The sequence below is a fragment of the Lolium perenne genome, chromosome 7 (assembly GCF_019359855.2).
Source record: "Lolium perenne isolate Kyuss_39 chromosome 7, Kyuss_2.0, whole genome shotgun sequence".
Classification (NCBI taxonomy): Eukaryota; Viridiplantae; Streptophyta; class Magnoliopsida; order Poales; family Poaceae; genus Lolium; species Lolium perenne.
Genome location: NC_067250.2, coordinates 89290937 through 89363025, shown reverse-complemented (window position 1 = coordinate 89363025; position 72089 = coordinate 89290937). Strand labels below are relative to the sequence as shown.

At 43.2% G+C, this 72089-nt stretch overlaps 2 protein-coding genes across 4 annotated transcripts; one reads left to right on the top strand and one right to left on the bottom strand.

Moving 5' to 3' along the window:
- Positions 1-38387: 38387 nt before the first annotated feature.
- On the top strand, positions 38388-42084 carry LOC127316710 (oxysterol-binding protein-related protein 4C). 2 transcript variants are annotated; one of them, XM_051347165.2, is made up of 6 exons: positions 38388-38700; positions 39739-39924; positions 40662-40907; positions 41006-41102; positions 41205-41608; positions 41768-42084. In XM_051347165.2, the coding sequence occupies exons 1-6, from the start codon at positions 38698-38700 to the stop codon at positions 42023-42025; spliced, it is 1194 nt and encodes a 397-aa protein (XP_051203125.1). In that variant the 5' UTR covers positions 38388-38697; the 3' UTR covers positions 42026-42084. The 2 variants fall into 2 exon arrangements, with proteins under 2 accessions (XP_051203125.1, XP_051203124.1); XM_051347164.1 differs by lacking the exon at positions 38388-38700 and adding an exon at positions 39627-39653.
- Positions 42085-45046: 2962 nt separating this feature from the next.
- LOC127316711 (pathogenesis-related thaumatin-like protein 3.5) lies at positions 45047-46884 on the bottom strand. Of its 2 annotated transcripts, XM_051347167.2 has the most exons (4): positions 46303-46884; positions 45943-46204; positions 45595-45719; positions 45047-45332 (listed from the first exon to the last, which is right to left on the bottom strand). In XM_051347167.2, exons 1-4 carry the CDS (start codon positions 46826-46828, stop codon positions 45283-45285), a joined length of 963 nt encoding a protein of 320 aa, XP_051203127.1. In that variant the 5' UTR covers positions 46829-46884; the 3' UTR covers positions 45047-45282. The 2 variants fall into 2 exon arrangements, with proteins under 2 accessions (XP_051203127.1, XP_051203126.1); XM_051347166.2 differs by having other exon boundaries at positions 45047-45719; positions 46303-46881.
- Between the last annotated feature and the right edge of the window lie 25205 nt (positions 46885-72089).

Sequence of the window (72089 nt, the reverse complement as noted above, 5' to 3'; positions counted from 1 at the left end):
GGTGCGCGTCAGCGCTCCCGAGGGGAGTAGCCCCGGAGTCTAGGTACGGATGCTTGCAATCCGTGCGTAGACTCAAGTTGTTCTACTCGAATACTTTCCTCTGCCGAATTTTTCACAGATCTTCATAGGTCATCCGATATACTTTCTTTACGCAAAGGATAATGAGTAACGTGCCCAACTTTTGTTGGTTAACTGCCGATGGCAAAACAACGTTACCCTACACAGAATCAAGTCCCCAGGCATGATCCTGGAGTGCAAAAAACTTTTAACGGGTGTGCACCACGTCTTCCCGATGGGAGTAATTATCGAGTCTGGGTACAGACTCAAACCTTCTTCCTTCGACTGCTTACTCTATCAAGCCTTCTTTTTATCGGGTGCACGTCAGTGCTCCCGATGGGAGTAGCCCCCGAGTCTAGGTTCGGATTCTTGTATTCCGTGCGTAGACTCAAGTCCTTTATCCGATGACTTTTCATGTTTCCTTCGAGTGCCTCTAGTTTTTTTTATGACGTCATTGATGACGTGTAACTGCTGCGGGCTGATCTGACGGGTCCTGACTTGATGGGCTTGCCCTAGCTCTGTGCAATCAGTTTTTTTAGGGCTTGACCACTATACGCGTAACGATCGAGGTGGCTCCTCGATTTTCGCGCAATCGTGGGCGTATTGGGCCGTCAGTTCCTCCCCTTCCTCAAGCGCCACGTGCTTACTTAACTCTTAACTTCTCCTCAAAATCTCCAAAGGGCAAAAAATTCCCAATCTTCTCCACGGTTCCCGCAGTATCTCCCCATTCTCCCCCTTCTTCCTTCCTTCGCCATTGTCGCGCCGCCACCACAGCTTTTCCAATCTAACTCAGATCCCACGATGGTGAAGAAGAAGAATCCTGCCGCCGCCGCTAGCTCCACCAGCGGAGGTGCCGCCGCCAAGTCCTCCTCTTCTCTTCCGAAGGGGAGCGCTCCGAGCGCCCCTCCCCCAGCTCCGGCGCCGCCAGCGCCGTCGAGCTCAATGGTCAAACCTGGGGACTGGGTAGCATCAACCATCACCAAGCGTGACGAGAAGAGGTCCCGAAGCTTAGGATTGATATCCTCCGATGCGGGAGATGTGATCCTTCCAGGTGCGATTTCTCGGCCTGATCCTCCTGCTGGATTTACTGTGATGTTCTTATCTTTCCTTCACCGAGGCCTTTCGCTCCCCACTCATGGATTCCTCCTCCATCTCTTGCGGACGTATGAAATCCAATTATGGCAACTTACCCCCAACTCAATCCTCCATGTTGCTGTGTTCATCACCCTTTGCGAGGCGTTTTTGGGTATTGAACCTCATTTCGGGCTGTGGAAGAAGATCTTCTATGTGAAGAGATACAGCAGTAGTAATGGGTACTTTGTCACCGGAGGAGTAGGTTTTGTTGCTCGCTCAGAAGTCAATTACTTTAATTTCCCAATGAGAGAGTCCGTGCAAGGATGGAGGCTGAAATGGTTTTACGTCAAGGACTCCTCGTCACCCGAATGTCGGCTCCCTTGCTATGCCGATGTTTCTGAAGCCAAGCCCAAGAACTCTTGGAAGAATATTCTCTCAGCCGACGAAAGGGCTTCAGCCTAAGAATTATTTGCCAAATTCCTTCGAATCAAAGAGGCCGACGGTCAAACTATGATTGGTACAGAGGTGGCAGCGGTATTCCTGAAGCGCCGAGTCCAGCCAGTCATGGCCAGAGTTCACCCGATGTGGTTGTACTCAGGTCCAAAGGATGAAACCAGGATTAATGCTGCCGATCTATCAGAAAAGGAGTTGCTTGATGAAGTCCGTCGCCTTACTTCCTTTAACCAGGAAGATTCGATTCCGTTGACCTCTTCTTATGCTCCCCTTGACGTTGATCATCCACCATCAGGGGTACTTTTCTTTCTTCACATCTCTACTATGCCTTTTTTCTTAGCCGACATAATTACCTATGTTCTTACTTGTCATTTTTCTTCGCCAGATCCCCATGGCTTCTGAAAATACACGTGATTCACCGGATGATACTTCTGAGGGGAGAGGCTCCTCAATCCCCGTAGATTTTCACACCACCGAGCAAACAGGTCTAGAGGATGAATATAATGGTCCGATGGATCTCGAAGTTGCCCACACTGACCTTCCCTCCTCAGCCGATAACACTTGTGTCGCAGATGGATCAGTGCGTAACGTCGACACTGATCGTGATACTTTTGTTGATGCAGCTCCGGAAGGGGCCAGAGCTTCTCCTGCGAAGAGATCAACCGGCGGCTTTGCCGATGAAGATGATCTCTTCGACATGTAAGTAGTTCTTTTCTAAAAAGTTATACTTTGCCTTTTTTACTTTTCACACCCCTTTTATAATCATAGTCAACCATTCACCTTTGCAGCGACGAGGGCTTTATCGAGCCTCCGCCTAAAAAGGCCAAATCTGATGCTGCCTCGCCACTCGTGGTGGCTTCCGAAGCTTCGGCTCCTAAGGCTGCCCCCATGGCTCAAGCATCGACTGCTTCTTCCCTTTCCAAAGGGAAGGATATTTCTCCAACTGCTGCCACCGCGACTCCTTTTTCTGTAAGTCCTCTTCTGAATGCAATACAGATTTCTTGGTGCGTGCCTTGTTTAATTGTTTTTTCTTTCTCTCTTAAGGACCTGTGAGGCGTTATTTCTTCTCTGGAGGTTTTCACCTCCCGATTCACTTCTCTAGAAGCTGACAAAGCTCGGCTGCAAGAGGAAGTCGAATCTTCTTCCTCGAAATTGGATGGCGCAGTCAAGATAGCTGCTGCGGCTCGCCAAGAGATTGATTCTCTGAAGGAGGAACTGGTCAGGCTGAAAGAGAAGCTGAAGGAGGAGGAAGCATCCAGGCTGGTGGCTGAGGCTCGGGCAGCCGAAAAGGATGAAGTCCTTTGTCAGTCTTCTTTGGCCTTGCTTGGTAATTTCTAACATACTTCTGTCGAATGACGTACTTATGGATTCAAACTTTTTGTCAATGACTGAATTTCTTCCTTCCTTTTTACTGCAGAGGCAGCGAACATCCCTGTCGATGCCCTGGAGAGAGTTCCAAATAACTCCCCAGCGAATGCTGTATCAACGATTCTTGCTTCTCACCAGCTTACACAAGAGCTTCTTGTGAAGGGGAAGGGTGCCCTGGCGCGGATGCACTCGATGATCTTCCCCAAGATCAAGCAAGAGAAGACCCTGGGACAGCTGATCGATACCTTTGCGGTTGACACCAAGGAGGTCATCGAGGTATTCAAGCGTACATCGCGCACTTTTGGTGTTGTCCTTGCCATCCAGCTTATGATGGGTTACGGCTTTAAGGGTGACATCGAGGAAATGACTAAGGGGCTTCCGAAAGAGCGAGACGGGCAGCTTGTTGATTTGAGCACTTTTAAGGCGTCTGCTCTTACTTGTGCCCGTCAGCTCCTTGAACTGGTTTCATCAAGGAAGTCGTCGGCTGGACCCAGTTTATCGACTCAGACCCAGCTCCCTTGATTCTTGTAACAAACTTGTGTCTTGAGCTGATGCGAAACATTGTTCTGCCGCAAAACTTATGCTTGTAATAAACTCCGTGCTAGCAGTGTTGTTAGCATACTTTTGTTATGATATCACTTTCTTGCACTTCTCCCGATGGGAGTTATTTTGGATTTTCGGCTGTACCATATCCATCATCCTTTTATAACGTTATTTCCTGCAGGTCTTCCCAGTGCCCTCGTTTGTTGACGACTCGTCGGGTGCCCTTCCTGAAAGTGATCGGATCCAGTGTATGAAGGACCGGGTCACGCATATGGAAAAGGACTTACGCAGCACTTATGCATTAGCTGCCATCGTCAATAAAAAGAGCGAGATTGCACCCGACGTGGAGCGGTACATTCTTAGCGAGTTGCATAAGGCTACCGAAAGTTTAAACTGTAAGTTTCCTGATCCTTTTGCCTGTTTGCTAGCAACTTCTTGTCTAAGTTTTTACTGATTCTTTTGCCAGTCATAGCTTTGAACCAGGAGGAAGAGAACAAGCGGATACACGAGCGAGTGCATGCTTTGACTCAGCTTTCCTCATCCGAAGAGATTTTCTGGCGGGAACACTCGAAGGCCTCGGCTGTCGTCAAATTTCAGGATCGAGTGCAACAGGTCCACCAGTTCTTCGACAAGTGCTACAAGGCTATGAGGGTAGTTTGGAAGACGATGTTTCCTTTGAATGCAGTCCCCCCTACTCTTTTGACTTTGATGTCTGAGTTTGGAAATGCCAAGAAGGTTCGGGAGCTAGTAAGATCTCAAGTTTTTGCAGGGGCCAAGTGTACGCATGCCCTTGTTCTTGCTTGTTATCCTTCAGCTTGCTTGTTGATACGTCTCCAACGTATCGATAATTTCTTATGTTCCATGCCACATTATTGATGTTATCTACATGTTTTATGCACACTTTATGTCATATTCGTGCATTTTCTGGAACTAACCTATTAACAAGATGCCGAAGTGCCAGTTGCTGTTTTCTGCTGTTTTTGGTTTCAGAAATCCTAGTAAAGAAATATTCTCGGAATTGGACGAAATCAACGCCCAGGGTCCTATTTTGCCACGAAGCTTCCAGAAGACCGAAGAGGAGACAAAGTGGGGCCACGAGGTGGCCACACCCTAGGGTGGCGCGGCCCCCCCTTGGCCGCGCGGCCCTATGGTGTGGGCCCCTCGTGCCGCCTCCTGACCTGCCCTTCCGCCTACTTAAAGCCTCCGTCGCGAAACCCCCAGTACCGAGAGCCACGATACGGAAAACCTTCCAGAGACGCCGCCGCCGCCGATCCCATCTCGGGGGATTCAGGAGATCGCCTCCGGCACCCTGCCGGAGAGGGGAATCATCTCCCGGAGGACTCTACGCCGCCATGGTCGCCTCCGGAGTGATGTGTGAGTAGTCTACCCCTGGACTATGGGTCCATAGCAGTAGCTAGATGGTTGTCTTCTCCCCATTGTGCTTAATTGTCGGATCTTGTGAGCTGCCTAACATGATCAAGATCATCTATCTGTAATTCTATATGTTGCGTTTGTTGGGATCCGATGAATAGAGAATACTTGTTATGTTGATTATCAAAGTTATGTCTATGTGTTGTTTATGATCTTGCATGCTCTCCGTTACTAGTAGATGCTCTGGCCAAGTAAATGCTTGTAACTCCAAGAGGGAGTATTTATCTTCGATAGTGGGTTCATGTCTCCGTGAATCTGGGGAAGTGACAGAAATCTCTAAGATTATGGATGTGCTGTTGCCACTAGGGATAAAACATTGGTGCTATGTTCAAGGATGTAGTCACTAATTACATTACGCGCAATACTTAATGCAATTGTCTGTTGTTAGCAACTTAATACTGGAGGGGGTTCGGATGATAACCTGAAGGTGGACTTTTTAGGCATAGATGCATGCTGGATAGCGGTCTATGTACTTTGTCGTAATGCCCAATTAAATCTCACTATACTCATCATAATATGTATGTGCATGGTCATGCCCTCTTTATTTGTCAATTGCCCAACTGTAATTTGTTCACCCAACATGCTGTTTATCTTATGGGAGAGACACCTCTAGTGAACTGTGGACCCCGGTCCAATTCTCTATACCGAAATACAATCTACTGCCAATCTTTGTTCTACCGTTTTCTGCAAACAATCATCATCCACACTATACATCTAATCCTTTGTTACAGCAAGCCGGTGAGATTGACAACCTCACTGTTTCGTTGGGGCAAAGTACTTTGGTTGTGTTGTGCAGGTTCCACGTTGGCGCCGGAATCCCTGGTGTTGCGCCGCACTACATCCCGCCGCCATCAACCTTCAACGTGCTTCTTGGCTCCTCCTGGTTCGATAAACCTTGATTTCTTTCTGAGGGAAAACTTGCTGCTGTGCGCATCATACCTTCCTCTTGGGGTTCCCAACGAACGTGTGAGTTACACGCCATCAAGCTCTTTTTCTGGCGCCGTTGCCGGGGAGATCAAGACACGCTGCAAGGGGAGTCTCCACTTCCCAATCTCTTTACTTTGTTTTTGTCTTGCTTAGTTTTATTTACTACTTTGTTTGCTGCACTAAATCAAAATACAAAAAAATTAGTTGCTAGTTTTACTTTATTTGCTATCTTGTTTACTATATCAAAAACACAAAAAAAAATTAGTTACTTGCATTCACTTTATCTAGTTTGCTTTATTTACTGTTGCTAAAATGGCTACCCCTGAAAATACTAAGTTGTGTGACTTCACAACCACAAATAATAATGATTTCTTATGCACACCTATTGCTCCACCTGCTACTACAGCAGAATTCTTTGAAATTAAACCTGCTTTACTGAATCTTGTTATGCGAGAGCAATTTTCTGGTGTTAGTTCTGATGATGCTGCTGCCCATCTTAATAATTTTGTTGAACTATGTGAAATGCAAAAATATAAAGATGTAGATGGTGACATTATAAAATTAAAATTGTTCCCTTTCTCATTAAGAGGAAGAGCTAAAGATTGGTTGCTATCTCTGCCTAAAAATAGTATTGATTCATGGACTAAATGCAAGGATGCTTTTATTGGTAGATATTATCCCCCTGCTAAAATTATATCTTTGAGGAGTAGCATAATGAATTTTAAACAATTAGATACTGAACATGTTGCACAAGCATGGGAAAGAATGAAATCTCTGGTTAAAAATTGCCCAACCCATGGACTGACTACTTGGATGATCATCCAAACCTTCTATGCAGGACTAAATTTTTCTTCGCGGGATTTATTGGATTCAGCTGCTGGAGGTACCTTTATGTCCATCACTCTTGGTGAAGCAACAAAGCTTCTTGATAATATGATGATCAACTACTCTGAATGGCACACGGAAAGAGCTCCACAAGGTAAGAAGGTAAATTCTATCGAAGAAACCTCTTCCTTGAGTGATAAGATTGATGCTATTATGTCTATGCTTGTGAATGATAGGATTAATGTTGATCCTAATAATGTTCCATTAGCTTCATTGGTTGCACAAGAAGAACATGTTGATGTAAACTTCATTAAAAATAATAATTTCAACAACAATGCTTACCGGAACAATTCTAGTAACAACTATAGGCCATATCCTTATAATAATGGCAACGGTTATGCTAATTCTTATGGGAATTCTTACAACAATAATAGGAACACACCCCCTGGACTTGAAGCCATGCTTAAAGAATTTATTATTACACAAACTGCCTTTAACAAATCTGTTGAAGAAAAGCTTGGGAAAATTGATATACTTGCTTCTAAAGTCGATAGTCTTGCTTCTGATGTTGATCTTTTAAAATCGAAAGTTATGCCTAATAGGGATATTGAAAATAAAATTGTTACTATAGCAAATGCCATCCAAGTTAGAATTAATGAGAATATAAGATTGATGGCCGAACTGCGTGCTAGGTGGGATAGAGAAGAAAATGAAAAACTAGCTAAAGAGAAGAATGTAGCTAAAGTTTGGACTATTACCACCACAAGCAATGTTAATGCTACACATGTTGCTGCACCTCCTACTATTAATGGTAAAATAATTGGTGTTGGCAATGTTTCTACTCCTAGTGCAAAGCGTACAAAACTGCCCGAAACTGCTAAAACTGCTGAAACTACCTGTGATAAAGCTGCTGAAATTTTTTCCAACATTGGGGATGATGATCCCATTGCTTTAGATTATAATGGTTTGAATTTTGATGATTGCCACATCTCTGAAGTTATAAAGTTCTTGCAAAAACTTTCTAAAAGTCCTAATGCTAGTGCTATAAATTTGGCTTTCACGCAACATATTACAAATGCTCTCATAAAAGCTAGAGAAGAGAAACTAGAGCGCGAAGCCTCTATTCCTAGAAAGCTAGAGGATGGTTGGGAGCCCATCATTAAGATGAAGGTTAATGATTTTGATTGTAATGCCTTATGTGATCTTGGTGCAAGTATTTCCGTTATGCCTAAGAAAATCTATAATATGCTTGACTTGCCACCGCTGAAAAATTGTTATTTGGATGTTAATCTTGCTGATCATTCTACAAAGAAACCTTTGGGGAAAGTTGATAATGTTCGCATTACCGTTAACAATAACCTTGTCCCCGTTGATTTTGTTGTCTTGGATATTGAATGCAATGCATCTTGTCCCATTATATTGGGAAGACCTTTTCTTCGAACCGTTGGTGCTATCATTGATATGAAAGAAGGTAATATAAAATATCAATTTCCTCTCAAGAAAGGTATGGAACACTTCCCTAGAAAGAGAATGAAGTTACCTTTTGATTCTATTATTAGAACAAATTATGATGTTGACACTTCGTCTCTTGATAATACTTGATACACACTTTCTGCGCCTAGCTGAAAGGCGTTAAAGAAAAGCGCTTATGGGAGACAACCCATGTTTTTACCTACAGTACTTTGTTTTTATTTTGTGTCTTGGAAGTTGTTTACTACTGTAGCAACCTCTCCTTATCTTAGTTTAGTGTTTTGTTGTGCCAAGTAAAGTCGTTGATAGAAAAGTTCATACTAGATTTGGATTACTGCGCAGAAACAGATTTCTTTGCTGTCACGAATCTGGGCTGTTTTCTCTGTAGGTAACTCAGAAAATTATGCCAATTTACGTGAGTGATCCTCAGATATGTACGCAACTTTCATTAAATTTGAGAATTTTTATTTGAGCAAGTCTGGTGCCTCGATAAAATTCGTCAATACGAACTGTTCTGTTTTGACAGATTCTGCCTTTTATTTCGCATTGCCTCTTTTGCTATGTTGGATGAATTTCTTTGATCCATGAATGTCCAGTAGCTTTATGCAATGTCCAGAAGTGTTAAGAATGATTATGTCACCTCTGAACATGTTAATTTTTATTGTCGCTAACCCTCTAATGAGTTGTTCTAAGTTTGGTGTGGAGGAAGTTTTCAAGGATCAAGAGAGGAGTATGATGCAACATGATCAAGGAGAGTGAAAGCTCTAAGCTTGGGGATGCCCCGGTGGTTCACCCCTGCATATTCTAAGAAGAATCAAGCGTCTAAGCTTGGGGATGCCTAAGGCATCCCCTTCTTCATCGACAACATTATCAGGTTCCTCCCCTGAAACTATATTTTTATTCCATCACATCTTATGTGTTTTTCTTGGAGCGTCGGTTTGTTTTTGTTTTTTGTTTTGTTTGAATAAAATGGATCCTAGCATTCACTTTATGGGAGAGAGACACGCTCCGCTGTAGCATATGGACAAGTATGTCCTTAGGCTCTACTCATAGTATTCATGGCGAAGTTTCTTCTTTGTTAAATTGTTATATGGTTGGAATTGGAAAATGATACATGTAGTAAATTGCTATAATGTCTTGGGTAATGTGATACTTGGCAATTGTTGTGCTCATGTCTAAGCTCTTGCATCATATACTTTGCACCCATTAATGAAGAAGTACATAGAGCTTGCTAAAATTTGGTTTGCATATTTGGTTTCTCTAAGGTCTAGATAATTTCTAGTATTGAGTTTGAACAACAAGAAAGACGGTATAGATTCTTATAATGTTTTCAATATGTCTTTTATGTGAGTTTTGCTGCACCGGTTCATCCTTGTGTTTGTTTCAAATAACCTTGCTAGCCTAAACCTTGTATCGAGAGGGAATACTTCTCATGCATCCAAAATACTTGAGCCAACCACTATGCCATTTGTGTCCACCATACCTACCTACTACATGGTATTTTCCGCCATTCCAAAGTAAATTGCTTGAGTGCTACCTTTAAAATTCCATCATTCACCTTTGCAATATATAGCTCATGGGACAAATAGCTTAAAAACTATTGTGGTATTGAATATGTACTTATGCATTTTATCTCTTATTAAGTTGCTTGTTGTGCGATAACCATGTTCACTGGGGACGCCATCAACTACTCTTTGTTGAATTTCATGTGAGTTGCTATGCATGTTCGTCTTGTCTGAAGTAAGAGCGATCTACCACCTTATGGTTAAGCATGCATATTGTTAGAGAAGAACATTGGGCCGCTAACTAAAGCCATGATCCATGGTGGAAGTTTCAGTTTTGGACATATATCCTCAATCTCATATGAGAAAATTATTAATTGTTGTTACATGCTTATGCATAAAAGAGGAGTCCATTATCTGTTGTCTATGTTGTCCCGGTATGGATGTCTAAGTTGAGAATAATCAATAGCGAGAAATCCAATGCGAGCTTTCTCCTTAGACCTTTGTACAGGCGGCATAGAGGTACCCCTTTGTGACACTTGGTTAAAACATGTGCATTGTGATGATCCGGTAGTCCGAGCTAATTAGGACAAGGTGTGGGCACTATTAGTATACTATGCATGAGGCTTGCAACTTGTAAGATATAATTTACATGATACATATGCTTTATTACTACCGTTGACAAAATTGTTTCATGTTTTCAAAATCAAAGCTCTAGCACAAATATAGCAATCGATGCTTTTCCTCTATAGAGGACCATTCTTTTACTTTCATTGTTGAGTCAGTTCACCTATTTCTCTCCACCTCAAGAAGCAAACAATTGTGTGAACTGTGCATTGATTCCTACATACTTGCATATTGCACTTATTATATTACTCTATGTTGACAATATCCATGAGATATACATGTTACAAGTTGAAAGCAACCGCTGAAACTTAATCTTCCTTTGTGTTGCTTCAATGCTTTTACTATGAATTATTGCTTTATGAGTTAACTCTTATGCAAGACTTATTGATGCTTGTCTTGAAGTACTATTCATGAAAAGTCTTTGCTTTATGATTCACTTGTTTACTCATGTCATATACATTGTTTTGATCGCTGCATTCACTACATATGCTTTACAAATAGTATGATCAAGGTTATGATGGCATGTCACTCCAGAAATTATCTTTGTTATCGTTTTACCTGCTCGGGACGAGCAGAACTAAGCTTGGGGATGCTGATACGTCTCCAACATATCGATAATTTCTTATGTTCCATGCCACATTATTGATGTTATCTACATGTTTTATGCACACTTTATGTCATATTCGTGCATTTTCTGGAACTAACCTATTAACAAGATGCCGAAGTGCCGATTCTTGTTTTCTTGTTTTTGGTTTCGTAAATCCTAGTAAAGAAATATTCTCGGAATTGGACGAAATCAACGCCCGGGGTCCTATTTTGCCACGAAGCTTCCGGAAGACCGAAGAGGAGACGAAGTGGGGCCACGAGGTGGCCACACCCTAGGGCGGCGCGGCCCCCTTGGCCGCGCGGCCCGTGGTGTGGGCCCCTCGTGCCGCCTCCTGACCTGCCCTTCCGCCTACTTAAAGCCTCCGTCGCGAAACCCCCAGTACCGAGAGCCACGATACGGAAAACCTTCCAGAGACGCCGCCGCCGCCGATCCCATCTCGGGGGATTCAGGAGATCGCCTCCGGCACCCTTCCGGAGAGGGGAATCATCTCCCGGAGGACTCTACGCCGCCATGGTCGCCTCCGGAGTGATGTGTGAGTAGTCTACCCCTGGACTATGGGTCCATAGCAGTAGCTAGATGGTTGTCTTCTCCCCATTGTGCTTAATTGTCGGATCTTGTGAGCTCCCTAACATGATCAAGATCATCTATCTATAATTCTATATGTTGCGTTTGTTGGGATCCGATGAATAGAGAATACTTGTTATGTTGATTATCAAAGTTATGTCTATGTGTTGTTTATGATCTTGCATGCTCTCCGTTACTAGTAGATGCTCTGGCCAAGTAAATGCTTGTAACTCCAAGAGGGAGTATTTATGCTCGATAGTGGGTTCATGTCTCCGTGAATCTGGGGAAGTGACAGAAATCTCTAAGATTATGGATGTGCTGTTGCCACTAGGGATAAAACATTGGTGCTATGTTCAAGGATGTAGTCACTAATTACATTACGCGCAATACTTAATGCAATTGTCTGTTGTTAGCAACTTAATACTGGAGGGGGTTCGGATGATAACCTGAAGGTGGACTTTTTAGGCATAGATGCATGCTGGATAGCGGTCTATGTACTTTGTCGTAATGCCCATTTAAATCTCACTATACTCATCATAATATGTATGTGCATGGTCATGCCCTCTTTATTTGTCAATTGCCCAACTGTAATTTGTTCACCCAACATGCTGTTTATCTTATGGGAGAGACACCTCTAGTGAACTGTGGACCCCGGTCCAATTCTCTATACTGAAATACAATCTCTTCGCAATATCTTGTTCTATTGTTTTCTGCAAACAATCATCATCCACACTATACATCTAATCCTTTGTTACAGCAAGCCGGTGAGATTGACAACCTCACTGTTTCGTTGGGGCAAAGTACTTTGGTTGTGTTGTGCAGGTTCCACGTTGGCGCCAGAATCCCTGGTGTTGCGCCGCACTACATCCCGCCGCCATCAACCTTCAACGTGCTTCTTGGCTCCTCCTGGTTCGATAAACCTTGGTTTCTTTCTGAGGGAAAACTTGCTGCTGTGCGCATCATACCTTCCTCTTGGGGTTCCCAACGAACGTGTGAGTTACACGCCATCACTTGTTATCTATCGCCAATGCAACTGGTGATTTTGAAGAGCTGTACCCGAAGGTTTTAGCACCTGCCCAAGATAATTGTCGACAGGCTTGAGGAGGAGTCAAAGGTACCTGAGGAAAGGGAAACTCCGCAAGGGTGAAGGTGTAAAGTTACTTTTGTAAATTGTATTGGCTAGTACATCCGAGTGTTAGGATTGTTGAGCCGAAACTTTTTATCTGGTTAATACATGAATATGTACTTTTACCATGCCGTTGGCAAATATTCAAGGGAGCAAATCTTAATTGCCCGTTGGATGTATGTGTACTAGTTGGTCAGCAAATCATTATGAGTGATCAGCTCGTGTTGCAGGTTTTGCTAAACCTGTTGTATTCGCAACTTTGCTTTCAATCGATTGTAAATTTCGACAGTCATTCCCAAATATTTCAGGTGTAATGATTCTGCCGATGAGCCCGTTGCTCTCTGATATTTCCATAAGTGAAATATCGAGCGTGGGTTGTGTGTAAGTTTTCCAAACTCTTGCTTTGTACGGCACTCGTAGAGGCATCTGAAGCAGAGGGAAGGATTAATGTCCTTATTCTTCTTTGCAGTGCTTGTAAAGGCTTTTGCCCTGGGCGCTATCTTCTGCCGTGCGTTATGTTATGCCGTTACTTGGCGGCAGCACGGTCATAGATGCTTTAGATTACTGCAATACTTTAACAAGAATCGAAACTTAAGTGCTTATTGATAGGGTAAATATGAAACTAGAGGGCGAAAACAAGAGGCCCTGTGTAAAGTAAAGGGAAAAAAAATTAAAAACTAAGGGAGTGTTTTATCAAGGAAGGGGTTCTTCTCTTCTTCAGAAGCATCTTCCGATTTCTTCGTCATGCTGGTGGTTGCTGCAGCGCTGTTGATTTCGCCAGATGCCTGGGCAACGATTGTTAGCATCTTGCCGCCTCCTACATATTCTGCCGAAATTTTTCCGCCGATGCTATTGCTGTTGGGGCTTCGGGAGCTGGCTTCTTCTTGATTTCCCTGTCGAGTTTTTCCTCCTTGATTTCTTGTATCATCAACTTGGGCGGGGGGTTGACAGTCTCTCGCCGTGGCCCAAATTTTGCAGCAATCCTTTGAAAGTCACGATCACAATTGTCCGAGCGCGAGAAGCTTCCGTAGACTGTGATGTTTGTCCCATTGTTCCCTGGCATCTTCAGCTTGAGGTATGCATAGTGCAGCACAGCCATGAACTTGGCGTAAGCTGGTCTCCCGAGTATGGCGTGGTACTGTGATTCCCAGTTCACGACTTCAAACTCGACCTTTTCCTTCCTGAAATTGTCGGGTTTGCCGAAGACGACGTTCAGGTATGCTTTGCCTAGAGAATGCGCTGGCGAAGTAGGGAGTATCCCATGGAAGCGGGTGTCTGCGTCTTCCAACATTCTCATGGTGATCCCCATACTTTGAATTGTGTCAAGGAATATCAGGTTGAGTCCACTTCCTCCATCCATAAAGACTTTGCTCATCTTGAACCCTCCTATCTGTGCTTCGACCACTAGGGCGGCGTGCCCTGGTTTTGGTATAGTCATCGGGTGGTCCATTCGACTGAACGTGATTTCCTGAGACGATCACTCGACATATTCAGGAATGTTCACCATAACACTTTCTGCCAGGTTAATTTCTCGGGTGAGCTTCTTCATCTCTCTCCTTGAAACGCCTGTCCTGTGGATCATACTCATTTGCCCACGTGGTGGTGGAAACGCCTCGCTGGGTTGATGAGGTTGAGCTTGCTGGACCTGATGTTGTGATGGGGGTGGCGGCGGTGGTGGTGGTAGCTGTTGCTGGCCTGCCTGCTGGATGAGTTTATGCATATCGAGGAACTGCCGACAGTCCCTGAGCAGGTGGCTAGACTTTACTTTACCATCTTTTGAATCGGTATATGAATGCAGGTAGCAAGGGGCGTTGATCTGTTCAGCGTAAGGTAATTCGGGAGTTCTCTGTGGTCGTGGTTTATAGTTGCCACGGTTCCCAGAGTTGTTCCGATTACCGTCCTGTCGATCGTCTCGCCTGTCGTCGTACCGATCATCCTGCCGATCAGAGTAACCCGTGGCCACCAAGTTATTGTCATCGTAACTGCGGTTCTTCCTTCTCTTGTTCCGATCCCTTCGACCACCCGAATCATGCTTCGGCTGGTCATCCTCTTCGTCGTCACTGCGCTGTCGTGGCTTTCGGACGTTGTCTTCACCATCGGCCCAGCTGTTGGCGATTTCCATTAACTTGGTTATGGTTTTCGGCTTCTTGCGCCCAAGTTCTTCTATATAGCTTTCACGTCGGATGCCATCACTAAAAGCGTCGATTGCTCTGTCGACAGATACGTCTTCCGCAACATTCAGGAGTTTGGTGAACCTCCCGATATATGCGCGCATCGACTCCTTCGCACTGGCCGACAGTGCCGTAACTCCTCGATCCCGACGGGCCTTTTGTAGGTTGCTTGAAAGTTAGCGACAAAGGCTTCTACTAGGTCATCCCATGACTTGATGGAACCCTTCGGCAGCCCTCTGAGCCAGGCTCGTGCTGAGTCCTTTAGGTAAAGCTGCAGGCATTGCATTGCTGCTATCTGATTCCCTTTTTGCAGAATTACTGTCTGCAGATAGTCCTCTATCCAGGATCTTGGCTCCTGCTGCCCATCATATTTGGCAGCGTCGGTAGGTGTAGGTTTGAACTTCTTGGGTGGCATCGCCTCCCAAATTTTGTAGCTCAAACAATCGGCTCCTCTAAGCTCGCCGTCGTTCTCCTGGGTCTCGTCCGAAGAATCACTGTCAAGTTCTTCTCTGATGGCGCGTCGCCGCCTTGCTTTGTCGATCCTGCTCTGTGTGATTTCGTCCCGAGCGTCTTTTGCGCGATGCTTTGACCCGCTGGCTTGTAGGGTCTTTTCTTTCGGTGGAACTAGATTATGTCCTAGTATCGCAAGGCTTTCCAAAGCTCCACGGTGGGCCTGAGCCATGGATCCTTCGGGACGCTGGTTAATGAGGTATGCTGCGAGGTTGGCTGTTGCTCCCGCAACGGTTTTTGGCCATGGCATGCCCGCGGTGTCCGTGGTTATAAAAGACTTGGTCAGGTTTGATGTTATCTCCCTTGCGTCATCTTCCGAAAGCCTGGACAGTCTCGATCGATGTTTGCCTCCTCCGTGGGTACTTCAAGAGGCACTCCCCTGTGAGCCCCTTCGTCGCTCGCTGGACCGGTCTGCCGCAGATAGGCGTCTCTCGAGGGTGGCTTGCTCCTTAGAAAGGCGCTCCCGATTTTTCTCCAATATGGAGTGGTCAGCATTGAGTGTGCCAACCGTGGTTCCCGCCGAAAGTGGTGTGTTGTTGAGTACGGCTGCCTTGGCCGCCGCCCACTCCTCTTCCATAATGGTGTGGTCGCTATTGTCATTGCTGGCGCTATTCTCAAAACTAGCCCGCCTGCTGGAACGGGGGGTGCGATCTCCGTCTCCCCTGTTGGCGACGTAAACTTGGAGGGGCACCACTCTTCGGGTGTCTCCTCGGGCAACGCTGCCGATGCTGTCCTCTCCCGATGAATAGTAGGCGTTGCAGATGAATGGCGTGTCGTTTGACCCTAGTCCATGCCTGGTGTCGCAGTTCATGCAGTAATACGAGGTCAGCTCCGAGGGCACGGGGTCATCAGATCCAACCGTCATGGAAGATGCCGAACGAGGAGTCGATGGCGTGGACGGGCTCGACGGGCTTGTCAGGCCATCCGAGAGGTCGGGTGTCGACGATGCGCTTGGACTCGTCGATCTGGAGATAGGGGATTCGAGCAACTGAAGAATTCCTTCTGAGTTGACGTTGTAGTGGACGCTCCCGAAAGCCATCTCCATGTTGCCTTGTAGACCAGAGAAGGTCGAGCGAGATGATTCGCTGTGCGGGGTGAATTCGTAGGAGCCAAAACGGATCGGGCTTCCCAGATGAGGCGATGATGGTGCTGATGAAGCTGCTGATGACATGACGGGTTCAGCCGATGTCCGATCTTGTGCCGACAGGGTTCCCACAGACGGCGCCAATTGTCGAGGGTACTCCTCGCCAATGCCCTCCGATAGGGGCTTAGGGTTGATGGAATCCTGTAGGCTGACACGAGACATCGGTTCACAGACAAGCGGGGAGAGCGATTTACCCAGGTTCGGGGCCCTCGATGAGGTAAAACCCTTATGTCCTGCCTGTCTGTCCTTTGATTATGATGACAATGGGTTACAATGGGGTGCCGAATAGTTCGGCTGAGATCTAGTCGAGATTGCTATTGCTAGGGTTACCTAGCTCTAAGCTTTTTCTGGCTAAGATTGCTAAGATTGTTCGTGTCCCTCGGCAGCTCCTCTCCTGGCCTTTATATAGGAGGCCAGGTCTCAAGAGGCCTAACCGAGTATGATTAGATTTACAGTAGTTTAGATCCAATCTTTCCTTGTTTGTTCACTTCCTTGTCTTGCCCGTCAAGGAATCTTCTAGTACACCGACCTAGCGGCCCATCACGCCTTCAGGTATCTTCATGGGCCTCCAATTAGTCAATACCGGATAGGGCAACACTGGTTACTCGAAGGGTAATGCCCACGTCACCAGGGAGCTACCCTTCGCGACTTGCTTTTAGGTAGAAACACGCGTCAGCAAACAGAGAAAAGTGCAGCGCCAATCTTGCGAAGTGATACGACGCATATAGGGCAGCGTGTGGTGACCCTGCATACCACTGCATGTTGTATTATGCCAGTCGTTGATATAACATTCACGAAGTACCATTCCGCAAATATTACATCCCTCAGAGTAGTACAACAGAACATAGCAGGTCCATAACTCATTCATTTAATATTACAAACATCATACACAATTGTGCTTCATCTCGTCTTCGTCAACCTCTGCGGCGGCTAGGGTTACGGGCTCTGGCGATCCCGCCGCTCCTGGCGCTGTGGCGCCGCCGTGTCTTCGCCACCGTGTGCGCGACCTGCCGTGGTACCGCCATGGCCTGGCTTGGCCTGGCGCCACCGTGCTCCGGCGCATGCCGCCGTGGCCGCCATGGCTACACCGTTCTGCTCAGCTCCAAGTAAGTGCGCCACCTTTCTCTTTCTCCTGTGTCTGTTCTTCTTCCTCCTCCAGTAGCTCTAGCCATGGCTTCCCTCCTCGTGGAGGTGCTGGCCGTGCTTAGCTGTTGTGCTGCTGCTTTGCTGTTTGTGCTGCTGCGGTGCTGCCTGTGCTACTGCCATGAATCCTAGCTACTGTGCTGCCCTATTCTGCCTAATGGCTATGCTTATGCTGCTGCTGTGCTGCTATCATGGCCCTTGCTTATGAATTCATGCTTGTGCTTGTGCTGCTGCTTCCCTGTACCTCTGTTCTTGATGCTATTTCATCTAGATCATCAAGTGTATTCAATTACTTGCCCTGGCTTGATTGATGTGTGTGATCCTTGCAAATTTGCAAGAATCAGAGCTATCTGTGTAGTGCTCTTGGGCTTTTCTTCACTGTAAAGCTCAGGTTAGCTTGTGTATTGGCTAAATAACTCCACATCTTGTTGGTGTGCTACTGGTTACAATTATATTTCATGTATTTGATTATCTGTGATGCAATGGTTGGTTAATTTGTGGCTTTGGATGATCCTGTGATCATCAGGGCTTCCTGTTGGCTTATAATTTGTATGGATTCATTTCAAATGCTGCTGTTGCTTGTGGATCCAGCTCCTCACCAAGTACTGGTGGTTGCTGTTGCTTGTGAAAGCAAAACTGGTGGTTAATTGAGGAATTTGCTACCTCTGGATGTATCTGTGTGTGTGTTATTTTATTTATCTATGCTTGTCAGTGAAGCTTGGCTTCCTATTTCTGACAACAGACATGATCTACCTGATGCAGTAGTGATCTGGTGCATCCTATGCCCTATCTGGATGGAAACCAACATGTGTTGGCACCTCCTGTGATGCATGAACTCCTTGGAGTGATGATATGCTTCTCTTGTGGTTTTTCCGTGTGGCTAGGTAGTTGTTGTGACCCTAGCAATGCTTGGTGTGCTAGTAAAGGTTGCTCCTACCTCTTCTGTATGCTACTGTGCAATATTACTGGTAGTCATTCATGGGCTTCCAGTATAATTGATGTTGAAATGAAAATAGACATATAAATGTCTATATTCTAATGGTCTTAGAAGGGCTAGTGTGGTCTGGTTATACTTGGATAAGTCTCTGGGATGGTTTTCTTTCCTGTTTCCATTTGGAAGATGCTACCACTATTCTGGTTGGCATAACCATGGGTATAGGCTTGATTGATCCCTGGTCCTTGCCATTTCTACCAGGTTACACTTGGTCTCTGACCAAATGATGATCAAAACAGGGTTACCCCACCCTTTGTGTGCTTGTGATCATGTCTGTGCAATTTATGAACAAAACCATCTGGTTTGTTCATGATGATGTGTATACCTCACTCCAGCTCCTAGGAATAGGGTTGGTGTAGAGGATTGCTTCAGTAATGATTTGGTGCTTGCCCTGCTCCTCCTTGTGAGCTTGTGATCTTGGTTTGCCTCTGTGGTGATTTTGGACAGGTTGAACAGTGAAGCTGTTCTTCCTATTCTTGCTGTTCTTGACTATTCCTGGTTTCTGGTGACTTACCAGTGCAATCCTGTTGATGGAATGGCTAGGGTTTACTATGGAGGCTTTTATATGATCTCCTATTCCTTCTCTGATCGACAACAAGGCCTGGCAGCCTGTTGGTGACTCACCAGCTGTGTGTGTGGTGTGCTGCATGCACACTGCCGTGTGAGCATCCTAGCTGTGTGTGTGTGTTGATGCTGTGCACTTGGACTTGGTCTTGGTGGTGAGATGATCAGCTCGGCAGAGCTGATCCATATCTGCTCAATTCCAGTTTTCTTTTAACCTGCCAAGTGGCTTTGCCACTTGGCTTAATCCTTGTTTGGTCTTTGTGTGTGTGTGTAGGGACAATGTGATGATCAAGATGAAGATCAAGATCTTCTTGAGCAAGAATTACATGATGATCAACACTGTAGTTTAGGATATTTAATTGACTTGTAATTTTCCTTTTTCTTTTTTCTATTTCTTGAATTCTTGTAATGTGTTGTAGATGTATATATCTGTTCTGGATATTGTAATGACATTGTATTATGTGTGTGATTATCAATAAAGCTCAAGTTTTCCTTAATGAGCTTTATGTAATTGTTGTATTACTTATAATCTTGGTTAATGATAATTGTTTATTAGATTATCTCAAGTTTAAATTATGTGATAACCATTTGATGTTTGAATTTGAAATTCAAATTCAAATTTGGTTTGAATTCAATTATACAACTTAATTTAGAATTCAATCATGCAACTTAAGATTTCAATGCAATATCACTTCTCTCTTCTCAAAACCCTAATTTAGATAAGTAGGAACAAGTTCATCGCACTCTCGAAACCCTAACCCTGTAGGATGTCGAGAGAGAAACCTGTCCCCCTTCGATGCAGTTTTGTTTTAAAAGCACGAAATTTCCCCGGAATTTACCATGCAATGCACATCCCTTTCTGAAATCTACCCCTCGATCGCCTCTAAACCTGGGACATTACAGCCTTTCCCCCTTAAAGAAAACTTCGTCCCGAAGTTGTGGTTGTAATACCTGAAGAGTTCGGGGTATGTTTTCCTCAGTTCTTCCTCCTTTTCCCAGGTGGCTTCCCTCTCAGGATGATGCTTCCATTGTATCTTGCAATATTTTATAGCTCGATTCCTGAGTTGTTTCCAGTTTTCCTCGAGAATCTTTGATGGCTTCTCGATGTAAGTCAAGTCTGGTTGTAACTCGAGCTCTTCATGTAATACTGGTTCATCTGGGGTCTTTAAACACTTTCTGAGTTGCGACACATGGAATACGTTGTGAACCTGAGATAACCTTCCCGGTAGTTCCAATTCAAAGGCTAACCCTCGGTTTTGACTCAGAATCTTGAAAGGTCCGATGTATCTAGGGCTTAACTTACCCTTTACTCCAAATCTCTGAAGTCCTTTCATCGGGCTCACCTTGAGATATACCATGTCTCCAACTTGTGGCTCCCATGTTCTTCTCTTCTGATCGGCGTAACTTTTCTGTCGGCTTTGGGCTATCTTCAACCTATCTCTTATGATGTCAATGATTTGTTGCTTTTCCTTGACATAATCAGGATTAAACTCCTTGCTTGCTCCAGCTTCATACCAGCATATGGGTGATCTACACTTCCTTCCATACAGAGCTTCGAACGGTGCCATCTTGATGCTACTTTGATAGCTGTTGTTGTATGAAAACTCTGCTAGTGGTAAATGCTCCTCCCATGATCCTCCGAAGTCTAGGGCACAAGCCCTAAGCATATCCTCTAGGATCTGGTTAGTTCTCTCAGTTTGTCCACCTGTCTGAGGATGATAAGCGGTGCTGTAGTCCAACTTGGATCCTAAAGCTTCGTGTAGTTGCTTCCAAAATGCTGACGTGAACACGGATCCTCGATCTGACACGATCTTCTTGGGCACTCCATGTTTACTCACGATCTCTTTGATGTAAAGATCGATGAGTTTCTCTCCTTTATCCTGCTGATTTACCGCTAAGAAGTGTGCACTTTTCGTCAACCGGTTCACGATTACCCATATCATGTCCTTCTTTTTATTGGTCATGGGTAGTCCGGTGATGAAATCCATTCCTATCTCCTCCCATTTCCACTCTGGAATGGGTAAAAGTTGTAATTTCCCTGCCGAACTCTGATGTTCAGCCTTCACTCTTTGGCAGGTATGGCATTCCGCCACGTATTGTGCTATTTCTCTCTTCATGTTGTTCCACCAGAATAGCTCCTTTAGATCCATGTACATCTTTGTACTTCCCGGATGAATGGAGTATGGTGTTTGATGGGCTTCCCGGAGTATTACTTCCTTGATTTCAGCAATATCCGGAACACAAATCCTCTTCTGAAACCATAATGATCCCGATTCTCCGCGATGAAATTTTGATGGTCTTCCCTCATCTATCCTTCTCATCTCCTCTATGATGAATGGATCATCCAACTGACCCATCATTATCTCATTCTTCAGGTTGACATTTAGCTCATTGGCTACTTGTAAAGCCGATAGTCCTTCATGAGCTTCCTTCTCCCAAAGTTGTATCTGGGCTTGACTTATTTCCTTCCTCAACTCTGGTGATATCTCTTGTTCCACTCCTTCGGTGCTCTTCCTACTCAAGGCATCTGCTACAACATTGGCCTTTCCTGGAGTATAATTGATGGTCAAATCATAATCCTTGATCAGTTCAAGCCATCTTTTCTGCCTCATGTTGAGTTCCTTCTGAGTGAAGAAGTATTTGAGACTCTTATGATCTGTATAGAGCTCACACTTGGCTCCATAGAGAAAATGTCTCCAAGTTTTGAGTGCAAATACAACTGCTGCTAATTCCAAGTCATGTGTTGGATAGTTCACTTCATGGGGTCTGAGTTGCCTCGATCCATAAGATATTACCTTCCGATCTTGCATGAGTACGCAACCCAATCCATGCTTGGATGCGTCACAGTACACGGTGTAATCCTTGCCAACTTCCGGAACCACTAACACCGGTGCCGTGGTGAGTTTCTCCTTCAGAGTTTGAAAACTCTTCTCACACTCCTCTGACCACACGAATGGTGTGTTCTTTCTTAACAGCTTCGTCATTGGTCCTGCTATCTTGGAGAATCCTTCAATGAATCTCCGATAATATCCTGCCATTCCTAGGAATCCTCGGATTTCCTTGATAGTCTTGGGTGCTTCCCATTCTAGAACTGCTGCTACCTTGCTCGGATTAACAGCTATTCCATCTTTGCTGATGACATGACCAAGAAATTCCACTTGATCCAACCAAAATTCACACTTGCTAAATTTGGCATAGAGTTGATGTTCTCTTAGTGTTTGCAACACTAACCTCAGATGTTCAGCATGTTCTGCTTTGTCTTTGGAATAGATCAAGATATCATCAATGAATACGATGACAAACTTGTCTAGATATGGCATGAAAATCTTATTCATGAGATTCATGAAAATTGCTGGGGCATTGGTTAATCCAAAAGGCACTACAAGGTATTCATGATGTCCATACCTTGAAACAAAGGCAGTTTTCAGAACGTCTTCCTTCTTGATCTTTATCTGGTGATAACCGGATCTTAGATCAATTTTGGAAAAGACTCCTGCGCCTCTAACTTGATCGAATAGATCTTGTATTCTTGGAAGTGGATACTTGTTCTTGATTGTCACATTGTTCAAATTCATGTAGTCTCCGCACATCCTTCTTCCTCCATCTCTTTTATCTACGAAGATCACAGGTGATCCCCATGGTGAAACACTTTCTTGTATGAATCCTTTATGTTCCAAGTCATCCAGTTGTTCCTTGAGTTCTTTCAACTCCTTAGGCCCCATCTTGTATGGTGCTTTAGCAATCGGAGTTGTTCCTGGAATTAGGTCGATAGTGAATTCTATCTCCCTATCTGGTGGCATACTAGGTAATTCCGTAGGAAACACATCCTGGAATTCATTTACTACAGGTATATCTTCCAATTTCACCTCCTTCATGCTGTTCAGCTGTAGCTCGACTTCTATCTGTGTATGTTTGTCTCCTTGGTAGATCATTCTACTTCCATCGGGGCTTTTCAAAGACACTGTCTTGTTCACACAGTCGATCAATGCTCCGTTAGCTTCTAACCAGTTCATACCACATCAATGTCCTTCATCGGTAAAATGAACAGGTCTGCGTCAAACGCGCACATATTGATCATGATGACTTGTTTTTGTTTGGTATGGGTTACTACTATCGTTCCTCCCGCAGAAAGTATGGTTATGGGTGTATCTAACTTAGTGCAACTAATCCCATGTTTGATGATGAATTGCTGAGAAATGAATGATGTAGTTGCACCAGTATCAAAAAGTACTTTGCCAGGATGAGTGAGTATCTGAAGCGTACCTATTACTGCCTGATCGGAGTTAACCACCTCCTCCAGGCTGGTGCAGTTCAACTTGCCGAAGGGTTTCTTGTTCTTCCAGTTCCCTCCGGTGTTTCCTCCACGGCTTCCTCCTCCTCCTGACTGACCTCCTCCATTATTTTTCTTGGGGCAGTCCTTCAGCATGTGCCCCTCCTGGCGACAACCAAAGCATATTATCCTTGGCTTTCTACAATCCTTGGAAAAATGCCCTGGAAGTCCGCAGCTTCGGCAAACCATTGGATTAGCAGTCTGAAACGCTTGGTTCCTCCTGCTATTGTAGTAGTTGCTGTTGTTGTTGTTGTTGTTGTTGTACCTTGGCTTGAAACTCAAGCTGGTGTTGGGCTTGTTACTAACAAACCTCTTAGGCTCAAACTTGGCCTTCTTCCTCTTCTCCTCTTGCAGCTGTTTAAAGTCATCTTCAAGAGTGATGGCTGCATCCACCAACTCTTGGAACTGAGTCGCTCTCATCATACGGAGCTGAACCTTGAACTGGGGACTTAACCCCCTCAAGAACCTCTTCTTCTTTTTGTCCTCAGTGTTGACTTCTTCAACAGCATACCGGGACAGTTTTGAAAATTCCCTGACATAAGTCAGGATTGCCTTGTCCTTCTGCTCGAGACTTTCAAATTCTCGACGCTTCAGTTCCACAATACTTTCAGGGACATTGGATTCCCTGAACTTCCTCGCAAACTCCTCCCAAGTGAATACTTTTCCAGCCGGATAAACGGCTACTATGTTGTCCCACCATGATGCGGCAGGTCCACACAACAGGTGTGTAGCATAACGGACCTTCTCCTGGTCGTTACAACCAACAGTGTTGAGCTTTCGCTCGGTGTCCATAAGCCAATCTTCCGCGTCCATTGGCTCAGGCGCGTATGCGAAAGATATAGGCTTGGTGGTCTGGAAGTCTGATAAAGTGACTCCCTGATTCTCGGGTCTCTCCACCCTATTCTGTTGCAGCAGCTCCTGGAAGAATTTATTCTGCTGCTCCAACGTTACAAGTTGTCTCTCCTCTACCAGCTGCATGTACTGGACGAAATTCTGCTGCGTCATGGGTGGTGGTGGTGGTGGAAACTGATTCCTGGCTGCTTCATCAGCCTCTTCCTTCTGTTTTGCTTCGCGCTCCATGCGCTGTGCTTCCGTCTCCTCTCCTACCGCTCCCGACATAACCCCCTAGTTCTGCAACACAAGATGATACTCATAATTACTCCATGCGCAAGTTTTCTGAGCTCAACTTTGTGCACAGAACTAGTCACGCAATGGAATTCAAGAAGCAAATCCAAATCATACAAAACATATACCATGTATATACATACTTAAGTGGTCTTATTACAATACTCAGTGACGTTGTGAGTATGCAAACTCACTTATTGAAGTATATGTACAAATTTCTACAAATATTACATACTATAATACACGTGGTACTTGTGTATTATAGTCTCGCCTCCCTTGGTGGTCTCTAGTCGTGCTTCACTCCCGGTACATCCCAGGCTTCCATCCGGTCGAACGTGTCGTCCTCCTGACAAAACCTGGAACATAAGGTCTCCCCGTCGGCTGGTAGTCAGAATCCGATGATGATCCTAGGGAGAAATCAGTGTTCACGAACTGGTCATTCAGTGCATCATAGTCCACCCATCGGGTGTACTCCCCTGTGGCTCCACCATAGGTATTTCCAACATTCGTATCCGACTCTACCTGTGTAGGATACTCTCCATCAACTCCTACATTACTAGGATAACTCTGGTTCTGGGTTGTGGCGTCCTCATTCATCTCTCCGTCATAATACACTGAAGTACTATGAGTTCCAGTATCAGATCCCCAACGCCAACACGTGGAGTTTTCTATAGGAGTCTCGGAACGCTGATTGTTTCCGGATTCCTCTCCACCCTCATATCCCCCATAGGAACTACCAAGATAGTTTCCAGGTGTAACGGGTGTAGTTTCACGCTCAAGAGGATCAATACTAATGCAGTCACCAACTGAGTAAACTGGTGTGTGCACCACATTCTCCATAGGTTCTTTCCCCCTAGTCTCCTCCTTGGGTTCAGTAAACTCTTCTAGCATCGTATCAATTGCTCCCGTCAAATGATGGTTCAACTGAAAGAGCAATGATATTAAGTTGCGACTATTATCCATGTATTTTGCAGCTTCTACTGGTTTTCGTTTTACATATTTGTAGTGGTTGAGCATGGGATCCTCTTCCTCCTGCTTATGAGGAATGTGGGTGAATTCGGAACCCATAAGCTCTTTCGTCTTATGCTCCCGAATATCGGTTATGGCTCTCATAACGGCTATATGGTAGGCTGTGTTGATAGTTCTGGCTTCACCTGCTGGCATTACTACGCTCATTCCCAAAGATTCGGGAAGTCGCAGTCCTACCCTACACTTTGCCAATACCGTACCATCGTAGTACATGCATTTCTTTACTTGGATCTGGGGATCACACCCAAATTCAAGTAACATGGCACGTAGGATATCTGCAAGTCCTCCTTCATATTCACTCAGTGTGGAATCCATCAACATCACGTTTAAATCAGGCGTGAACTTGCCATGTTGGCTATAGAAATAGAAAGATTATAAGATTAGTAATAATGCATCATAATAGAGATAATAAAGAATTATCGCACTAAAAGATATGATTATTGTATTCTCAATTGAATATACACCATATTTTTAGAGAATTCTTTACTAGTCCTATTTGACTCCTAACGTTTGGTCCCATTTACTAGGTTCCAACCTAAGGTCAAAGCTTTTGCTCTGATACCAACTGTGGTGACCCTGCATACCACTGCATGTTGTAGTATGCCAGTCGTTGATATAACATTCACGAAGTACCATTCCACAAATATTACATCCCTCAGAGTAGTACAACAGAACATAGCAGGTCCATAACTCATTCATTTAATATTACAAACATCATACACATATCGTCTCGGAGCTCCTCTTGGGTCCTAAGAGGAATACTCCTGGGTTCGAGGCGAACCCAACTTAGTTTACAATATAGATGTCTCATTAAGTTGTACATTTATTCTCTCGAGCAGCTAAGTATTAAGAGTTCGGGCTACTCGGCTACTACTACTACTTGATGCTTCTAGGCTTGATCTCCTCCGGAAGCCTCCCCGGTTCCGTAGACTATCAGGTAGTCTACGCCTTCAATACCTCCAGAGAGATCTGGTTCTTCATAGCCGATGATCTCGGCTCCTTCAGGGTTGTCGTAGTCCTCCTCCAGACGATTCAGACAATCTAAGCAAGGGATTTAAGATTGGGATGAGTACGAGCGTACTCAACAAGTTCATTATAGAGAAGAGGTGTTTAATGCACTAGCTACGATATTAGACCAGAAAGTCTAAAACCAATGCAGGTTTTGATAAACATTTCTTCAAGAGGTTGCTTTTATTTCAAAGAGCTATGTCCGTCAGCCTTCACCGGTTTACTAGAACTTCATGGAGCTCCTTTCCGGCCGCGTTCACAGTTCCATATCTCGGAACAGGGAGTGACAGGTCACGGTTCTTTACACTCTGCAGAGGTGTGTTGCTTTACCCATAAGAGATCTTAACCTTGGTGCCAACCGGGCAGCTTTCCCGTCCACACTTCCTTCGGTGTGAGGCCCGGTATAAGGTCTAGCCAATCATGTTCCTCCGCTACCTCGAACACCCACCCTTTGTTGCATGCCCCGACCCTGGGTCCTCGCCGGTCCCATTATTCCCACTCACGGGTGGACCCCGACCACAACGACAGTTTGGGATCGAACCAAACTCCTTCGCCGGTAGCTGCAACCCATCATAGACCACAATACCGTGGGGACTTAAGGCTTCCCCAGCCAACCGCTTGCTCTTCGAGCGACAAGTGTCTACGGACTATGCCATGGGGACTTAAGGCTTCCCCAGCCAACCGCTTTCCCTGACAGATACAAGTGTCTACGGTAAAGCGCATCCGTTGATGAACGAGAGGTGGAAACACTTTTGACCACTCCGTCCCACTCCAGATCTTATGGTTAACACGGGTATTACGGCACAAGAATCACTGGCGACATTTGTTGTTTAATCCTAGATGGATATAAACCCTTGCAATGAAACCTCCACCATATCAACACAATCCATGGTTCCATTGCCAACCACATAGTCATATTCATAGTTATGAAAATAGTGGTTTTGGTTTTTATGCAATAGTGATAACCATAGTACTTTGCAAGTAATTTGATAGAAATACTCAAATGACATGAGCAAGTGATGAACTTGCCTGAACACTGCAAAGTTTTGCAGTTGGATGGTGTGGACTGACCCTTGTCCTATGTTTCTGAAAAATAGCATCATTGTCCGATAAGGGCAATGGTTAAAGAAGCAATTATGCATGATTCCAGTTTTAGGGTTTGTTCCCCCCTTCCGATGTTGTTATTATTTCATGTGAGAGGTTTAATACTAAGAACAATTTGGAGATACTTAATTTAGGGTAAATACAACCTTGAAATGTTGTCAAGGTGTTTTTAAAGTCTAATGCATTAATGGACTTATTTTCTTTATTCAAAATAATATGTGTGATTTAAATCCTTATTTAAATCATCAAATTAAGACTTATTCTTAATTTTCTTCAAAAATTCTCTTTGATATTTTATTTAGATAGAGAATTTTATGCTGATCAATTTTCATATTTTTAATTATTTTTTTAGAGCTCTTATCAATTTTCTATTTAATTTCAAAGTTTCTGGTTTTTTAATGAAATTGTGAAAAGACTGTTTTGCCCCTTGGGCCCACCAGTCAGGTGGCCCGACGGTTTAGGTCGGCCGACCCACTTGGTCCGGCCCGACCACCTCACTCTCTCTCCCTTTCTTTCTCGCGCGTGCCCAAACCCTAACCCTAATCCCCTCTGGCGATTCTCGTCGCCCATGCCGTCGCCGCTCGATTCCGTCGAGCCTCGCCGGAGTTGGCCCCCGTCGTGGTGCGTAATCGATGCGCCTCACGACGGCAGTTCTCCTCCACCGCGTCGATCTGGAGTTGTGCTACTCCATCTCGTCTTCGTCAACCTCTGCGGCGGCTAGGGTTACGGGCTCTGGCGATCCCGCCGCTCCTGGCGCTGTGGCGCCGCCGTGTCTTCGCCACCGTGTGCGCGAGCTGCCGTGGTACCGCCATGGCCTGGCTTGGCCTGGCGCCGCCGTGCTCCGGCGCGTGCCGCCGTGGCCGCCATGGCTACACCGTTCTGCTCAGCTCCAAGTAAGTGCGCCACCTTTCTCTTTCTCCTGTGCCTGTTCTTCTTCCTCCTCCAGTAGCTCTGGCCATGGCTTCCCTCCTCGTGGAGGTGCTGGCCGTGCTTAGCCGTTTGTCTTTGCTTTTCTTTGTTTGTCTTTGTGCGGTCTTTGCTGTGCTACTGCTATGAATCCTAGCTACTGTGCTGCCCTATTCTGCCTAATGGCTATGCTTATGCTGCTGCTGTGCTGCTATCATGGCCCTTGCTTATGAATTCATGCTTGTGCTTGTGCTGCTGCTTCCCTGTACCTCTGTTCTTGATGCTATTTCATCTAGATCATCAAGTGTATTCAATTACTTGCCCTGGCTTGATTGATGTGTGTGATCCTTGCAAATTTGCAAGAATCAGTGCTATCTGTGTAGTGCTCTTGGGCTTTTCTTCACTGTAAAGCTCAGGTTAGCTTGTGTATTGGCTAAATAACTCCACATCTTGTTGGTGTGCTACTGGTTACAATTATATTTCATGTATTTGATTATCTGTGATGCAATGGTTGGTTAATTTGTGGCTTTGGATGATCCTGTGATCATCAGGGCTTCCTGTTGGCTTATAATTTGTATGGATTCATTTCAAATGCTATTGTTGCTTGTGGATCCAGCTCCTCACCAAGTACTGGTGGTTGCTGTTGCTTGTGAAAGCAAAACTGGTGGTTAATTGAGGAATTTGCTACCTCTGGATGTATCTGTGTGTGTGTTGTTTTATTTATCTATGCTTGTCAGTGAAGCTTGGCTTCCTATTTCTGACAACAGACATGATCTACCTGATGCAGTAGTGATCTGGTGCATCCTATGCCCTATCTGGATGGAAACCAACATGTGTTGGCACCTCCTGTGATGCATGAACTCCTTGGAGTGATGATATGTTTCTCTTGTGGCTTTTCTGTGTGGCTAGGTAGTTGTTGTGACCCTAGCAATGCTTGGTGTGCTAGTAAAGGTTGCTCCTACCTCTTCTGTATGCTACTGTGCAATATTACTGGTAGTCATTCATGGGCTTCCAGTATAATTGATGTTGAAATGAAAATAGACATATAAATGTCTATATTCTGATGGTCTTAGAAGGGCTAGTGTGGTCTGGTTATACTTGGATAAGTCTCTGGGATGGTTTTCTTTCCTGTTTCCATTTGGAAGATGCTACCACTATTCTGGTTGGCATAACCATGGGTATAGGTGATGTCTACGTTCCCCCTCCTTTCCTGTAGACAGTGTTGGGCCTCCAAGAGCAGAGGTTTGTAGAACAGCAGCAAGTTTTCCCTTAAGTGGATCACCCAAGGTTTATCGAACTCAGGGAGGAAGAGGTCAAAGATATCCCTCTCATGCAACCCTGCAACCACAAAGCAAGAAGTCTCTTGTGTCCCCAACACACCTAATAGGTGCACTAGTTCGGCGAAGAGATAGTGAAATACATGTGGTATGAATATATATGAGCAGTAGCAACGGTGCCAGAAAATAGCTTGCTGGCGGGTAGTTGATGGTGGTAGTATTGCAGCAGTAGTAACACAGTAAAACAGTAAACAAGCAGTAGTAACGCAGTATTTAGGAACAAGGCCTAGGGATTACACTTTCACTAGTGGACACTCTCAACATTGATCACATAACAGAATAGATAAATGCATACTCTACACTTTTGTTGGATGATGAACACATTGCGTAGGATTACACGAACCCTCAATGCCGGAGTTAACAAGCTCCACAATACTGTTCATGTTTTAGTAACCTTAGTGTAAGATAGATCAAAAGACTAAACCAAGTACTAACATAGCATGCACACTGTCACCTTCATGCATATGTAGGAGGAATAGATCACATCAATACCATCATAGCAATAATTAACTTCATAATCTACAAGAGATCATGATCATAGCATAAACCAAGTACTAACACGGTGCACACACTGTCACCTTTACACACGTGCAGGAGGAATAAAACTACTTTAATAACATTGCTAGAGTAGCACATAGATAAATTGTGATACAAACTCATATGAATCTCAATCATGTAAAGCAGCTCATGAGATTATTGTATTGAGGTACATGGGAGAGATGAACCACATAGCTACCGGTACAGCCCCGAGCCTCGATGGAGAACTACTCCCTCCTCATGGGAGCAGCAGCGGTGATGAAGATGGCGGTGGAGATGGCAGCGGTGTCGATGGAGAAGCCTTCCGGGGGCACTTCCCCGCTCCGGCAGCGTGCCGGAACAGAGACTCCTGTCCCCGGATCTTGGCCTCGCGATGGCGGCGGCTCTGGAAGGTTTCTGTGGTTTCGTCGAACGTATCGGGGTTTCGATCCGGGGGCTTTATATAGGCGAAGAGGCGGCGCGGGGAGGGTCGAAGGGGCGACGAAACCATAGGGCGGCGGGGGCGGGGGGTGGGCCGCGCCGGCCGAGGGTCTGGGGGGCCAGGGCCCCCCTACAGTCCTTCCGGGTGTTACGGATGCTTCCGGTGAAAATAGGAACTTGGGCGTTGATTTCGTCCGATTCCGAGAATATTTCGTTACTAGGATTTCTGAAACCAAAAACAGCAGAAAATAGGAACTGGCACTTCGGCATCTTGTTAATAGGTTAGTTCCAGAAAATGCACGAATATGACATAAAGTGTGCATAAAACATGTAGATAACATCAATAATGTGGCATGGAACATAAGAAATTATCGATACGTCGGAGACGTATCAGCATCCCCAAGCTTAGTTCTGCTCGTCCCGAGCAGGTAAAACGATAACACAGATAATTTCTGGAGTGACATGCCATCATAAACTTGATCATACTATTTGTAAAGCATATGTAGTGAATGCAGCAATCCAAGACAATGGTAATGACATGAGTAAACAACTGAATCATAAAGCAAAGACTTTTCATGAATAGTTCTTCAAGACAAGCATCAATAAGTCTTGCATAAGAGTTAACTCATAAAGCAATAATTCAAAGTAAAGGTATTGAAGCAACACAAAAGAAGATTAAGTTTCAGCGGTTGCTTTCAACTCATAACATGTATATCTCATGGATATTGTCAACATAGAGTAATATAATAAGTGCAATATGCAAATATGTAGGAATCAATGCACAGTTCGCACAAGTGTTTGCTTCTTGAGATGGAGAGAAATAGGTGAACTGACTCAACAATAAAAGTAAAAGAATGGTCCTCCATAGAGGAAAAGCATCGATTGCTATATTTGTGCTAGAGCTTTGATTTTGAAAACATAAAGAGAGCATAAAAATAAAGTTTTGAGAGGTGTATGTTGTTGTCAACGAATGGTAGCGGGTACTCTAACCCCCTTGCCAAACAAACCTTCAAAGAGCGGCTCCCATTTTATTTTATTTTTGGATGGCACTCCTTCCAACCTTTCTTTCACAAACCATGGCTAACCGAATCCTCGGGTGCCTGCCAACAATCTCATACCATGAAGGAGTGCCTTTTTATTTTAGTTTTATTATGATGACACTCCTCCCAACCTTTGCTTACACAAGCCATGGCTAACCGAATCCTTCGGGTGCCGTCCAACAATCACATACCATGGAGGAGTGTCTATTTTTGTTAATTAATTTGGGACTGGGAATCCCATTGCCAGCTCTTTTTGCAAAATTATTGGATAAGCGGATGAAGCCACTAGTCCATTGGTGAAAGTTGCCCAACAAGATTGAAAGATAAACACCACATACTTCCTCATGAGCTATAAAACATTGACACAAATCAGAGGTGATAAATTTTGAATTGTTTAAAGGTAGCACTCAAGCAATTTACTTTGGAATGGCAGGAAATACCATGTAGTAGGTAGGTATGGTGGACACAAATGGCATAGTGGTTGGCTCAAGTATTTTGGATGCATGAGAAGTATTCCCTCTCGATACAAGGTTTAGGCTAGCAAGGCTTATTTGAAACAAACACAAGGATGAACCGGTGCAGCAAAACTCACATAAAAGACATATTGAAAACATTATAAGACTCTACACCGTCTTCCTTGTTGTTCAAACTCAATACTAGAAATTATCTAGACCTTAGAGAAACCAAATATGCAAACCAAATTTTAGCATGCTCTATGTATTTCTTCATTAATGGGTGCAAAGCATATGATGCAAGAGCTTAAATATGAGCACAACAATTGCCAAGTATCACATTACCCAAGACATTAATAGCAATTACTACATGTATCATTTTCCAATTCCAACCATATAACAATTTAACGAAGAAGAAAACTTCGCCATGAATATTATGAGCTAAGAACACATGTGTTCATACGAACCAGCGGAGCGTGTCTCTCTCCCACACAAGCATGATGTAATCCAATTTATTCAAACACAAACAAAAAACAAAAACAAACAGACGCTCCAAGCAAAGCACATAAGATGTGACGGAATAAAAATATAGTTTCAGGGGAGGAACCTGATAATGTTGTCGATGAAGAAGGGGATGCCTTGGGTATCCCCAAGCTTAGACGCTTGAGTCTTCTTGAAATATGCAGGGATGAACCACCGGGGCATCCCCAAGCTTAGACTTTTCACTCTTCTTGATCATAGTATATCATCCTCCTCTCTTGACCCTTGAAAACTTCCTTCACACCAAACTTCTCATAAACTTCATTAGAGGGGTTAGTACATAATCAAAAACTCACATGTTCAGAGGTGACACAATCATTCTTAACACTTCTGGACATTGCTCAAAGCTACTGGAAGGTAATGGAACAAAGAAATCCACCCAACACAGCGAAAGAAGCAATGCGAAATAAAAGGCAGAATCTGTCAAAATAGAACAGTCCGTAAAAACGAATTTTTAATAAATACTTCCGTTGCTCAGATCAGAAAACTCAAAACTAATGAAAGTTGCGTACATATCTGAGGAACACGCACGCAAATTGGTATATTTTTCTGATTTTTCTACAGAGAAAACAGCCCAGATTCGTGACAGATAGAAATCTGTTTCTGCGCAGAAATCCAAATCTAGTATCAACCTTCGATTAGAGGCTTCACTTGGCACAACAAAACACAAAACTAAGATAAGGAGAGGTTGCTACAGTAGTAAACAACTTCCAAGACACAAAATAAAAACAAAGTACTGTAGCAAAATAACACATGGGTTATCTCCCAAGAAGTTGCTTTCTTTATAGCCATTAAGATGGGCTCAGCAGTTTTAATGATGCACTCGCAAGAAATAGTATTTGAAGCAAAAGAGAGCATCAAGAGGCAAATTTAAAACACATTTAAGTCTAACATGCTTCCTATGCATAGGAATCTTGTAAATAAACAAGTTCATGAAGAGCAAAGTAACAAGCATAGGAAGATAAAACAAGTATAGCTTGAAAAATTTCAGCACATAGAGAGACATTTTAGTAACATGAAAATTTCTACAACCATATTTTCCTCTCTCATAATAACTTTCAGTAGCAACATGAGCAAACTCAACAATATAACTATCAAATGAAACATTCTTATCATGAGTCTCATGCATAAAATTATTACTACTCCCAACATAAGCATAGTCAATTTTATTAGTTGTAGTGGGAGCAAATTCAACAAAGTAGCTATCATCATTATTCTCATCAAGTGTAGGAGGCATAGTATTATCATCATAAAAATTACTCTCCATAGTAGGCGGCACTAAAAGACCAATATCATTATAATCATCATAAATAGGAGGCAAAGTATCATCAAAGTAAATTTCCTCCTCAATGCTTGGTGGACTAAAAAGATCATGCTCATCAAAACCAGCTTCCCCAAGCTTAGAACTTTCTATATTATTATCAACAATGGTGTTCAAAGCGTTCATACTAATATTACTACCAGCATGCAAATAAGATTCCATAGGTTTTTTAATTTTCGCATCAAACAATCCATGTTTTAAATCAGGAAATAGCAATAGAAGCTCATTTTTGTCCATTATGCCAAACTAGTGTAAACAAGAAACAAAAAGTTGCAATTGCAGGATCTAAAGGAAATAGCTTCGAGTACTTACAATGCGCCGGAAAATAGCTTGGTAGCCGAGATCCGGAGTGTGAGTACCTTTTACCTTTCCTCCCCGGCAACGGCGCCAGAAAATAGCTTGATGTCTACGTTCCCCCTCCTTTCCTGTAGACAGTGTTGGGCCTCCAAGAGCAGAGGTTTGTAGAACAGCAGCAAGTTTTCCCTTAAGTGGATCACCCAAGGTTTATCGAACTCAGGGAGGAAGAGGTCAAAGATATCCCTCTCATGCAACCCTGCAACCACAAAGCAAGAAGTCTCTTGTGTCCCCAACACACCTAATAGGTGCACTAGTTCGGCGAAGAGATAGTGAAATACAGGTGGTATGAATATATATGAGCAGTAGCAACGGTGCCAGAAAATAGCTTGCTGGCGGGTAGTTGATGGTGGTAGTATTGCAGCAGTAGTAACACAGTAAAACAGTAAACAAGCAGTAGTAACGCAGTATTTAGGAACAAGGCCTAGGGATTACACTTTCACTAGTGGACACTCTCAACATTGATCACATAACAGAATAGATAAATGCATACTCTACACTTTTGTTGGATGATGAACACATTGCGTAGGATTACACGAACCCTCAATGCCGGAGTTAACAAGCTCCACAATACTGTTCATGTTTTAGTAACCTTAGTGTAAGATAGATCAAAAGACTAAACCAAGTACTAACATAGCATGCACACTGTCACCTTCATGCATATGTAGGAGGAATAGATCACATCAATACCATCATAGCAATAATTAACTTCATAATCTACAAGAGATCATGATCATAGCATAAACCAAGTACTAACACGGTGCACACACTGTCACCTTTACACACGTGCAGGAGGAATAAAACTACTTTAATAACATTGCTAGAGTAGCACATAGATAAATTGTGATACAAACTCATATGAATCTCAATCATGTAAAGCAGCTCATGAGATTATTGTATTGAGGTACATGGGAGAGATGAACCACATAGCTACCGGTACAGCCCCGAGCCTCGATGGAGAACTACTCCCTCCTCATGGGAGCAGCAGCGGTGATGAAGATGGCAGTGGAGATGGCAGCGGTGTCGATGGAGAAGCCTTCCGGGCACTTCCCCGCTCCGGCAGCGTGCCGGAACAGAGACTCCTGTCCCCCAGATCTTGGCCTCGCGATGGCGGCGGCTCTGGAAGGTTTCTGTGGTTTTCGTCGAACGTATCAGGGTTTTCGATCCAGGGGCTTTATATAGGCGAAGAGGCGGCGCAGGAGGGTCGAAGGGGCGACGAAACCATAGGGCGGCGCGGCCAGGGGGTGGGCCGCGCCGGCCTAGTGCAGGGGGCCAGTGCCCCCTCTGGTCCTTCCCGGGTGTTACGGATGCTTCCGGTGAAAATAGGAACTTGGGCGTTGATTTCGTCCGATTCCGAGAATATTTCGTTACTAGGATTTCTGAAACCAAAAACAGCAGAAACAGAACGGCACTTCGGCATCTTGTTAATAGGTTAGTTCCAGAAAATGCACGAATATGACATAAAGTGTGCATAAAACATGTAGATAACATCAATAATGTGGCATGGAACATAAGAAATTATCGATACGTCGGAGACGTATCAATAGGCTTGATTGATCCCTGGTCCTTGCCATTTCTACCAGGTTACACTTGGTCTCTGACCAAATGATGATCAAAACAGGGTTACCCCACCCTTTGTGTGCTTGTGATCATGCCTGTGCAATTTATGAACAAAACCATCTGGTTTGTTCATGATGATGTGTATACCTCACTCCAGCTCCTAGGAATAGGGTTGGTGTAGAGGATTGCTTCAGTAATGATTTGGTGCTTGCCCTGCTCCTCCTTGTGAGCTTGTGATCTTGGTTTGCCTCTGTGGTGATTTTGGACAGGTTGAACAGTGAAGCTGTTCTTCCTGTTCTTGCTGTTCTTGACTATTCTTGGTTTCTGGTGACTTACCAGTGCAATCCTGTCGATGGAATGGCTAGGGTTTACTGTGGAGGCTTTTATATGATCTCCTATTCCTTCTCTGATCGACAACAAGGCCTGGCAGCCTGTTGGTGACTCACCAGCTGTGTGTGTGGTGTGCTGCATGCACACTGCTGTGTGAGCAGCCTAGCTGTGTGTGTGTGTTGATGCTGTGCACTTGGACTTGGTCTTGGTGGTGAGATGATCAGCTCGGCAGAGCTGATCCATATCTGCTCAAATCCAGTTTTCTTTTAACCTGCCAAGTGGCTTTGCCACTTGGCTTAATCCTTGTTTGGTCTTTGTGTGTGTGTGCAGGGACAATGTGATGATCAAGATGAAGATCAAGATCTTCTTGAGCAAGAATTACATGATGATCAACACTGTAGTTTAGGATATTTAATTGACTTGTAATTTTCCTTTTTCTTTTTTCTATTTCTTCAATTCTTGTAATGTGTTGTAGATGTATATATCTATTCTGGATATTGTAATGACATTGTATTATGTGTGTGATTATCAATAAAGCTCAAGTTTTCCTTAATGAGCTTTATGTAATTGTTGTATTACTTATAATCTTGGTTAATGATAATTGTTTATTAGATTATCTCAAGTTTGAATTATGTGATAACCATTTGATGTTTGAATTTGAAATTCAAATTCAAATTTGGTTTGAATTCAATTATATAACTTAATTTAGAATTCAATCATGCAACTTAAGATTTCAATGCAATATCACTTCTCTCTTCTCAAAACCCTAATTTAGATAAGTAGGAACAAGTTCATCGCACTCTCGAAACCCTAACCCTGTAGGATGTCGAGAGAGAAACCTGTCCCCCTTCGATGCAGTTTTGTTTTAAAAGCGCGAAATTTCCCCGGAATTTACCATGCAATGCACATCCCTTTCTGAAATCTACCCCTCGATCGCCTCTAAACCTGGGACATTACACAGCGTCTCCATCCGGGGGCTATACTCTCCGACTTCGCGGCTCAACCGGCCGCCGATGTGGAACAGAGAAAAGTGTAGCGCCAGCTCTAGGGGAGTTATACAACTGCATGTATAGCGCCCTTGTAAGAGGTGCCATCCTTTTCTCTGCACTTGTTCGCAATCATTTGTGCTATTGTAATAACTCCGGAGAGAGAGGTGGGTGCACCCTGGTTTATTCTTAGTTGGGAGCTGGGGGGGGGGGGGGGGGGGCTAAGTGGTAGTTGGAGGGAACGAGGGCGGTTCATGCGGTAACATATTTTAAAAGGGTAACACTCTTGCCATGGAAGTTCGATTTTAAAAGGGTAGTGCCCTTGGGAAGGTAGTTTGAGATCGCGAATCTTGTGCACCACCACACTATGTTGGTACATATCCAGCGTCCCGCTGCCGGAGGCACTACCATGGAGAGTGTATCGCCCCTCCTGAAGATGCTACTAAAAAATGTCAGATTTTAAATATTTTTCAAATTAGGGTTGAATTGTGTTAAACTTTTGAAAAAGGGTTAAATTTGTCGAAATCAACCCATTCACAACGCCAAAGATTGGTGTGTATTGTGTAAGATCTCTCTAAACTTTTTGCAGATGCAGCATGCATTGCAGGAGGAGAAAGTATCAGTAACCACCTCGCAATTTCTCCGTGTTAGTCGCACTAGTCCTGAAAGGCGGAAACGTTTTTGGTTGGCCGGTGCGGCCGAGAAGTGGTACGCGTTCACATCACACACACGCTGGGCAGCGACACGAGGAAACACGGAGAGCACGACGTGCGTCACCCCCTCCGCTGCCTAGCGAGCGAGGAAGGCTCTACATGCCTGAAACTGAAAGGGGAAAAAATGGAAGAAGGCCTGAAAGAGACAGACAGAGCACGAGGACGGGCAGGCGTGTATAAATAGACGCTGGCGCCACCGAGCCTGCTAAAGAAAGGAGATCGATCGACCAATCGAGCCAGCCAGCCAGCGATTTGCTTCTTTCTTCCCCTTATCGAGAAGAGAGGATTCCAGCCGTCCTGCCCCACGCAGCGCAGGGAGGAAGGAAGGAGGGGGAAGAAGAAGATATAGTTGCTGGTTTGCCATTTCTAGCTCCAAGAAGAAGAAGATAATAAGATTGTAGAGAGAGAGGACATCCGCAGCCGGCCGGAGAGGAGAAGATCGGAGGCGCTTCGGTAGCTTGGGCTGCGGATTTGACTCGCGCGGACCCCTGCCTTCATTCCATCGATGGTACGCGCCGCTGCCCCTCTGATTCTTGGTTGGACATTCCTGCAAGCTTGCTCCCTTCTTTTAGTTTAGCGAGTTTCGTGGTTATTATCCACCGATCACGCCAAGCAGTCGTGCTTGCTCTGCTTCTCCGCCGGCGGCGGCACGGCCGGCGACCGACGAGAATCTGCGATCTGATTCTCGTGATCAAAGCAAGTTTGGGGGGCGGTGCCGCAAGTGGCCTGTCGCTCGATCGTGGCCGGCGTCCACGTCACGGCTGCTGCGAATATCGCCGATGCTGCTTTCCCATTTTCTTTTTTTTTTGCTCCGCCGTCCTCGCCTCGCCTTTTATCCGGGCCCTGCCATTTTCTTCGCTTCCACATTTACCGCTAAGCGGTAAAGGCGATTACTATCCGTTTTTCCTTTTGAAAAAGAAAAACCATATGGACAGAGACACCAGGCGAATCGAGCTAGGTCCGTGACGTCATGTTTCGTCGGCACTGACAATTATCCCCCGAATCCTAGCTACCCCTTGTTCGACTTTCTTTTTCTTCGCAAGGAAGAAAGAGACCACGAAAACGGAGCTCCTTTTCTCTGCCGCGTACAAGGCGTATATCGCCAAAGAAAAAAAGAGAGGTGTGCTCTCACATGAAAATATGAAATGCAACGCCCTGACAGGCCGACCCATGTAACACCTGCTAGCTATGGCCGCGGCCGGCGTCTTCTTCAGCCGGCACTGACCTTTTCAAAACTTTATTTTTTAGTGTACACACACACTCCTACTAGAAATTGGACGACCCTATAATAGCTGGAGGATGGGACGGCACGATTTGATTCCCATTTCATTTGGTCAATCCAAGCAGTCCAGACTGTTTCTTGGAACCTCCCCTCCAACTCCAAGGAAAGCAATTAAACGAAGCCTGAAGGCAACAAAGTAGATGAGGCCACGACGAGCGATCGGTCGCATGAAGCATGGCGTACTTAATCTGTAGCACTAGTACTAGTGGTTTACCAATTGCTATTCACGGCGGAGCTGATCGATCTGGCTGTATTTTAATGCAGGTTGAATCGGAGGTTGACGCGTCGGCGTCGGCGGCAGGGGAAGCAACGACGGCAACGGCGGTGCTCACGGCGCCGCTGTCCCTCGAGGGCGGGCTCGCGGCGGAGCTCAAACCGGCCAACATCGTGCAGCGGGTGCTCAGCCTCTTCCGGAACGTCAGGCCGGGCGCCGATCTCTCGCACTTCCAGGTACAGCAAGAAAGGTTAATGCATGCCAATGCCCACTGTGTCATTTTGTGTCTTGAATTTTGATCCCAGCCAAAGCAAGCCGCCGTGCACGGTACTGTACATGCATGTGATGCGAGAACTCCGATCTCGAGAGCGAGGCTTGGATCCAGCGGCTTGTTAATTTACTTAGTTCGAGATTAGGACTGCTACCGAGCACCCTGAATGCCGCAGAATTCAGGGGGCTGGCCTGGTCACTTGGCCAGTGTACCGATCAGGCCACTTAACAGTTTGCCTATGGGAGAGCAGAGTGGGTGGGGTTCAGCTAAACTACAAAGCAACCTTCACGAGCTAGAAAACTTAATTTTTTTGCGTGTTTCTAATGGACCGCACGCTTGGACAATGGAATAAACATGTTTCGTCCAAAGATATTCAAGTTGGGAGGTTCCCACGTCACTTCACTTGACCGCATTGATGCGCAATGTGTTCTCAGTACTATCCAAAGATAAGCTCAATAGGATACTGAAGCTCAACCATAATGATTTGGTTAGTCGCTTTCCAGCCACCTAAACCACATTCGTTTGTTAGCTCCATGCAAGTTCGTTCGGTAGCTGCCGCTTCTTAAGTTTCTTCCTGTCTCCAGAAATGCGCCGTGTAGACCGATGATCGCTGCTGCTGCCTGCGTTGCTATTTTTTTTTTACAAGTCTTCAAGCACACTTCGCTCCTTCACTGACGACACGACCGATGAACCTCCTTTCAGCTGCCTGCCACGTTCAACCTCCCGAAATCTCAGCTCCAGTTGTACGGGGAAGGTGTCTACTGCGCGGGAGAAGACTACCTGAGCAGATGCGCCCGAGGCAAGGACAGCCTGGAGCGGCTCACGGCGGTCGTGGCGTGGAGCATCTCGACGACGAGGCCGCCCATCTTCGGCTTCGCGCCCTACAACCCGGTGCTCGGAGAGACGCACCATGTCTCCGGTGGCTCAATCCATGTTCTCCTTGAGCAGGTACCGGACTTGGCAGATTACTCATTTTCTTGAACAGCAAATTGCTCATCTCTTCAGGCTAAATGTTCTGAATAATCATATGGCATGAACATTTTCAGGTGTCTCATCGTCCCCCGGTCTCCGCGCTTCACGCCACCGACGACGGTGGGAACGTCGAGCTTGTATGGTGCCAGAACCCAGTGCCGAAGTTTCATGGTACGCCACTCGAAGAAAACGAATCCTCAACTTTCAGCATAACACTCCTCTTGAAACAAGAAAAGAAACTTATCTGAACGCCCTGCATCCATTCCACTGAAGGTACTAGCATAGAGGCGACCGTGAACGGCAATAGGCAGGTCAAGCTTCTGAAGTTCAATGAGACCTACGAGGTGGATTGCCCGAACCTTCTCATAAGGCTTCTGCCCGCTCCCTCGGTCGAGTGGTCGGGGACCGTCAGGATCGCCTGCAAAGAATCCGGTCTTGAGGCGGAGCTGAGCTACCACAGAAGCCGCTCCTTCTTGGGCATAGGAGGCGACGCGAGGTGCGTGAAGGGCAAGGTCTTCCGTTCGTCATCCGGCTCGCAGGAGACCGTCTGCGAGATGGATGGCCACTGGGATAGGACTGTCTCATTGAAGGATGTTCAGAGCGGGGAGGTTTCGGTTCTGTACGATGCAGAGCGCGCCATCGGTAACCTCATCACACCCGAGGTCAAAGATAAAGAGGTGAAATTTTAAATCTACTCGTTTTCTTGTTTATCAAACTCATTAAATTTCACATTTCGATGTGATTTGTCATTGTATACTTTAATTTCAACATATATAGCTGAAACTTGCAAACAAGCACAATGGTAATACTCATGAATGACGCTGATAATGTGGCAGGAGTTGTCGTCTTCGGAGTCGGCGGTGGTCTGGAGCGAAGTCAGCGAGGCTATCCTAGCAAAGGATTGGGATAAGGCTAGCGAGGCGAAGCGGCAAGTGGAGGGCAGAGCTAGGAGGCTTGACAAGGAGAGGAATGAGAGAGGAGAGGTGTGGATGCCCAAGCACTTCTCATTGTCTCAGGACAAGAATGGGAACTGGGAGTGCTGGCCGTTGGAGAAATCAGTGCGTCCAGCTCCTATCATTGTACCTTCTTCATGACAGTACATCCCATGTAACAAGTGTTAAATTATATAATAAAGCTGACCATTTTTTAACAAGTTTAGCTGCTTCCTTTTCTTGTTTGTTTGGTCGTCCAATTTCTTGGACAACAAATTTCTATCATGGATTAGACACGGACCACACGGTTATTCAGTTCAAATGACCCAAACACTATAAAAAGGGGGAAGATTGAGCACTCACGGTGGTAAAGTTACTAAAAGCCATGAACCATAAAAACGAGCATAATATATTCATTATTGATGGAATCAATGAGTGCATCATTCCTGAGAATGTGTGAAAACCCCCAACTCCTCCTATGCTGGCAATAAGGCTTAGTTTTCTTTTGAACTATCCTGGCTTTTATGATATGACTAAAAGAGAATGAAATGCTGTTACGAGTGGAAATACGCCGATGGAAGTTTGGTAAAAAAAATTAAGGCACCTACGGCTTTCTTTGGGGCTGGGCAAAGAATAGAACTGGAGTGTATAAGAAACAGAAGGAGAAATTGTTGGCTCTTATTGATGAACTGGATATAAAAGCGGAAACTGTTTCCTAGTTATATCAGAAAGAGAGGCCTTTGGAGTGCGAACGACGTTTCGCAAAACTCAGACAAGATGGGGAAGTTTTCAATGTTATTTCTCATATGGAACTTAATAAACCTATGGGGTCAGGCGGGTTTCCCGCTGAGTTTTATAAACAATTTTGAGACGTTATTAAACAAGATCTTATGAATTTATTTGCGCCACTACAACAACGGGATCTCCCATTGTTTAAGATTAACTTTGGGGGGGATCACTTTGTTACCGAAGAAAGAGGATGCCGTTCAGATTCAACAATATAGGGGTATATGCTAAGTTAATGGTGAGTTTTAAGGTATTTACCAAAGTAGGTACTAATATAATAACTGGGATAGTCTACACAGTTATTAAGCCGGCACAATCTACTTTCATGCCGGAGCAATATATACTCGAAGGAGTAGTCGTGTTGCATGATACCATTTGTGAGCTTCAAAGGAAGAAAATGGATGGTGTTCTTTTTAAAATAGACTCTGAGAAGGGTTATAATAAAGTTCAATGGACTTTCCTCCAGCAAACAATGTCTATGAAAGGATTTTCACCCAAATGGTGTGAGTTGGTTGATAGTTATGTGAGGAGAGGATCTGTGCGAATAAAGGTCAATGACCATATTAGCTCTTATTTTTAAACTAGGAAGGGGCTAAGACGAGGTGATCCTCTATCCCTAATCCTCTTTATTTAGTGGACGATGACGATCCTAATTGCAAGGGCAACGGAGGATGATCAACTAGGTGGTCTCATCCCACATCTAGTTGAGGGAGGGGTATCCATTCTACAATACGCAGATAATATTCGTTAATTTCAAGTAACACAACCTAGAGAAAGCTGTTAACATGAAATTGATTTTATGTATCTTCGAGCAACTATTGGTCCTCAAATTAATTTTCGCATGAGCGATATTTTGTTTTGTTTTGGAAAGGCTAAGGATCAAGAGGAACAGTATACAAAAATATTCGGTTGCGAAGCTGGTTCTCTTCCCTTTCGATACTTGGGTATTCCTATCCATTACCGGAAACTTCTAAACAAAGAAGGGAACCTAGTTGAGAACCGTTTTGTACAAAAGTTGGGTTGCTGTAAAAGCAAGTTACTCTCATATGGAGATAGACTACTGCTTATAAATTCCGTTCTAACTAGTTTACGATATTTATGCTATCATTTCTAGAAATAACTAAAGAAGTACGGAAAAGATTAGACTTCCACAGGTCTAGATTCTTTTGCCAAAATGATAAACTTAAGCGTAAATACCGGTTAACAAAATGAAACATAATTTGTCGTCCTAAATACCAAGGGGGACGGGGGTGGAAGTGTTATAGATCAAAAATAAATGTTTACTCAGCAAATGACTATTAAACTCTTAAATGAAGAGGCAAGAATTGTTGCAGAATAATTACCTTCAGAATAAAACATTGTCACAAGTGACTGTTAAGATCATCGACTCCCCATTTTGGAAAGGACTAATGGGAGTGAAAGCCCTTTTTTTCTCACGAGGTTCTTTTAAGGTTGGCAATGGTCAGAAAACACGCTTTTGGGAAGATGTGTGGTTATTCGACCAACCATTTGCTCAGGAGTATCCATCCTTGTATAATATCGTACGCTAAAAAATGTTTTGATAGCGGATGTTTTAACGGGGCTCCCCTCTAAATATCAAAAATTTAGAAGAACCTTCAACAACGCCAAATAGGTAGCTTGGCGGTACTTCTTAGAACGTCTCATTGTGGTAAACCTAACGGAAGATACGGATGTATTTGTTTATAAATTCACTACCTCTGGTATATTCTCTGTTAGATCCATGTATGCAGATATAATGAATGGCAATACGTTTTTTCTGAAAATATACATTTGGAAAATTAAGGTACCACTAAATATTAAGATCTTCATGTGGTTCCTTTACAAAAAAAAAGTGATTCTCACTAAAGATAACCTCGCCAGAAGGAATTGAATCGTTGTAAGAAATGTGTGTTCTGTAAGGCAGATGAGTATACATACCATTTATTTTTTGACTGTCCATTCGCTTGTCTTATTTGGAGAACTATTCAATACACTTCTAACATTTTCTGAGCAACTAGTGTTACAAATATATTTGGAAATCGACTTAATGGGGTCGAGAAAACATCTAAAGAACAGATCCGAACGGGTATTTGTGCTTTGATATGGACTATAAGGAATTGTTGTAATGATATTGTCTTTAACAAGAGTATGAATGATCATTTTTTTACAGATTATTCATATGGTTACACACTGGATCCACGAGTATGAATTCTGGATGCAGCCAAGTGGAGATGGTTGCTCGGGTTATCTACAACCAGGATGGTTGACTGCTTTCTAAGATTGTACAAGATTCATAGGTATTATATCTTTTTTCGTTAGTTAATGTTTATGTACACACTATGTGATCCATAAGATGTATTCCTTTTTAAACTCTGAAACTATGCAATAAAACAGATGTGTGCATATGCAGATACCGGGTTTAGCTCCCCATTTTCGAAAAACTTAAAAGAGTACAATATTTACATATCCCCACTATTGAACCAATATACTATCTAGTTTCTGAGACTCAATTTACAATTGCTAGAGGAACTGCAAGTTTGAACAACTGTCACGCAGTCAGAATTCAGAAACTCCTACAAGATTTCTGCTTGATGCACAGCTGAGCCTCTTCTTTCTTCCACCCCTTCGATCACTCAATCCTCTGTTGTGTCCACTCTGCGGCTATTCACGGTTTTCCAGTCTTCTGAAGATGAGAATGATCACCGGTGAGAATGATCATATTAGGAAAAACAGCGCCGCAGGTAGCAGAAGCAGCTGGTTGTATCGTGCGCTCGCCGAAGATGGCACCATCCCCGGCTGGTAGGCGCTTCTGAGGCCATTGTTGCCCATCAGGGGGTAGTAATTTCCGACGCCATCGTTGGTAGCCAAGGGCGGCTGGTAGCCACTTCCGACGCCATTGCCGCCTGTTGGAGGTGGCAGGTAGGAACTTCCAGCAGCACTGTTACCTGTGGGGGGTGGTTGATAGACGCTTCCAACACCGCTGTTGCCTGCCGTGGGCGGCACGTAGGTGCTTCCAGCGTCATTGTTGTTGGCAGGAGGAACAATGTTAGCATCACCAGGCGTGTCCAACCTGTGCAAACCACGGGTTATCCATCAAATTTCCAGTATTCCAAAGCCTAAAAATCGAAAATTTCAGGTGTACATATCTGATGAACTTTGACACGTGTGAAGTACTAAGTTTGGTTCCCCAGATATTCAGAAGCACATTTCAAGAATCACCGTTATTTACTGGTTGCAGATTGCAATACTTTTTTACTATGTCGAAGTGAATGAAAGAAAGGATTGCTTGGTACCCGGTGGGAGGGAGGCAGAAGGAGATGGTGTAGTCGACGGCGTTGCAGGTGAAGAGGCTGGTGCCGTCGTCGTAGGCGTAGCTGTAGGCCCGCGGACATGCCGACTTGAAAATGGACGAGTAGGCCGTCGAGCTGCACGTCGCCGGCGTCGCATACGCGCCGCTGCAGCAGTACTTGTCCTGCGCGAATGCCTCGCACGCGCTCCGGCATGCCACTGCGCCGCCACCATTGCCACCGTCCACCTGCAGCTCCTTGGGACATGCTGCAGCAACATAATCGCATATGCGTCAGACAGACCACATATACACTTCTAGAACATGGACGCATAGATGCTTTATAATTATGCTACGTGACACGTACACAGGTTGAGGTCAGCGTTGCAGCCGGTGGTGTTGCAGCTGCCCTGCCGCGCCCGCGGGACGGCGATGACGGGCAGGTTGTACCCGTCGACGAGGCTCACGTCGTAGAAGTCCTGGTCGGCGGGGCCGCCCTTCCCCAGCGTGATCTCGAACAGCGTCGCTGGCGGCGTCCCTCCCGTGCCGCCGCACTCCAAGTGTCCACCGCCACAGTCGCCGGTCTGGCACGCCACCGCACCAGCAGGCGCACCCGAACCGTCGGCGCTGAAGTTGCACCCCGTGCGCGCCCATATCCGGCCGGACCACCCGGCTGGCGCTGGGACCTGCACCGTCTGCCCCGGGTCGAGCCGGAACCCTGTCGTGGGTAGCTGCGGCGTGCCCGCGCCGGCCATGGTCGCCGGCCAGATGGTCTGGGTGCAGTGGTTGGATATGGTGAAGCTGCAGCTAGCCATTGAGACGCTGCACCCATGGGCAGCTAGCGCCAGCACAAGGAGCAAACATGGGACACTGCAACTTCTTGGTGCTTCCATGGTCTTGAGATGTTCTTGATTTCCTTGTCACTTGTTGGAATCCTGTTCTTCAAATATATGATGGCGCGCAGGGTCCAAAAATGTTTTGAGTTGCTTGGTGGGATTGCTTTAGCATTTTGCATGGGTAGGGTGGCCTCACAGAGAAGAAATACCTTATGTATGACTGCAAGCGACAAAGTAAAAAAAAAATGATACAATATTAGGAACCTACAAAATAACACTGGAAACTGTATATATGCCTTAACTTCGTACACAGAAAACTTCTCAGTCTAAACCAGTCCATATTGTCAATGTCCATGTTCTGTACGACTCCAACGCGGGCCCCAGCGTATCTCACAGCGATGCGGGCAGCTGGGATTTCGACCCACCCCATTTTTTTTAGAATACAGTACAACGCAGACGTTCACAAACACACACGTACAAAGACCACACCAACGTATTTTCCATGTACTATCTCCACACTTTTACAGGGCATCGGAATATTTTATGACCATTCCAATTTCCAATCCACATGGACAAAGATTTACTCCCTCCGGTCCTTTTTAATTAACTCAAAATTAAAAGAGAACGGAGGGAGTACATATTAATAGCTGTTCAAGGGGACCAATCTCAAATTTAAGCATTCAATTAGAACAAACCACAACTGCTACTACAGTTAACACAACTGCTACTACAATTTTCCATTTATGGAACAGTCTTGCAGATTACAACTAAAGACCTATCCTATTTTTGGGCACAACCTATGATTCTCCTGACATTGCTTTCACGGGGTGTAAACTGAACACTTAGCTTTGAGGCGGTAAGAAACACAAGATAACAAGAAAGGTATCATTTTGTCACATCCATGGTACAGATTCTACTTAGAATGACTAGTAAATAATCTCACGAATATAAAAAACAGCTTGGGTACTTAACAAGATGCCAAGTGCTACCTTTGCAGATCCACGAAAGAAAAATACCACCTTCTCCATCAGTTCAGATAAAGCATAGCTTCCTGGTGGGTGTCACAGAAAGAATAACCTTCCACAGACAACCACTTTATGCCCCAGCCAACTTTTTCTGCAGCTACTAAGTATCCATGTAATATTAAAATTTGATCTCCAGAAGTACTAGCTCACAGAGTATATCCCAGGATAAGCTTGCTTACGTCTACTTCCACCATTCAAGTACAAAATAAGTGCCGGAAACCTACTAAGAGAAACATAGTGCCATGCATACAACTAGTCAAATTTTAACGCACATATGATGCATAAAATCCTTTATCCTGGACTGTCATGGCAGTCTTTTATAATGTTTTGCTGCTCAAACTCAGGTGCATAGCGTCTAATAATACCATCAACACCTTTATTATAAAAAAAAAAGATCACCCCGAAAGTAATATCTAAGATTATAGAAGAATTTCTTTCTTTGTTGATAAGTAAAATGAGGTGGTATAACTTTCCCAACAATAAGATTAGCATAACCAGCGAACCATGGAAAAGTTGGTCTTGCACTAGAAACATTAATTAATATTTGCAAGTTATTCATTAGCAAAACTATCGTTGTTAGGGGTCGGATCATCCTGAGTGTTGTCCATTCTAGACAGATAATCAGCTATAGGATTATCCTCACCCTTTCTATCAACGATATGTAAATTAAATTCTTTCAATAATAAAACACATCTAATAAGTCTAGGCTTAGCATCTTTCTTATTCATAATATATTTAATAGAAGAATGATTACAATGCACAATAACTTTAGAATCTACTATGTAAGGTCTAAACTTATCACAAGCAAAGAACACAACAATTTTTTTTCCAGTAGTGCCATAATTTTTGGTGCCATCAAGAGTCCTACTAGCATAATATATAACATTAAGTTTCTTATCAACTCTTTGCCCCAACACAACACCTACTAGTCACTTGCATCACACATAATCTCAAAAGGAAAATTAAAATCATGTAGTTGAATTATAGGAACACTAATTAAAGCATTGTTTAAAACATTGAAAGACTCTACAAAATCATCATTAAAATAAAATGGAACATCCTTTCGTAAAAGATTAGTAAGAGACTTTTATTTTAGAAAAGTCCTTAATGAATCTTCTATAAAACCCCGCATGCCCAATGAAACTTCTTATATCTTCAATATCTCGCGGATATGGTAGCTTCTGTATGGCTTCTATCTTCGCGCGGTCCACTTCAATGCCTCTTCCGAAAACTCGATGACCAAGGATTACACCCTCCGTAACATAAAATGACACCAATTAAGGACTAAGTGTTGGTCCTCACACTGCTGCAGAACTTTGTTAAGATTGAATAGGCAATTATCGAAAGAGGTACCATACACAGAAAATTCATCCATAAATACTTCAATAATATTTTCAATATAATCAGAAATATAGCATTCATGCATCATTGAAAAGTAACAGGAGCATTACATAAACCAAATGTCATTCTTCAATAAGCAAAAGTACCAAAGTGACAAGTAAAGATAGCCTTTTCTTGATCGTCTTTGTGCACAAGAATTTGAGAAAAAACAGAATAACCATCAAGATAGCAAAAATGTGAATGTTAGATAATATTAATAACATTTGATCAATAAAGGGTAAAGGATAATGATATTTACGAGTAGATTTATTTAAATTTATAAAATAATTGCACATTCTATAACCAGTAACAGTACGCTGAACAATAAGTTCATTTTCATCATTTAGAACCACAGTGATTCGTCCTTTCTTAGGTACACAATGGACATGACTTGCCCATTTACTATCAGCTATAGGATATATTATACCAGCCTCAATGAGTTTCATTACCTCTTTTCTTACCACTTCCTTCGTTTTTGGATGAAGACAACGTTGATAATCAACAATGGGATTTGCATCTTCTTCCAAATTAATCTTATGCATGCACAAAGCAGGACTTATACCTTTAAGATCATCAAGAGAGTAACCAATATCCGGTTTATGAGCACGCTATACTTCAAGTAATTTTGTTTCTTAAGCTCCTGAATGTACAATTAAATCAGCGGCATACTTTATCTTTCCTACTAATACTTTAACATATCTTACCATACCAAGAGGACATATAACAACTTTATTAGGAAGTTGAATAGTTATACCAGTTTCCTCCATGTGTATGGGATCAATATCGGGCTTGATTTCGAGATATAGAGAATACAATATCACATTTATACTTGCTCCAATATCACAAAGACCAGGATAACACGAAGTTCCAATAGCGCAAGATATAATAGTTTACCAACTCTAGCAGTATTATCTTGAATTACCTTAGTGTAATCTTCGCATAAATAGACATCACAAGGAGTTCGTTCATTTAATTCTTTGATGGCGGAAATTTGAGGCTTCATAGTAATTTGTTCATATGGTTCATGACATCTTCTAGCACTCTCATTTGAGAAGCTTGCTGAACCTGTTTCACAACTTTATCAATATATGGTGAATCCTTAAGAGGTTCAGTAAAAAAATTTAATCCTATCTTAGGAACATTCAAATGGTTAGCAAAAGATTTAGAAACTTATACTTAAATATGAGGATCAAGATCAAACTTATTCTTTAATTCTTCAAACAATATAGTAGTAGAGAAATTATCTACACATGCATATTCAAATTCAAAACGAGGCTCGTTACCTTTAATAAAATCCCATGCAGCTAAATTATTAGCAATAGTATCCAATAAATTCCTTGCTTCCTTTTGAGTTCTATTAGTAAAACTGCCTCCAGATGAATTATTTAGAAAATACCTATGATGCTGGGGCAGCTTCACATATAAGACTATCATGGATACCATCACAAGGATTCTTACGGATGAGTTCATTAAGCCTGCCCCAAGCTTGAGCAATACTTTCTCCAACACGAGGCCAAAAATTATAAATATGACAGCAATCATCATAAGCTTCTTTAGGAGTATAGAACTTGGTATAGAAGGCTTTTGATACGTTGCAACGTATCTATAATTTTTGATGCTCCATGCTTGTTTTACACCAATTTCTATATGTTTTGTTTACACTTCGTTGCACTTTTATGCATTTTCTGGAACTAACCTATTGACAAGATGCCACAGTGCCAGTTCCTGTTTTTCTGCTGTTTTGTATTTCGGAAAAATTGTACAGGAAATATTCCCGGAATTGGACGAAACAAAAGCCGAAGTTCCTATTTTACTGTAATGAAGACGAAGTCCAGAGTGCAGAAGAAGAAGTTCCAGGAGGTGGTCACACCATACCTGGGCGCGGCCGAGCCCCTGGCCGCGCCTAGGGGTGGTGTGGGCCCCTCGGGCGCCCACCGACCTCGCCCTTCCGCCTTTAAATTGCATCCTGATGCGAAAACCCTAAATCAACCAGCCTCTTGCTGGTGTGCACTCGTAGTACGCAGACACGATGTTGGGAAACCCCAAGAAGAAGGTGTGAAGAGCACAGCAGCAAGTTTTCCCTCAGTACGAAACCAAGGTTTAATCGACCAGTAGAAAAAAGACGTGACTTCTGAAGGTGTTGCTAGCTGACTAGTGGCAAGGACCGTCGCCGATAGGCTTGGGCTGAAGCGTAGCAGAGTCTGAAGTTAGCCCATACATCGTGCCCTGCAGGAACGCCTGCGAAGGGGGGTGCGGGAGGCGGTAGCCCCCCAAGGTACGGATCATTGCCACCGCCTATATATACATATTGTAAGCCGCCGGCTAGGGTTTATCGGATTATAAGATAACCCATGGCGTTTGTAAACACTCCCCGATATAGTGAAGTTTTGGTGGCTGGCAACCGTGGTTTTTTTCCCTTCTGTGTTGGAAGGGGTTTTCCATGTTAAATCTCGTGTCTCCACTGCGTTTTATTTTATCGTTTTTTGTTATTTTCTTGTCACGTTTATAACACGACGAGTAGTTGCCGTCCGCAGTCCAGTGCCAGGAGACGGAATCGGGGATTTTAGGCAGCAGAACAACCTCTTGGCAAGTTCCCGTCTTGACTTTGTTATGAACGACTTTACTCCAAGCAATGCTGATCACACTCTGCTAATTCAATGCTGCGTAAAATCGAGGGCTGGGACTACTCCAAACTCGGTGCCCATACCGGGAGGTGTCATCAGGAACACCGCCAATGACGACAGGGGGACCACCAGCGTGTTCTGTGGAGGAAGGAATTTTTATCGAGAAACTCCAAAGAAGGATAGTACTAGTGAAGCAATGAGTATTTTTATTTTCGAAAAGGTGGTTTACCCCAGCCTCTGCATCATGATGATGCACACGGACTTTATTAATTGATTCAAAAAAAACAAAAGTCTGTGATACAAATTCACGGATCACGCATGGTGGATACATAAATCAACCAGCGAAACATCAAAAATCTGAAACTAGGCGAACTAAGCATCCTGTAGTTGACTAGTGTGACACCATCCAGCCTGGGATAAGATACCCTGAGCTACCGTCTGAATATGGTTGCATCCAGTATCCATAAACGCCGCAGGTCCGGGGGGAGGAGTAACGCCCACTGTTGCACCCAGTGGAGGATCATATGAATAACCTGCATGATATTGAAAGTAGTTGAATTGTTAAACACAATATTATTTCGACATCTCCATATTGACCAACACAAAGCAGACACACCATGCGTATTCTATCTTTTGATTTTTTATCAACACCATTCAGCCAATTACCAAACATATTGGTAATATTAGCTGGGGCGGGAGATTAAAAGCGGAAAACACCATGCGCCAAAGTAATTTTGAAAGAGGACAAGCTATAAAAATATGTTCGATGGTTTCTTGTGCACCACAAAAACAACATTTCGTACAACCTTTCCAATTACTCTTTGCAAGATTATCTTTGGTTAACAAAACTTTATTATGAAGAAACCACATAAAAATTTTGATCTTCAGCGGAATTTTAAGCTTCCATAAATATTTCCGCATAAAAGGAGTATGGTCATTCATCAAGTCTTCATACATAGATTTAACATCAAATAAACTTGAGGTTGTAAGATTCCAAGCAAAAGTATCCGATTCATTCTCAAGAGTAATAGTCATCAAACGTCTACATAATGTAACCAATCTGTCCACTTATTCCCCTGTAACACTCTCCTAAACTGAATATTCAGCGGTACCTGAGCTAGTACATCTGCAGCTAGACATTTCTATGTTGCACAATGTGATACCAAGATGGGTACTACTGCGCCAAAGATTTATCCCCGAGCCAAACATCCTCCCAAAATCTAACAACCGAACCATCCCCTAATTTAAAGTGGCCTCGTGCAAAGAAATCATCTTTCACATGCATTAATCCCTTCCAAAAGGGAGAATCAAATGGTTTAGCTTGAACTTGAGAAATAGTTTTTTGAGAGAGATATTTATTATGTAATAACTCCTGCCACACACCCTCTTCATTCAATAGTTTGAAGAGCCATTTACTTAGAAGGAATTTATTTTTTAGTTCTAAAACCTCAATACCAAGGCCACCTTGATCTTTTGGCCTACAAATAATATTCCATTTTATTAATCTATATTTCCTATTTTCCCCATCTCCTTGCCAAAAAAACTCTAGACCGATATAAATCGAGTTCAGAACCCCTTTCGGAATCTCGAGGAAAGATAACATAAACATCGGTAAACTTGTCGACACAGAATTGATCAAAACAAGTCTATCCCCATAAGATAAGAGCTTGCCTTTCCAGCATCCCAATTTGCCCTCAAATCGAGTTTCTACCGGATACCAATCTGAATTTCTAAGGGTTTTGTACTGAATAGGAACTCCAAGGTACTTAAACGGCAAAGAGCCAGCCTCACATCCAAAAATATGTTTATATTGCTGCTCCTCTTCCCTTGCTTTTCAGAAAAAAATAATTCTCTCTTATGAAAATTAATTTTCAAACCCGACAGTTGTTAAAAAATACACAAAATTAATTTCATGGTTAGTGCCTTTTGCAAATCATGCTCCATAAACAGAATTATATCATCCGCATATTGTAAAATTGGAATACCTCCCTCAACAAGATGCGGGATTAGGCTTCCCACGTGGCCATCTGCATTAGCGTGCTCGATTAAAATGGCCAACATATCTACAACAATGTTAAAGAGGATAGGCGAGAGAGGGTCACCCTGTCTCAATCCCTTCATAGTTTGGAAATAATGCCCAATATCATCATTAACCTTGACTGCGACACTCCCGTCTCGGACAAAATCTTTGATGAAACGACACCATTCTGGCGCAAAACCTTTCATTCTCAACGTTTATTGCAGGAATGACCATTTAACCTTATCATAAGCCTTTTTGAAATCAATTTTAAACCAAATCCCATCCATTTTCTTCGAATGCAACTCATGAATAGTTTCGTCTAATATAACCACACCTTCCAATATATGTCTACCCGGCATAAAAGGCGTTTGTGTGGGTGTGATCACTTTCGAAGCAATCTCCATCACGCGATTAGTACCAACTTTCGTAAACACTTTGAAACTCACATTAAGTAAACAAATAGGCCTATATTGTTGAATCTGAACTGCATTTTCCTTTTTGGGTAATAATGTAATGAAGCCATAATTCATTTTATATAAGGACAACTCCCCACTATGCAACTGACTAAATAACGCCATCCGGTCATTTTTAATAACCTTCCAAAAAATCTGATAAAACTCAGCGGGAAACCCATCCGGCCCAGGAGCCTTATTATGCTCCATTTGAGAAATAGCTTCATGCACCTCCTTCTCAGTAAAAGGAGAAGTAAGAAGATTATTTTCCTCTATAGAGAGCTTGGGTATATCCTAATTGTTGTCCTCAATTAGATCAACATTGGATGGGATTGGGTATCCGAAAATCTTCTTATAAAATTCAGAAATATAAACCTTTAAATATTCATCACCAACAATAGTCCCTTCCTCTTGCTCAAGTTGGTATTTTTTCTTTTTTTTTTTCTTTTTTTTTGCCATTAGCAATTAGATGAAAATACTTAGTATTACTCCCCCCTTGTTGAATGTGTTTTACTTTCTCCCTTTGAGCCCATTTGGTCTCATCATCTCTCCTTAGCTTAGTGATTTTTTCAGTCGCATCTTTCAAAGTAGCCCTTTCGGCTTGAGAGAGAGGAGTAGTTTCTGATTTTAGATCAAGGTCGTCTATAAGAGCAATTAGTCTCTCTTTCTCTTTTTTATAATTACCACTCATACTCTTAGCCCAACCTTTTAAGAATTGTCTCAAATGTCTAATCTTATTTTGCCATCGCTCAATAGGATTACGACCTGTAGTAATAGAATTCCATTCCTTTGATACCATCTCATAGAAACCCTCTTGTCTGGACCGTAACAGCTCAAAAGAGAATCAGGATTTATTCCCAATATGTGCTTTTATACCAGAGTCTATTAGGAGAGGAGTATGATCATAACCAGACCCTGTCCTAGATAAGGCTCTCACCGACACTAATGGAAATTTCTATTCCCAATCCATTTTAGCCAGAATTCTATCCAACTTCTCATAAGTAGGATTATCTCTTCGACTAGCCCATGTAAATTGTCTCCTCGAAAGGGCAATTTCCCTTAAGTTGGGAGATTGGATAATCAAATTAAACATAAAAGGCCATCTTGCATTAAAAATATCATTATCTTTTCTTCTTTTTTTCCTAATGATGTTAAAATCACCACCTACCATCGTAGGGAGATCTTGATTATCACACATCCTTACTAGCTCAGCTAAGAAATCTAGTTTTTGTGCATCTTGGACAACCCCATAAACAGGCACAAAATTCCATTCAAAATCATCTCTCTTACATTTCATGTGCATGCGTACAGAAAAGTCCCAGTGGTAACTTTTAGTACATCAAGAGTGTCAGAATTAACTCCTACTAAGATTCCTCCAGACCTCCCTTGAGGAGGTAGACAAAACCATGAGAAATTGAAAGGGCCAGCTAGTTGATTTAAGAAAGGGATTGCAAAGTTTGATCTCCCTGTGTCCAGCAAAGCAATGAAATCAAGTGCATATTCCCTAATAGATTATTTAACAAAAAGATGTTTAGTCGTATCCCCAAAGCCACCTCCATTCCATATCATGCCTTTTAAATTCTGCATTTTAGTAAATTTTATTAATTATCTTTCTATTACTCCTACGAATATTAGAAGGATAATACACCTTTTTCTTACTTTCTTTTCTTTTATTCAGCAGTTCCTATTACTCCTACTCCTACGCATCGTCACCTCGTCCCTCGCTAGTCTCTTTATTCAGCAGTTCCTGTTTCGGGTTACAAATGTGAGCAACCGAACCAGTATCAAATACCCAGGCACTACTACGATGACCAGTAAGATAGACATCAATAACATGTATATAAAATATACCTTTCTTCTTGACGTGGCCGCTCTTCAGATTAGCCAGGTATTTGGAGCAATTGCGCTTCCAGTGCCCTTCTTCCTTGCAGTAAAAGCACACAATATCAGGCTTAGGGACAGCCTTGGGCTTCTTAGGAGGCGCAGTAGCTTTCTTACCGCCCTTCTTGAAGTTGCCCTTGTTGTTAGGATTGCCATGCTTCTTGAAACTGGTGGTTTTGTTGACCATCAACACTTGGTTCTCTTTCTGTTTCTCCACCTCAGCAGATTCCGGCATGGAGAAGAGTTCAGGTAACTCTTCGTTCATGTTCTGCATGTTGTAGTTCATCACGAAGTTCTTGTAACTAGGTGGCAGTGATTGGAGGACACGATGAATACCCAGCTGGTTAGGAATCAAAATTCCCAAGTCACTGAGCTTCTTCGCGTGCCCAGACATCTTGAGCACGTGCTCGCTAACGGAGCTACCCTCTTCCATCATGCAGCCAAAGAAATGTTTCGAGGCCTCATAGCTTACCATGGCCGCATGAGTTTCAAAGATAGCTTTGAGCTCATGGACTAGCTCACAGGGGTCGTGGGTTTCAAAACGCGTTTGAAGCTCTGCCTCTAGGCTGCACAGGATGGCGCACTAAACTTGGGAGTACTGAATCTTTCGAGTCTGGTAAACATTCTTTACCTCATCGGTAGCAGTCAAGGCAGGTGGGGAACCTAGCGGTGCATTAAGCACATATTGCAGGTTTCCAGCAGTGAGGAAAATCCTCACATGACGGATCCAGTCCGTGAAGTTGCTTCCATTGTTCTTAAGTTTCTCTTTCTCTAGGAACTGATTAAAAATTGGTGGTGGGGGCCGCCATGATCTACAACATATTTGCAAAGAGTTTAGACTAAGTTTATGATAAATTGAGTTCATTTTAATTCTTAAATTAACTAGGTGAACTCCCACTCAAAACAACATCCCTCACATTGTCTTAGTGAGAACACGAACCAAATCCACTACACCAAGTCCGATCTTCACGAGAAAAGATGTAGTTTCAAAGGCAAACACTCAAAGTGTTCATCGTATCATTCATATGACTCATGCTCTACCTTTCGGTATCCTGTGTTCCGAGACCATGTCTGTACATGCTAGGCTCGTCAAAGTTACCTTAGTATCCTCGTGTGCAAATCTGGCTTGCACCCGTTGTATGCACATGTAGAATCTATCACACCCACGTGTGATCATCACGTGATGCTTCGAAATGACAAGTCTTAGCAATGATGCATAGTAATGATGAACACTTTATTATCTTGATATTTAGTGAGAGGGATCATCTTATAATGCTACCGTCGCGATCTAAGCAAAATAAGATGCAAAAAAGGATTAACATCACATGCATGCAATTCATAATGTGTGATATGATATGCCATTTCTTCTTGTCCTTTTGATCTCCATCTCCAAAGCACGGACATGACCTCCATCATCACCAGCATGGCGTCAAGGTCAGTGGCGCCGCTTCATGGTTGTCCATCACTTATAGCTACTATAACAACTACTTGAAATAAAGCTATTACATGATGAATAGACACACATGTCTTAACAAATTTAAAGACAACCATTAGTCTCCTGCCGATTGCCATAATACAATAATGAACATCTCATACATCAAATATAATCATCATCACATCATGTCCATATCACATTACCAAACCCTGGAAAAACAAGTTAGACGCCTCTAATTTGGTTTCCATATTTTACATGGTTTAGGGTTTTCGAGTAAGATCCAATCTACCTACGAACATGAACCACAACGGTGATACTAGTGTTGTCAATAGAAAGAGTAGATTGAATCTTAACTATGGTGAGAGAGACAGACACCCGCAAAGCCACTTATGCAATACAAGTTGCATGTCAAGCGTGGAGCAAATCTCATGAGACGCGGTCATGTAAAGTTAGTCCGGGCCGCTTCATCCCACCATCCCGCAAGATGCAAAGTACACTAACTAAAAACAACAGAAGAATCAATGCCCAAAAATCCATTGTGTTCTACTCGTGCAACAGATCTATGCATAGACACGGCTCTGATACCACTGATGGGTTCGTTGCATGGAAAACAAAAAATTTCTACCGTGAACATGAACAAAAACCAAGATCCAATCTAGGAAGAACCAAGATCTAATCTATGACGATCAAGGCAAAGAGATGTATGAGAGACTAACCCTCGAAGATCCAAACCCTTACGAGATCAGATCTCGTTGTTGGTGTAGTCGATCGTCTGGTGCTGCAATCCGGTAGCACTTCCGTACTCGGTCGTGCGTACGGTGTCGATGAAGTCCGTCCTCTCCCCGTTCCCATGGGCTGCAGAGGTGTGGTAGCTCTCCTCGGAATCCCAGCAGTACGACGGCGCGGTGGTGGTGGTGGAGAAATTCCTGCAGGGCTTCGCCAAGCCTGTGCAGGAAGAGGAGGATGGAGAGAGATCGGCGGCTAGGGTTTTTGGGAGAGGGAGACTTGGGGTGGCCGGCCAGCCTCCTCACCTCTATATATAGAGGGAGGGGTGGCTAGGGCTGGCCCCACCTCTCTCCAAGTCGCACCAAGAAGGGGGAGGAGATAAACCTCTCCCCAAACCTTTATCTCTTATTTAAACCATTCAAATCTAGAGATGGATCTTATCTCTAATTTAAATCATTTAAATATTATCACTAAGGGGCTGGCCAACTTGGGCCCACATGTCATAGTGTGCCTGGCCCACTAGGCCATGTAGCACTCATGTGGCCCCTCCCGGGGTGGTGGGCCCACCGGTGGCCCTCTAGAACCATCTAGAAGCTGCGGTCAAAACACCAAAACTTTTCCCGAACCCCGGAAGATGACTTCCATTATATGAATCTTATTCTCCGGACCATTTCGGACCTCCTCGTGATGTCCTGGATCCCATCCGAGACTCCGAACAACATTCGGTCTCCATCTCATATTCCGAAGCTACTATACAACATCGAACCTTAAGCACGTCACCCTACGGTTCGTGAACTATGCGGACGTGATCGAGACTCCTCTCCGACCAATAACCAATAGCGAGACCTGGAGATCCATAATGGCTCCCACACATTCAGAGATAAATTAGTGATCGATTAAACCATTAACATACGATACCAATTCCCTTTGTCACGCGATACTTTACTTGTCTGAGGTTTGATCATCGGTATCTCCATACCTAGTTCAACCTCGTTACCGACAAGTACTCTTTACTCGTACTGTGGTATTTCATCTCTTGTGACCTTGTCACATGCTTGCAAGCTAATTAGATGACATTCCACCGCGAGGGCCCAGAGTATATCTATGTGTCATCGGGATGGACAAATCCCACTCTTGGTCCATATGCCTCAACTCATACTTTCCGAATACATAATCCCATCTTTATAACAACCCATTTACGCAGTGGCGTTTGATGTAATCAAATTACCCTTCCGGTGTAAGTGATTTACATGATCTCGTGGTCGAAGGACTAGGTAACTATGTATCAAAAGCTTATAGCAAGATGAACTTAATGACTTGATCTTATGCTATGCTTATATGGGTGTGTGTCCATTATATCATTCACCCAATGACATAACCTTGTTATTAATAACATCCAATGTTCATGATCACGAAACCATGATCATCTATTAATAAACAAGCTAGTTATACAAGAGGCTACTAGGGACTCCTTGTTGTTTACATAACACACATGTATCAATGTTTCGGTTAATACAATTATAGCATGGGATGCAAACATTTATCATAAACACAAAGATATAATAATACCCATTTTATTATTGCTTCTTGGGCATATCTTCAATAGTTCTAGTATACAAGTCATTGATATGGTCTTCATGAAGGGTCTTCTTCACAAATATCACATCCCTCAGAGTGGTACAACAGAAACATTGCATGTCATAACACTCGAGATTATATTACAATCATGGTCTTAACAAGTTGGTATTCTCACAGGTCCAATGAGACCACCCTGAGATACTACTGAAGTATTATTATAAACCAACATAAAGATTAAACTAAGCTCAGCAACTTATTTAGGTAAGCTACTACGCTGCTCGGCTCTATGATAACTAGAGTAAGACACTACTCCTCTGCCTCATTGTTGTCAGGTCCGTATACTATCCCATGGTCCACGCCTTCCACTCCTCCGGACAGATCAGGTTCCTCGTAGACCAGCTCGTAACCTCCTTCTGGTGCTCCGTCGGTGGCATCCACTTCATTGTCACAGTCTAGCAAGGGTGTCGAAAGAAAGTGAGTATAGAGGTACTCAGCAAGTTCAAAAGGGAAAATGTGTTTGATGCACTAACTACGACCATTGATCAGAAAATCTCAGGTAAATGCATGTTTCGAAAACATTTCTTCAAAACATTGATTTTACTCTGAAAACTATGCCCGCCAGTCTTCACAGGTTGAACAGAACTTCACGGAGTTCCTTTCCTGTCGCGTTCGTAGTTCCCTTCCCGGAATAGGGAGTGAAAACTACAAATTTGATACACTCTGCAGAGGTGCGTTACTTTTCCCAAAAGAGAACTTATCCTTGATACCAACCGAGACACGTTTCTCATCCACACTTCCTTGGTGTTGGGCCTGGTGTAAGATCCAAGCCAATCACTGCCTTCTCCGCGACCTTGCATACCCACCCTTTTGTCCATACGTACATCCCCGGTAGACATATCCCGATCATACGACTTTACCCATGATGTACTATGGACAATCCCTCATAGACGGTAGAGTCTCTCATCCACACGGATGTGTATTTTAAAGGATTTCCCAACCTACTGCAATATTATCCCAACACCCAGCCAGGCCCTATCAAGTCCGTTGATATGCAAGAGGGAAAAGATACAGCTGACTTCCCCAGAGCCATTATAGATCTCATGGTTAACACGAATTGTACGTCGCTAGAATCACTAGACGACATTGGTGATTAGTCCTAGATTAATAGAACCCTTGCAATGGAACCTCCACCATATCAACACATACCATGGTTCCATTGCCCACCATATAGTCATATTCATAATTGGAAAAGTAACATTTGATTTTCAATGCAGGAATGATAAGTATAGTACTTTTGCGGGTAAATTGATATAAAATAATCAAGATGACATGAGCAAGGGTGAACTTGCCTGGTGACTGGGAGATAATGCAGTTCGATATGTTGGATGGAACCTGGACCTCGGGTTCTGTAAAGAAGCATCATTTTCCAGTAAGGACAATGTTATAAAATCCAAATGATGCATGCATGGGTGTATAATTTTATGTTGAATCCCTTACCCCCGGATTTAAGATTTAGGGTTGACTTAAGTATTTGTGCCTTTGGCAGTAATTTATGAATTCTTTAAATCCTTTAACATTGTTTCCTTTTCTAACCAGAGAAGAATTAAAAATTAAGTGATATTTTCCTTTGGAAAATATTGATTTCAAATTAAGAATCTAAAAAATAGAGTTTTCCCCTTTTTTGGAAATATCAAGGAATTTTGAAATATTAAGATATTTCCCTTTTTGGAAAATCTTAATCTTTAAAAGAAAAGACTTGGAATAATAGAATTCCTTTTTAAAACATTTAAATAACATTTATTTGAATTCATTTGGAATTTTCCTTGATTTTTAAATCCAAGGAAAATTGCAAATTTAAAATTCCACGTTCATTATTAAATTCAAAAATTTCAAAATTCGAACTTTTGTGATAAATTCTATTTCTTATTTTATTCTTGTTAAGAATAATTTCTTATTCATCAAACCTATTTTTCTTGGATTTTTAGAGGTATTTTTCATTATTTAATATTTGGTAGAATTTACAGGTTATTTAAAAATAGAAAAGGACTAAAATGCCACTCTCTCTGGCCCAATTGGGTCAACCCATTAAAACGGCCCATTTGGACAGCCCACCTAACAGTGCGGTGGGCACCGAATCACGTTGGCCCACCCCCACTCGCTCACTCGTCTTCCTCTCGCGAAACACTAATCCTCTCTGTGGCGATTCGCATGGCGACCGTGTCGCCTCCGTGCTCCGGCCGCCTCTGGCCGTTCTAGGGCATGCAGTTGGTCGCTATCAACGCGGCGTGTGACGGCGCATCTTCTTGTCAGTGTAGATTCGACCATTTCTTCCTCGACTGCTCGTGCACGTGCGTGACGCTCATAGACGCCAACGGATCCGTGGCGATCTCCGTCGATCTGCTTCTCCTCACCACTCCTGGGTGTTCACCGCCTCCCATGCTGGCGTGCGTGGCTTGGCACGGGCTTGGCCACGTTCTGGCGCCGCCGTGGCTGGCCGTGCCCCCGTGCCGCCATGACTGCCTCCACATTCTTCGCCAGGTAACTTCCTCTTCCTCCTCTTCTACCTCTATCCACTCCTTCTTCTTCTTGATTTGTGCCTACTGCCCCCTATGCGTATGCTGCTGAGCTCGATGTGCTGCCTTGCTTGCTATGCTGCCGTGCTTGCTGTGCTACCGTGCTTGTTGTGGTGCTATGCTTGCTCGCCTAATCCTACTGATGCCATGATCTAGCATGTTCATGCTTACTGGTGCTTGGATTATGTCTGTGTAATTCTTCCTGATACTTTGGACTCATGCTATCTTATCTATTTGTGCCCTGGTACTATTCCTATGCTTACTGGCTCACTGTGCAAGGCCTATTCTATTTGTTCATGTCCTTGTGTTGTGCAAATTCTTGCTAATGGCCTTCTGTTGACCTAGGTTAGCACTACTGACACTTGCGATGCAGTGATGCTTACCTGTGCCATGTGTTTGCTTCAGTTGGTCCAATTCTTGGATCACTGTATGCATGTGATGCTCTGCTATGCCTTGTGCTTGATCTATTTGATCCATTTGATTAATCAAATGCTAGTGGCTAATTACTGGTTAAATCCTTGGCTATATGAATAGCTTGCGCTAGTTTCTGTTGTGACTTATACTTCTTAATGATGCTCAAGTGTGTATGTGTGTGCTACTATTGCTGCCCATAGCTCATTGGACATGATCCAATGGCTAGGATGCAATGGTGCATGCTACTGTTGCCTCTCAGTGATGCTGTTGCATTATTCATGCATGGATTACTGTATCTGTGTACTTGGGTGGATTATTTATGGATGAACTGCTTATGCATTGTTGACTAAATACATTGTTGTGCATGATTTAATATTTCCATGATCAATTTGGAAATAAATAAAGTCTGAATCCATTTATGGATAGTGATGACTTATAATCTTGGCTTAAATGAATGGATTTGTGGTTGATGTGACCACAGTATCGTTGCTACTGCTTGGTTGCTCACACATCTTGTCTAGTTCTTGTTGGTTACTCATTTCTGCTTGCACAGTAGGGAATCATACATGATATGAATGCCACTATGCTTTCCTGTGAAGAAATCTTGGGTTTAACTGATGGTTTAGTGGCTAGGATCTCACTAGGTAATGTTTGGTAGCTCCTAGTTCCTGTAAATCTTCTACTGGTGCTATTTTTGCATTTATCCTTCCTTATTTGCATATGAATAGTGTCTAGATGGGTTTTGGGCTCTAGCTGCTCCCTTTTCTGCCAGTGATCCTTGGTCAACACCAAGCGATGACAACCCCTGAGCATCTGCTCATCTCATGACCTGTGTCATGCAAAATTTATGGATTGGATCCACTGGATCCTCTCCAGGTGCTTGCTATACCTTGTTCTAGCTCCTAGATGGTTATGCTCAACTGTTGTTGAGCAGTTGCTGTATGATCTTGGTTACTTGCCCTGCTCCTCCTAGCTCCTGATGATCTTGTTTAAGTCCCCATGTCTTCTGTTGGGTTTTTGTTGGTTGATTTGGATGGATAAATGGTTTCAGTGGTTGGTTGTGCTGTTCTTGAGCAAGAACATGATGAACTATGCACTGTTCCTTGCTGGTTGAATGATTATCTGGTCGACTTGTGAATTGTTTCTAGGGTTTCTACCCTTTTATACTGGTTGTGGTTCATCTTTGGCTGTGACACACAAGCCTGGCATGGCTTGGTGACTAAGCCAGGCCTTGGCTTGCTGTTGGAAGCACAGCAGCTCAATGAGCTGTGTGTTCCTTTGGTGAAACTTGAGCCCCTGTGTGGCTCAGGTTTGGTCTGCTGGAGCCTATCTTGGTTCTGGCCAAGTTTTTGGACATTGCCAAATGTCCTTGACACTTGGTTTTAACCCCCTGGCTAGTTCTTCTTCTTCTTACTGGAATTAACACCCTGTCTAGTTTCTCTCTTCTTTGCACGTTTCAAAGTTGGACATGATCAAAGACAAATCCTTCCAAGACACATAGTTTAGGTTTTAGCATAGGATCCAATTTATGTAATCTTCTTTTTTACTTTTTTTTATTATTCATCCAATTCTTGTAATCATAAATATTGTAAAGACAATGTATGTGTGTGTATGATCAATAAAGCTCAAATTTTCCTTATGAGCTCATTTGTAAATGTATCAATTACTTATGAATTATTTGTGTATGTATAATGTAATTTGAATTATAAAGTGATTTGAATTATGTAAATACATTTTATATGATTTTAATTATAAAGTCATTTGAATTATGAATTCATAATTCCTTTATATTTATTGTTTATCTTTTACTTCTTTAGTTTAAATCCCAATATGACTTGTCAATTCAAATCAGCTCCCAAATTCAATAATTACAAAAGAGGTCATGTCAAAATTCTAAACCTCACATTGCCTAACCCTAATTGCAACGAGAGAGAACCTCGATCCCTCTTAGGTTTATATGCAATAAGGCGCAAAAATTTCCATCGTTTTGCGATTAAATGCACATCCCAATTCTAAATCTACTTCGATGTTCCTATGTTCTGGGTTATTATAGCCTCTCCCCCTTAACAGAAACTTCGTCCCGAAGTTGTGATTGAGATACCTGAATAGCTCGGGGTAGGATTTTCTGAGATCGTCCTCCTTCTCCCAAGTTGCTTCTCGCTCGGGATGATGATGCCATTGTATTTTGCAATAGTTGATCGCCCTATTCCTTAGCTTCTTCCAATGAACTTCCAATATCTTCTCAGGTGTTTCGACATAGGTTAGGTATGATTGCAATTCTAACTCCTCATGTGAAACTGGATCATCTGGTGCTTTTGAACACTTTCTGAGTTGCGATACATGAAATACGTTGTGAATCAAACTCAACTGCTTAGGTAGTTCTAGCTCAAAAGTTGTTTCTCTGTTCTGACTGAGTATCTTGAAGGGTCCTATATATCGAGGACTTAACTTTCCTTTCACTCTGAATCTCTTGAGTCCTTTCATTGGGCTAACTTTCAAATATACCATGTCTCCCACCTTGGGTTCCCAAAATCTTCTTTTCTGGTCGGCATGACTCTTCTGTCGACTCTGGGCTGAGTCTATCCCTAATAACCTCGATGACTCCTTGTCTCTCCTTGATGTAGTCTGGTGCAAACTCCTTGTTTTCTCCCGTCTCGAACCAACAGATTGGAGATCTGCACTTCCTTCCATACAATGCTTCATATGGTGCCATTTGAATACTACTTTGATAACAATTGTTGTATGAAAACTCTGCTAATGGTATATAGTCCTCCCATGAGCCTCCAAAGTCTAGAGCACAAGCTCTAAGCATGTCTTCAAGTATTTGATTGGTTCTTTCCGTCTGTCCTCTGGTTTGTGGGTGATAAGCCATGCTGAAATCCAACTTGGATCCCAAAGCTTCTTGGAGTTGTTTCCAAAATGCTAACGTGATGATCGAACCTCTATCCGAAACTATCTTCTTTGGTACTCCATATTTGCTAACTATTTCCTTGACATATATATACACAAGCTTCTCAGAAGTATCCTTCTGGTTTACTGCTAGAAAATGAGCACTCTTGGTAAGTCTATCAACAATTACCCATATCATATCCTTCTTTTACCGGTCATTGGTAAACCGGTAACAAAATCCATTCCGATTTCATCCCATTTCCATTATGGAATATCCAAGGGTTTAAGTAGTCCAGCAGGACTCTGATGTTCTGCCTTTACTCATTGACATGTATGACATTCCGAGACATACTTGGCTATTTCTCTTTTCATGTTGTTCCACCAGAACATTTTTTTCAAGTCCATATTGTTATCACCAGAATTTGACCGAGTCAGAGGTGGGCCGCGATCAAGATGGGCTTGAAGAATATACATAGAAGAAATGCGTGAACCGGCCTTATACACGAAGATTGGGCAGTTTGCCCTTGTATCTGTAAATATAGTAGGATATGTGTCGGTTAGATAAAACTTGACTCGTGCACGATTGGGATTATTCCCACGTTAGAAAGTCTACGGACTATAAATATGTATCTAGGGTTATCGAGATAAACAACAATCACGTTCATCACAAACCAATCTTGGCGCATCGCCGACCCCTTGTTTTGAGGGTTTCTTCCGGGTAAGCATCATGCTGCTGATGACCCACAAGTATAGGGGGTGTATCGTAGTATTTTCGATAAGTAAGAATGTCGATCCCAACGAGGAGCAGAAGGTGTTGACAAGCAGTTTCGATGAAGGATTCCCTGTAAATGCTCACAGACAAGTATTCGGGGGGTTTTGATGTAACAGTTGAATAAAGTACGAGTAAGTAAAGTGCAAGAGTAACAATTGCAGCGAGTGGCCCAATCCTTTTTAGCACAAAGGACAAGCCGGGTTGTTTACTTATAATGACCAAACGTTCTCGAGGACACACGGGATTTTAGTCTAGTGCTTTCGCTACATACGGCTAAATAATCTTCATTGTTATGATAAGTGTTGTGTGGGTGAACCTATGCTAATGTACCGCCCTCCCTAGGACTAATACATACTTGTGATTATACCCCTTGCAAGCATCCGCAACTACAAGAAAGTAATTAAGAATAAATCTAACCATAGCCTTAAACTCTGAGATCCTGCTATCCCTCCTGCATCGATATACCAACGGGGGTTTAGGTTTCTGTCACTCCGGCAACCCCGCAATTGGCAAACGAGTACAAGATACATTCCCCTAGGCCCATAAAGGTGAAGTGTCATGTAGTCGACGTTCACATGACACCACTAGAAGAATAACACCACAACTTAAATATCATAGCATTGAATATTACTCAACCATAGTTCACTACTAACAGTTAGACTTCACCCATGTCCTCAAGAACTAAACGAACTACTCACGAGACATCATATGGAACATGATCAGAGGTGATATGATGATGAATAACAATCTGAACATAAACTTGGTTCAATGGTTTCACTCAATAGCATCAACAACAAGTAGAAATCGATACCGGGAGAGTTTCCCCTATCAAACAATCAAGATCGAACCCAAATTGCTACGGCGGTGACGGTGTCCAGCGGTGGAGACGGCGGTGATGATGGTGGAGATGATGATGATGGTGATGGAGATGATGTCCAGCTCGATGACGGTGACGATGGCGTCGATTTCCCCCTCCGGGAGGGAATTTCCCCGGCGGATTCCTGCCCGCCGGAGAGCTCTTTTCTCTCTGGTGTTCTCCGCCCCGCAGAGGCGGCTGTAACTCTTCGTGAGGTACCCTCTGTGGCTTAGGTCTTCGGGACGAAGGGTTTCGCGAAGAAAAGGAGGCGAAAGGGGCTGTGGGGCCCCCACACCACATGGTGGCGCGGCCAGGCCATGGGCCGCGCCGGCCTGTGGTCTGGCCCCACCTTGGGCCTTCTCAGCTCCTCCTTCTGGCTTCCTTCGTCATCTTGAAAAATAGGATTTTGGTATAATTTCCTTCCACAGTTGATCTTCCGAAATATTGCGTTAAACGGTGCTTTTTCCAGCAGAATCCAGCTCCGGTGCTTGATCCTCCAATAATGATGAAACATGCAAAATAGATGAAATAACATAAGTATTGTATCCAAATATGAAATATATCAATGAATAACAGCAAATTATGATATAAAATAGTGATGCAAATTGGACGTATCAACTCCCCCCAAGCTTAGACTTCGCTTGTCCCCAAGCGAAACTAAACTCAGTAAACAGGACAACATGTTTATGGAGTGAAGAGTCGATAAATAAAATATGGACAAGAAGCATCATATTCATTCACACAAGACATTATAGTAAACAACTTCCTCATATAACTCAACTTGAAACAAGTATAAGGTAATCACAAATAAAGGTGCATAAGAAATCATAGTTGGTGATGGCAAACTTCGTTCTTGGTCAGAGAACAATTAACAGATTATATTTATCTCATTGAGCAGCGCTCTCATGTTAAAGTTTATAAGGCACAACTTGCATACTCAATCATAATAGTCTCCTCATAATCATAGATAACTTGCAAAGTTATATTCATTCAGATAAAACTTGTACTAAACAAAGAAGAATAAAAGACATGATGAAGCAAATCACAATATAATGGTTTGATCACAACTACTCAAATGCTTGCTTGAGATGGAGGGAAATAGGTTTACTGACTCAACATAAAGTAAAAGACAGGCCCTTCGCAGAGGGAAGCAGGGATTAAATCATGTGCTAGAGCTTTTTCAGTTTTGAAATCATATAAAGAGAATAAAAGTAACATTTTGAGAGGTGTTTGTTGTTGTCAACGACTGGTAGCGGGTACTCTAACCCCCTTGCCAGACAACCTTCAAAGAGCGGCTCCCATATTATTTTCATTTTATGTGGCACTCCTTCCAACCTTTCTTTCACAAACTATGGCTAACCGAATCCTCGGGTGCCCGCCAACAATCTCATACCATGAAGGAGTGCCTTTTTATTTTAGTTTTATTATGATGATGACACTCCCCCCAACCTTTGCTTACACAAGCCATGGCTAACCGAATCCTTCGGGTGCCGTCCATCAATCACATACCATGGAGGAGTGTCTATTTAGTTTAATTAATTTGGCACTGGGAATCCCATTGCCAGCTCTTTTTGCAAAATTATTGGATAAGCGGATGAAGCCACTAGTCCATTGGTGAAAGTTGCCCAACAAGATTGAAAGATAAAACACCACATACTTCCTCATGAGCTATGAAACATTGACACAAATAAGAGATAACAAGTTTTGAATTGTTTAAAGGTAGCACACGAAGTATTTACTTGGAATGGCGGAAAATACCATGTAGTAGGTAGGTATGGTGGACACAAATGACATAGGTTTGGGCTAAGGTTTGGATGCACGAGAAGTATTCCCTCTCAGTACAGGTTTTTGGCTAGCAAGGTTAATTAGCAAGCATAAGAGTTGAGGGAAACAAACAAATATACATGTGATAGAAACAATCATGCATCTTTCGTGTAAGCACAAACAATTTTAACTTCAAAATAATAAGCTATGAGCTAACAAGAAAGAAAGACAATGAAACAACTACATGTATTTCTCTTTTCTACTTAAACCTCAAAGTGTTGTTGCTATTGACCAATGCTAAGTTTGCCAAAACCAAATAGATTTATTCAATGCTCCCAAAGTGATACCAATACTAATGACAAGATAAATCATATAATAGAGATTGCAAACTAAAATAAGATGTGCAAAATGTAAATGATAAGACTTCTCATTAATATTCCATAACGATAACTCACACCAAGGGATACATAGACAACCAACTAAAGGAGAGATACTTCCAAACTGCAACCCATCTTATATGATAACTTCCCTACTCATGATATGACACTACTTGACAAGAAAAGTAAAAGGTAGTGATGATGTGATACCGCGGCACTCCCCCAAGCTTGGAACAAACCAAGGGGATGCCAATACCGATGATGAATTACTCCTTCGGCGATGGTGGTGATGAACTCCCGTCATCAAAATTCCAAGGAAGAGGCTCTCCATCAAGAAACGACATCTTGGTCTCGGGAATCCTGAAACTAGCAGCACGGCTTATGTATTTAAACCTGTTTTCATACTCACGATTCTGATTACGAACGTCATAGAGTTGTGCTTGGAGCTTGTTGGTGGTGTCGTGAAGTGAGAGGATGTCGCCCCAAAGCTTTGCAGTTTCCTTCTCATGTTCAGCAATGAGTTCAGACACAATCCTGTGGAAGATATCCACCTCACGCTCAGCCATCTTCTTGTATTTGAAAACCTCTTGTTCTAGCTTCTCCGTCCTGTCTTCCAAGTTTCCTTCTCCTTTAGGACCCTGGACATCCTTGATCTGCAGTTCTCCTTCAACGAGCAGCAACTCCTTGGGGTGCATCCTCAGCTCCTCCATGTACAAGTTGCCAACATCCTTGCAGGAGCTGTCCTTCGGAGTTTCCGACGAAGACATGATGGCTCTAGATCCGAAGCAAATCCTGGCAGAAACAGCTCGAAACAAAACACGTCGAGAAAACGATATACGGGCCTCCAGGGGTCCGGGGGATTATATAGCAAATATTTTCACGACAAAAGGAAAGTACCAGATCGAACTAGAGTCGAAAAGGGGCGACGAGGCGGCCAAACCATAGGTCGGCGCGGGCCCAGGTCAGGCCGCGCCGGCCTATGGTGGCACGCCCTCGTGCGTCTTTTCCACTCCGTTTCGATCTCGTAATTTTTCATATTTTCCAAAAATAGCAAAAATATTGTTCGGAAAGTAAATTGCGTACTTTTCATTACCAGTACTGTTACCTATTCAAAGTCGGGTTCTGGCGGCCTGTCAATTTGCCCTTTGATGAAAGCCTCCGGTGTTTCCACTCGAATAATATCAACATCAACATTATAGGAATCACCCGAGATATAATGCTTGAGTCTTTGTCCATTCACCACTTGCGTGGCATTGCCTTGGAGAGAGCTAATTTTGATTGCTCCTGAACGATACACCTCCTCGACAACATATGGTCCTTCCCATTTCGAGAGTAATTTCCCTGCAAAGAATCTGAGACGAGACCGATACAATAGGACTTTATCCCCAATATTAAATTCTCTTTTGATAATCCTTCTATCATGCCATTTTTTAACTTTCTCTTTAAAGAGTTTAGCATTTTCATAAGCTTCACTTCTCCATTCATCTAGAGAACTTAATTGCAACAACCTCTTATCACCGGCAAGTTTAGGATCTTTATTTAATTCTCTAACTGCCAAATAAGCTTTGTGCTCTAGTTCTAAAGGTAAATGACAAGCTTTTCCGTAAACCATTTTATAAGGTGACATTCCCATGGGATTTTTATAAGCAGTTCTATAAGCCCATAGTGCATCCTTCAATTTACTAGCCCAATTCTTTCTAGTTTTATTAACGGTCTTTTGCAAGATAGATTTAATCTCTCTATTTGATAATTCTACTTGCCCACTAGTTTGAGGATGATAAGCGGAAGCAATTCTATGATTAATACCATACCTAGCAAGAGTTTTTCTAAAACCTCCATGAATAAAATGAGAACCTCCATCAGTCATAATATATCTAGGCACTCCAAATCTAGGAAAAATAATGTCTAAAAGCATTCTTAAAGAGGTCTCACCATCAGCACTTTTTGTAGGTATGGCTTCCACCCATTTAGTAACATAATCAACAGCAACAAGTATATGAGTGTTACCTTCTGAAGACGGAAAAGGTCCCATGAAGTCAAATCCCCAACAATCAAACGGTTCAATAACAAGAGTATAATTCATAGGCATTTCATTACATCTGGAGATATTACCAACCCTTTGGCATTCATCACAAGATAAAATAAACTTTCTCGCATCCTTGAAGAGAGTTGGCCAATAAAAACCTGATTGTAGAACCTTTTGCGCGGTTCTTTCTCCGGCGTGATGTCCTCCATAAGCACTACCATGACATTTACTCAATATCTCTTGTTGTTCATATTCGGGAACACATCTTCGCATAATACCATCCACTCCTTCTTTATATAAGTGTGGGTCATCCCAGAAATAGTGCCTCAAGTCATAAAAGAATTTCCTCCTTTGCTGAGCTGAAAAGGTTGGAGGCAAGTACTTGGAAACAATAAAGTTAGCATAATCAGCATACCAAGGACTGTCTCGCGAGCTCACCTTTATTACAGCCAATTGTTCATTTGGAAAACTATCATTAACGGGAACAGGATCATAAGCAATATTTTCCAATCTAGACAAATTATCA

What these genes read in the sequence shown, in the direction of transcription:
- LOC127316710 (XM_051347164.1), top strand. An exon ending in CCCAGTGCCGAAGTTTCATG is followed by an intron (nt 41,103 to 41,204) that starts GTACGCCACTCG and finishes ATTCCACTGAAG; the next exon opens with GTACTAGCATAGAGGCGACC. An exon ending in CCGAGGTCAAAGATAAAGAG is followed by an intron (nt 41,609 to 41,767) that starts GTGAAATTTTAA and finishes ATAATGTGGCAG; the next exon opens with GAGTTGTCGTCTTCGGAGTC.
- LOC127316711 (XM_051347166.2), bottom strand. Translation starts at nt 46,828, where the DNA reads ATGGAAGCACCAAGAAGTTGCAGTGTCCCATGTTTGCTCCTTGTGCTG. An exon ending in CAACGCTGACCTCAACCTGT is followed by an intron (nt 46,205 to 46,302) that starts GTACGTGTCACG and finishes ATGTTGCTGCAG; the next exon opens with CATGTCCCAAGGAGCTGCAG. An exon ending in TTCTGCCTCCCTCCCACCGG is followed by an intron (nt 45,720 to 45,942) that starts GTACCAAGCAAT and finishes TGGTTTGCACAG; the next exon opens with GTTGGACACGCCTGGTGATG.